Genomic DNA, 60,913 nt, shown 5'->3' on the forward strand with positions numbered 1-60,913 from the left:
TACTATATTTCTTGGGATTCCTTATGGACCGACGAACCAAACAGCACGCTCTTCCTGCTTCCACAGGGAGGAGAGAGCCTGGACCCTGCTCCAGAACCGCCCGCCCCAGGAGAGGATGGCTCAGAAACCCAGGGGCCTGCCGGGCATCAGTACACAGAAGGGCATCAGTACACAGAAGGGCATCAGTACACAGAAGGGCATCAGTACACAGAAGGCGCTAGCCCAGGAAACCAGCAGCCTCCTTGTGCTCAGGAGCAACAGCCATCTGTAGATCTGGAGTCCCCCGACATTGATTACATTATGCAGTGGTGGGACAAAGGCTGCCAGGAACTGGTTGCCCAGTGGGAACCTAGGGAACACTGAGGAAGACCCTGTAGAGCAGCGTGCCAGCGGCTCGCGCCTGTAATCCCAGCTACTGGTCTTGAGCCAGGAGCTGCTTTCCTGTAATCCTAGCTACTCAGGAGGCTAAGGTTCTGAGGATCCAGTTCCAGCCAGCCTGAGCAAGAAAGTCCACAAGACTCATCTCCAATTAACCACCAGAAAACCAGGAGTGGCGCTGTGGCTCAAGCAGTAGAGTGCTAGTCTTGACCTGAAGAGCTCAGGGGACAGTGCCTAGGCCCAGAGTTCAAGTCCCACAACTGACAACTGGGGGGGGGGGATGAGGGAGGGGTAACACTGTTGAAAAAGAAATGTACTCATTAAATGACTTAGGTAACTATAGCCCCTCTTCACATCAGCTTTATAGCAAAATTTAAATAAAAATTAATTTTTTTTAAAGTGAGCTTTTTCTCTCTCAAGAGTATCTGAGGGTTTGAGCTGGGGACTGAAAACTACTTCAGCATCCACTAAAGGAATGGATTAAGCACCGCACCAGTAGCTCACACCTGTAATCTTAGCTACTCAGGAAGCTGAGATCTGAGGGTGGGCATCAAAATCAGCCCTAGCAGGAAATGTCCATGAGACACTTTTCTCCAGCTAACCAGAAAAATGTTGGAAGGGGAGGTATGGCTCAAGTGGTAAGGCACCAATCTTGAATAACAACAACAACAAAAAGGCAAAGGAGAGAACCAGGCTCCAAGTTTAAGCCCCAGTCCTAGTACAATCAGATCAACCAATAAATAAGGGAAGTTATGGGGTTTTTTTTCCCCCTGACCATTTAAGGCAAAACTTGCAAGGAAATCACTGAATATAATTCTCCACAAACACCAAAAAAAGAGAAATGGCAGAGGGCAGAGGAAGGTTTATTAACATGACAGCCATGGATGGGAAGACAGATCTTCAGGGATCAGCATTGGCCTCAAGTTAAACAGGAAGAATTGGGAGAAGGGTAGGGAAGGTATACAGGGTTCAAACAGCTAGTCAAAGGCGAAGCCTAGTTGGCCAGTATCTCAGTTTGTCTCTGGAGGGCTTCCTGAGAAGTTAGCACTGTAACTAGGGAACTGAACACGAACATCTTACCTGGGGGTGATCTGAGTTGTGGGGCTTTTTTTTGTTTTTGCCAGTACTGGGGCTTGAACTCTGTACCTGAGCCCTGTCCTTGAGCTTTTGCTCAAGGCTAGCACCCTACCACTTGAGCCACAGGGTCACTTCTGGCTTTTTTTGAGTAGTTAATTGGCAATAAAAGTCTCATGAACTTTTCTGCCTGGGCTGGCTGCAAACTGATCTTTGGGGGCTGGGAATATGTCCTAGTGGTAAAGTACTTGCCTCACATACATGAAGCCCTGGGTTCAATTCCTCAGCACCACATATATACAAAGAGCCAGAAGTGGCGCTGTGGCTCAAGTGGTAGAGTGCTATCTAGCCTTGCGCAAAAAGAAGCCAGGGACAGTGCTCAGGCCCTGAGTCCAAGGCCCAGGACGGGCAAAAAAAAAAACACAAAAACACCATCTTTGGATCTCAGCTTCCTAGGTACCTAGAATAGGATTGATTACAGGTGTGAGCCACTGGCAACCAGCTGTGCTATTTTCTTTCTCTCAAACCAACTTCAATAGATATTTCATATTTATGTAGAGCCTTCTTCAAAATAGACTATTTTCTTTAAGATGGTTAAGTAGAAGGTAAAGGCTGGGTGTGCTGGTACCCACCATTAATCCTAACACTGAAAGCTGAGGTAGGATTTTGAATTCAATGCCACCGTAGGTCTGAAGATAGATCTGATTCACCTCCAGTTAACCACCAAAAACCTGAAAGTGGAGTGCCAACCTCGAGCTAAAAAGCTAAGGATAGCACCTAGGCACTGAGTTCAAACCCCACTACCAACACACAAAATAAGACAAAAAAAAAAAGCACTGGTGGCTCACACCTGTGCTCAGGAAGCTGCAATCTGAGGATTAAGGGTTAAAGCCAGCTAGGACAGCAAAGTCTGCAACACTTCTCTACAATAAAGTATTCAGAAAAAGCCAGAAGTGGCGCTGAAGCTCAAGTGGTAGAGCAGAAAAGCTCGGGGACCAGAGTTCAAGCCCTAGGAACTATACAAAGCACAGACACACACACACAATAATGGTATTATTTCCTTTTAATTCATCTATGCTAAAAATAAATCCTCACACAAGTAAATCCTTTCTCCCTCTTAGATTTGTTTTCCTTCTTTCCAGATTAAGCTGTTCTAGCCAGGCACCAGTGGCTCACACCTATAATCCTAGTTACTTAGGAGGCTGAGATCTGATGATTGGGTTTGAAGCCAAGGTGGGCAGGAAAGTCTGTGAGAGTCTCCAATAAACTACTCAAAAAAGGCAGAAGTGGTGTTGTGGCTCAAGTGGTAGAGTGCTAGCCTTGAGCAAAAGAAGGGCAGGGACAGTGTCCAGGCCCAGAGTTCAAGCCCCAGGACTGGCAAATAAAATAAAACTGTTCTAGAGGTCATTTTGGAGCCTGCTTTATTCCTCGTTTCTCCCTTTTAGAACACCTCCCCTCATTCACCCTGCCTCCCACTCAGCTAACCCTAGCAATAGCAGAAGTTGTCCATAACAACATAAAAGCCATGGACCAAGGAAATCTTTTAGACCCAATGTTTTCTTTAAGATTGATAAAGTCAAAACCTTTAGTGGCTTTATCCAAAGAATGATTAATAACAACCTGCACCCTTTGCAAAAATCAGTACAAAACGGTTAAAATAATCACTAGGAAGCTAGTAGCTCACACCTGTAATCTTACTCAGAAGATCTAAGGACTGTAGTTCAAAGCCAACCCAAGTAGGAAAGTTCATAAGAATATGTATACACACACACACACACACACACACACACACACACACACACACACACACACACACTTTGCGAATGCCTAATAGAAGATAGGATTTTATTTTACTTTTTTGGTCCAGAACACCAATTCAATCTCAATTATCTGATGCTTTTGCTCATTGGCTAGCGTTCCATCAACTAAGCCACGCCTCCAACCCTCAAGATAGGTTTTTTAAAAGGCGTGCTGCTCTAAAGAAATCAAAAGATCAGGATTAGGGTGGGCATCTGCGTATTTTTAAGAGCGTCACCATCTGTCACGCAGAAAGACCCTGGATTAGACTTCTGCTTGGGACCAGCCCTCCATCCACCTACAGGTCCTCCATGGCCTCTACCGGTGAGTGCATTTAGAGCTTTGGGGGAAGTTCCTAAGACCATTAGAGTTCTGTGAAGGTTTTTGTTTCCCTTGTGTGGCATTAAGGATGGAAGCCAGGAGTTTGCCACCAAGCAGAACGTTCTTATACTGTTTGTGTCTTGTTTTGTTGTTCTTGTGCCATGCTGGGACTTGAACGCAGGATCTCACCCTCTTCTGGCTTTTTCCCTGAAGGCTATGTAGCTCTACCACTTGAGCTATAACCTCCATAGGACTGGCTAGTGGTTGGCCATTATTAACTAAAGCTGCTCTTTTATATGCAAGGCTAGGGCTCTAGCCCTTGAGCCACAGCTCCACTTCTGGCTTTCTGGTGGTTAATTGGAAATGAGACAGTACTACTGGCACTGGGCTCTTAAAGCTATTTTTTGGTTTGGTTTTGGTTTTAGTTTTTTTGCCAGTCCTGGGGCTTGAACTCAGGGCCTAAGCACTGACCCTGGCTTCCTTTTGCTCAAGGCTAGCACTCTACCACTTGAGCCACAGTGCCACTTCTGGCTTTTTCTATATATGTGGTGCTGAGGAATTGAACCCAGGGCTTCATGTATACAAGGTGAGCACTTTACCACTAGCCCATATTCTCAGCCCTCTTAAAGCTATTTTTAAGAAAAAAGGTATACAAATAATGTGGAATTGTATAATAAAACCGGTGTATTCATCACTCAGCTTTAATTAATAATGGCTAACAATCAGCCAGTCCTGTGGGAATGTGGCTCAAGTGGTAGAGCTGTAGCCTTCAGTGAAAAAGCCAGAAGAGGACGAGGTCCTGAGTTCACACCTCCGTTCTTACACCAAAGGGGGGAAAAAAAGCTTTAAGTGCTGGATTGCATCTGTAATCCTAGATTTGTGAGGCAGAGGAAGGACAGTCTGGAGTTCTATAGTTCAATCTTGGCTATACAGGCAGACCCTAACTCAAAAGAAAAGAAAAAACCTGCCAGTCATTGAAGACGACTACGTACACGTGTGAATATTCGAGGTTCTCTGTGCAGCTTGATTTTGTCAGAAATAATGTAGATCCTTTCATATCTGAAATAGAAAAGAGGCTTATTGCTTATGTAAGTACAGGGGATTGAACCCAGAGCCTTCCTTGCACTTTCTCCCAACTCTGCCACTTGAGCCACACCTCCAGTCCTTTTTTGGCTTCAGGACTTGAACTGAGGGCCTCTGGCTTTTTCCCGCCCCACGCCCCACATTCACACCTAAAGGCTGATGCTCTACCACCTGAGCCACAACTCCACTTAAAGCTTTCTGCTAGAGAGTTAGAGATAATCTGAGTCTCACAGATTTTTCTGATCTGGCTTCAAACCACGATCCTCAGATCCTAAATGCCTGAGTAGTTAGGATTACAAGCACCCAACCTACTTTTTTTTTTTAATACAACATTGAGTTGTTGCTCAGGGTTGGCTCATACTGCCATCTTTCTACCTATTTCTGGCTGATTAAAATGAAATCTCGGGCTGGGGATATGGCCTAGTGGCAAGAGTGCTTGCCTCGTATACATGAAGCCCTGGGTTCAATTCCCCAGCACCACATATACAGAAAACAGCCAGAAGGGGCGCTGTGGCTCAAGTGGCAGAGTGCTAGCCTTGAGCAAAAAAGAAGCCAGGGACAGTGCTAACGCCCTGAGTCCGAGCCCCAGGACTGGCCAAAATAATTAAGTTAATTAATTAATTAAAAAATAAATAAAATGAAATCTCCCTAGCTACTCAGGAAATTGAGATCTGAGGATCAAGTTTAGGAGCCAGTCAGAGCAGACAAATCTAAGAGATTCCAATTAATTAATCTCTGATCAACTGGCAAAAACAAACAAAATGGAGGTATGGCTCACCTGTCAGTACACTAGTCTTGAGCAAAAAAGGCTGAGCCGGGGGTGAGTCCTGAGTTTAAGAGCTAGGGGGAAAAAATTAAGTCTGGGCTGGGAATGTGGCCTAGAGGTAAAGTGCTCGCCTCGTATACATGAAGCCCTGGGTTCTATTCCTCAGCACCACTTATAGAGAAAAGAGCCGGAAGTGGTGCTGTGGCTCAAGAGGTAGAGTGCTAGCCTTGAGCAAAAAAAAGAAGCCAGGGACCATGCTCAGGCCCTGAGTCCACACCCCAGGGCTGGCAACAAAAACAAACAAAAAAATTAAGTCTTACTAAACGTTTGCTTGGGGCCAAGATCTTTCCTAATCTCCACTTATTCTCAATCTCCACTTCCAGAGTAACTGGATTACAAGTGTGAGAGACTGTGCTCACCCAGCCTGAAATTCTCAGAACTTTTTTTTTTTTTTGGTAATACTGGGTCTTGAACTCAGGCCTTGCCTCCAGTTCTTGCTTAGCTTTTCCCCTCTGTACCACTTGAGCCAAATCTCTACTTCTCACTTTTTGGTGGTTAACTGGTGATAGAATCTCACAGACTTTTCTGCCTGGACTGGATTTGAACTTCAACCCTCCAGCCACCAGTGTCTGGCTACTTTTGTTCTTGACATAGAAACTTGCTAACTGTCCTGGCTAGCCTCTTGATTCTGATTCTCTGATTCTCCTGCTTAAGTTCCTGTAGTAGATGGGATAATATAATAGGTGTGCAACACATACACAGATATAGAGAGAGCTGCTAACTGTATTTTAACCTTTTATTTTGTCCATCCTGGGACTTGAACTCAGGACCTGGGCACAGTCCCTGAGCTTTTTTGGGGGGCAGTGGGGGGGAAGGCTCAAGGCTAGCACTCTTATCACTTTGAGCCACAGCGCCATGTCCAGTTTTCAGGTGGTTAATTGGAGATAAGAATCTCACAGCCTTTCCTGCTTCAGACCTCAATTCTCAGATCTTAGCCTCCTGATTACAGGCTGAGCCACCAGTGCCAGCTGTTTTAACTTTCTATTTGGTCTGGTTATTATCGTGGTGGTGTTTTTTTTTTTTTCAATGCTTATTTTTTTCAATGCTGATAGTTTGTTACATTCTCCAGGTGAAAGAAGTCCCAATGGCAACAGTGGCCTAAGGAGAGAAGGATGCACAAAACGGCGACACAAATTTACTAAGGAACAAGTACAAGAACTTTGTGAGCTATTCCATCGGCTACCATACCCTGATTTTACAAGCAAAGAAGAACTGGCGATAAAATTCCACTGCTCAGTGCATGTAATCAGTGTAAGTTCCAGACCTCACACCCTTCTTTCCTATCAAATGAAAAGGCTAAGTGGGAATGGAGGAATGGAAACCTGATGGAGGGGGTAGAGTCGTTCAAAGTACCTGTGTGCGTATATGCAAATATCACAACGAACCTCCCTCATCTTATAAATGTTAACTCAAAAACATAATTTTTTGTGTATGCCAGGCTTGAATTCGAGGCCTGGGCACTGTCTGTAGCTTTTTTGCTCAAGGTTGGCACTCTACCATTTAAACCACAGCTCCACTTCTGGCTTATAATAATAACCAGGCCCTGAATTTAAGCCCTATACTGGTTAAAAATAGTAATTTTTAAAGAACTGTAGCTGTTCCTGGCCATAAAGTCAGTTTCTAGTGGAGTCGGTTGATTTTAGAACATTCCATGCCTGTCACTTGTAATCTTTATGTACCACCCTCAGGATAAGAAAGAGTCGGTACTGGGAAGAGGCTCAAATAGAAAATCTTTGACATTGAGAAATATAATGAGTAGATCTGATGAAACATTTATTACCTTTTCTTTTCCCTTCAGAACTGGTTCCAGAATAAGAGAGCCAAACTTCCACCTGCAGTGAGACACAGGATATTTGCTAGGTGGAAACACCAATTTTATCTACCTTTCAACCACCAGGGTGTTCAGGCGGCAGCTCCCAGCTATGCCAGGGAGAATTTCCCAAGGGCTCAGAATGCTCAGATAGCTAGCACTGATTGGTCTTCTCTGGAGAAACAAGGGAATTTTAGTCAGCAGATGTATTTCAATGACAAAAGGTACCTGAGCTACGCCCTAGGGAGTGAAGATGACACCGGAAATGAGCATTCTCCGGGTACAGCCCTCCTAGGCTTCAACTGCACTACACCCCTATATCCCTCTACCATTTCTCAGAAGGATTTTGACAAGGACGAGTCTGAGGCCAAGGGAAGCCAACATGAAGAAAGTCCCTGCCTTTTGCAGCATGCTTTTAGGGAGTGTGACGTATGGCAGAAGGAAGAGCAGAAAATGATGCCTATTAATCAGGACCACGACAGAACAGGAGCCGCAGCAGAACCGGGCCACAGCTACTGCAGCAACCTCAAAGACCCGAGGATCATCAGACAGAGAGGATACTAATCCAGGAGCAGCTGCCAGAAGATTGAAGCCACAGAAACCTTGGTGCAGAAGTTGCCTTCCCCCTTTAATTGATAGTCAGGTTCCTCAAGTTCATGAAGAACCCTGTTTCTTACAGCTGCTGCCCACTGAAATGGTTGACGTTCCACTCACTGCATCTGAGGCAATTTATACAAGGGCTTCAGTTTCCAATTGGGATGAAGGATCTGCCAGTGCAGTCATGTTCGATAGGTCAGCCCAGGCACCCACGGTAATCCAAGGCAAAGGCCTCCCCAGAAAACTCCAGCTGTAGATTTTATTCACTTTATTTTTCAGTGCCAGTACCGGAGCTTGAACTCATGTCTATACACTCTTAGTTTTTCTCAAGGCTGGAGCTCTACCACTTGAGCCACATTTCCACCTCTGGCTTTTTGTTCATGAAACATCTCTGACTTGAACTGTGATCCTCAGATCTCAGCCTCCTGAATAGCAGGGATTATAGGCACAAGTCACCAGTGTCTGGCACTCTATTGTTTAATGGCAATGGGTTTTAAATTCATGAAAGCAAGCCTTCTACCATCGTCATGCCTTCAGCTCCTTCTTTGAAATAACTTCTTATAGGTGTCTGTGGCCCAAGCTGGCCTCAACTTTGTAATCCTCCTGCCTCTCAAGTAGCTGAGACTGCAGGTATGCACCACCATGCCCAGTTTATGTGGGGGAGGGTGGTTCCTGGGGCATCACGCTTGGGAGGTGGGGAGGCAAGTTTCAAGCTGAGTTTCAAGCAGTAAATATTTTGTAATCTGAGACTTCACTTACTCATGTATTAAATGTTTGAAACTCGAAGTTATCTGTCTAGTCTTTATGGTTAGATTATTGACTCCCAATCCCATACTTGGCATTTATTTTGGTCTATATAATGAAAACAAAATAGGCTCTACTAAAGTAGGCCCTATGCCAAGCTGGCTGGTGTCCTCAACAAAAGTAATCTGCCTGTCACTAGTGGCTCACATCTGTAACCCTAATCTATTTAGGAGGTTGGGATCTGAGAATTGAGGTTTGAAATCAGCTTGGGCAGAAAAATCCAATTATCTCCAATTAGCCAACAAAAAAGTCCCACTTCTAAAAGTTAGAAGTGGAACTATGGCTTAAGTGGAGTGCCATCCCTGAGTGATAAACCTAAAGGAAAATGCAAGGCCCTGTCTTCAAGCCCTAGTACAAAGCTCTAAGATATCCCTCTGACAGCCAAGGCATCAGAACCCAAATACACCCCAAGCCTTGCTCCTGGACTTTAAGCCTCCAGGACTGAGAAAATTAACTTCACTGCTTAAGTTTGTGATCCTTTTTGTTATGGCAGATTTAGCAAGCTGAGAGGACTGGGGGGGGGGGTGTTTATAATAGAGTTTCATGACACAGACACATTGATAAGACAAATACAAAGCTATATTTATTTTCAGTAATGAAAGTAACACAACAAATGTATCAATCCAGTTTTTTTAATTCTAACACAATGTTAGCACAAAATTATTCTCAATATTCTTTAAAAACACATTACCACCACCAGCAGATAAATAAGACAATTCTTGACTATAGGGTTTTATGTGTTTAAAAAAAAAAAAAAAGTGGGCTGGGGATATGGCCTAGTGGCAAGAGAGCCTGCCTCGTATATACATGAGGCCCTGGGTTCGATTCCCCAGCACCACATATACAGAAAACGGCCAGAAGTGGCGCTGTGGCTCAAGTGGCAGAGTGCTAGCCTTGAGCAAAAGGAAGCCAGGGACAGTGCTCAGGCCCTGAGTCCAAGGCCCAGGACTGGCCAAAAAAAAAGTGTGTGGTAGATAAACATACTGGTCATTTGACTGAAAAGGCCTTGAATACAACACCCAACAACTACAAAGTCCACAAAGTATGGGGTTTCTAGCAATCTAGAAATCAGTTCACTGCAGGATGGGATGATTTGGAAAAGTCCACAGTAAAAGACCTGCAATGACCTCTTTCCATATTACATTCTACCACAATCTAGAGCAACTTCTGCCAAAGGACAGATTCTTCACTCATGCTGGCTGACAAAACCTATGCCTCCTAATTTGTCTCCTTTGACTTTATCAAAAGGCCCTCATCACCAATAGAGCAGACACACATTCTGGCAAAGGTCTAGATTTTCCTTTAAAAATAGATGGTAGGTTGGGGACAGACTGCTCAGGAGATGGAGATCTGATGACAGAGGCAGGAAAGTCTGAGACTCTTATCCCAGTTAACCAACAAAAAGCTGGAAACAGAGCGATGGCCCATGTAGTATAATGCCAGTCTTGAATGAAAAGGCCTAGGCTGAGTTCAAATCCCACTACTGGCAGGCACACACATACACCAGGAGAAAGAAAAAAAAAGATAAAACAAATTCTTGCCACTGATAGCTCTCACTATGTCCAATTTGTTTTGGGCCAGCTACATAACTCTGCTGGGCTATTGCATCTGAGACTCGGAACAGCAGCGGCACTGGTCAGAAGGTGTCTTTCCAAGGCAAAATTCAATGGTTACAACTTTATAGCTTTGTCCATCTCACTTTCTCCTACTCTCATTTCATTTACTTCATTTCTTTCGGAATTCGATTCTCCGAGCTACATTCTGAGCACCAAATTTTTTGACCAATGCATTCCTGGTATCTTCATCATCTTTTTGTAAGTCTAGATCATCTTGTCGGGACCAAATGGGGTAGCCATCGGCTCTCTGACCTGACTCTAAAAAGGAAGAAGTTGCTTCCAGCTCACCACTATTTTTCAAGAAGGCCTGTGTAACTGTTGACAGATCCAAGTTAAATTTCTCCATTAACTGCCGGATGATTTTAATGGCAGCTCCCACCTCTGCTGTAGAAATCTTTTCTTCTTCCTCTTCCTCAGGTTGTGCTTCTGCATTTTCCTCGGGTGTAGGAGGGTCGTCATCACACATTGTTATGTGTATTTCAAAATCAGGGGTCTCATCTACCTACACAGAATGATGAGAAAGAACAGTTCTGCATGACCTAATCCAGAGCTGCAATGTGTGGTCCCTCCCAACTCCAGCCCCTTGCTCTCTGCATACCAATCACACTGGACTCCCTTTAGCTTCACCACTAATTTTACTCAAGTTCATTCACATTGGATGTACACATACGTATTATTCATGTATGTACCTGGGAAGGTGGTGTGTGCAGGTATCTGTGCTCAAGGCTATTACTCTACCATTTGAGCCACACATAAGAGTCTCATAGACTTTCCTACCCTGGCTGGCTTTGAACCGGATCCTCAGATCTCAACCTCCTGAGTAGCCAGGATTACAAGTGTGAGCCACCAGCACCCAGCTAAAGTATATATTTTATTTGTATTTTTAAAATATACTTAAAAACATATACTTTAAAAAGTATCATCATGGGCTGGGGATATAGCCTAGTGGCAAGAGTGCCTGCCTCGGATACACGAGGCTCTAGGTTCGATTCCCCAGCACCACATATACAGAAAACGGCCAGAAGCGGCGCTGTGGCTCAAGTGGCAGAGTGCTAGCCTTGAGCGGGAAGAAGCCAGGGACAGTGCTCAGGCCCTGAGTCCAAGGCCCAGGACTGGCCAAAACAAACAAACAAACAAACAAAAAGTATCATCATTTGCCATTCCTGATTTTCTCAAAAGCTATTATTCCAACACAGTATTAGAAGCTAAGCCAAATATATAGAAGAGCAAAAGTATTCCCCCCAAAAGCTAAACGTTTAATATTTTCTAATCACATTTATACTTCTGAGAAGCATAAAAATATTTTTTAAAAACCTAACTCTGGCTGGGAGCCAATGGCTCATGCCTGTGATCCTAGATACTCAGGAGGCTGAGATCAGAGGATTGTGGTTCAAAGCTAGCCCAGGCAGAAAAGTCCCTATGAGACTCTCATCTCCAATGAACCACTCAAAAACTGGAGTGGCACTGTGGCTCAAAGTGGTAGAGTGCTAGCCTTGAGCACAGTGAGGCTCAGGGACAGCACAGTTCCAGGCCCTGAGTTCAAGCCCCATAACCAATTAAAAAAAAACAAACCTCTGCACTTGTAACTTTGAAAAATATACTGAAGGGGCTATGGGTATGGCTCAGTGGTAGAATGACTGCCTGGCAAGTACAAGGCCCTGAGTTTAAAGCCACTGCCACCCAAACACCAGAAAAATTGTATAACTTTCAAAAATTCAATGCTACCCATTTGTATAGCCAGGAGCCATTGGCTCAAGCCTGTAATCCTAGCTACTCAGATCCTGAGATCTGAAGATCACGGTTTGGAGCCATCATGGGCAGGATAGTCCATGACACTTATCTCCAATCTACCACTAAAAAAATCAGAAGTGGAGCTGTGGCTCCAAGTGGTAGAGCACTAGCCTTGAGTGAGAAAGCTCGGGGACAGCACCCACAACCAACAAAAGTAAAGAAAAACATACTGAGATCAAAGTGCTCAAAGCAGGAGGTTTTATGTAGCAGGTAGCTGGCAGCTCACACCTGTAATCTTAGAGGCTCAAGAGACTAAGATTCAGATTATTGTGGTTTCAAGCCAGCCTAAGCAGAAAAGTCCTCAAGCCTCCATCTCCAAAAAAATCAACAGGCTGACTCAAGTAGTAGAACACCAACTAAACAAGCACTAGGCTCAGAGTTCAAACCCCAGTACCAGCAAATTATAAGTCTCTTTCCTGCCTGATTTCTCTCTCCCACTCAAGATGTGCTCCCCCAAACTTAAAAGCTTTGTGAAGCCTAAATCCACCCACTCTCCCTTTTCCTCTTCTGTGTTTAATTTCTCTCTCTTGTTTTTGTCGGTCATGGGGCTTGAACTCGGCCTGGGCCCTGTCCTGAGCTCTTCAGCTCAAAGCTAGTGCTTAACCAGTTGAGCCAGGCTTCAAGAAAATGGCAGTGAGGGCTGGGGATATAGCCTAGTGGCAAGAGTGCCTGCCTCGGATACACGAGGCCCTAGGTTCGATTCCCCAGCACCACATATACAGAAAACGGCCAGAAGCGGCGCTGTGGCTCAAGTGGCAGAGTGCTAGCAGCCTTGAGCGGGAAGAAGCCAGGGACAGTGCTCAGGCCCTGAGTCCAAGGCCCAGGACTGGCCAAAAAAAAAAAAAAAAAAGAAAATGGCAGTGAGGTTCACATTAGCAATGTGCACTATGAAGATACAGGAGCATGTACATGTATTGCCAAGAATGGAGCAGGAGTAGATGAGGACATCTCTTCCCTTTTCCTGGAAGATTCTGCAAGGAAGACCTGTATGTATTGAGTACTCTCTCTCCAACGCAGCTTTTTTTTTTTTTTTTTTGGCCAGTCCTGGGCTTGGACTCAGGGCCTGAGCACTGTCCCTGGCTTCTTTTTTTTTTTTTACTCAAGGCTAGCACTCTGCCACTTGAGCCACAGCGCCACTTCTGGCCATTTTCTGTATATGTAGTGCTGGGGAATTGAACCCAGGGCCTCATGTATACGAGGCAAGCACTCTTGCCACTAGGCCATATCCCCAGCCCCAATGCAGCTTTTTAGAGAACTTTCTTTTCTAGTTTTATTTTTCTAAAATCCCTAAGAACAAAAAACTGTGACATTCACAGTGAATTAAAAGCAACCAATTTTATGTGCGGAAGGAAGAGAACTTTAAAGTTACTAAAAGGAGACTTAAAGATTTTAGTGTATATAAGGTGTTTGGGCCTTGGGTTTTTGTTCTGTAAGAATTAAAAGTGATTTACACAATCCCTTTTCCAAATAGTTCTTGAGGCTTTTAATCATTTCTAAGTTGTGTTCTGAGTGTTGAATAAACTCATGTGTTTCCTGAGCTGGGTCTCAGGGAGGACCTCGGCAGGGAGCTGCTGTGCTAGGACTTCCACTCAGGAACTCCCCCGGTTCCCCTACACAGCAGTGCTGCAGCCTAGACTACCACACACCAGGCCTGGTACCAACACAGTATGAACTCTTCTTGGTTTGTTTGCGTAATCTTCTGTTATGGCTTTATTAGTCATATGATACTCTCCGGAAGCAAACTGTTGTCTCTTTTTCTTAATTTAGAGGTATGTATATTGGCATATTACACATACGCAGGAATCATATGTATTTTGATTCTTATATACATTGGCTTGTGGTCCACACAGAAAAAATTAAATTTGCATCATTCTCTAAACGTGAATAACTTCAAATCCCTTGCTTGTGATCATTCTGAGCTATGTAATGTCTTACTCTTTAGACACAACCTAATATCCCCATCAAACACCCAGACTCAAGAGGTGTGAATGGCTTGGGAGTGCTAATGGTGTTATTCCTATTTTAGCTGATTTATCTGAAACTTTCAGCTCTCTTGTAATGTTCAAGGCAAACACATATGTGCAGGGCTGCTGGTAGAATTAGAGCTGCGTGGACTCGGAAGGGCTCATAGCCTTACTCCTTGAAATGCAGGAGGATTCCTAAGCTTCCGATCACAGAAATTTTGCTTAATGTATCTCTTATATTCCTGGGCCTCATGTGGGTGAAAAGGGTAGATGGGGATAGTCAGGAGAAGGGAGGCAGGGGGAATGAAAGAGTAAATCTAGTTAATATACCACAGCTTCCTCAAACCCCTGGGTGGCTTCCACAAGCATGGTTTTCACTGTTTCTTCATTCTCCTTTATGCCTTCCTTTGCACACTCTTCTTCAGGCAAGTCTGCTGTCCTCTTAGTCTGTGGTTCTATTAGAGAAGAACAGCATAAATTAGCATTTGCCTCTTTCACACAAATCAAAAATATATTTGCCAGGTGCCAGTGGCTCACACCTGTAATCCAAACTACTCAGGAGACTGAGTAGTAGGATTACAGTTTGAAGGCCTGGCAGGAGTCTAGTAGAGAGCTAGCCTTGAGCAAAAGAGCTCAGGGATGGCACCCAGGCCCTGAGTTCAAGCCCCAGGACAACGACAACAACAACAACAAAAAGGCAGGACCTGTGCACACAAAAAAAGTAGTATATGCTGTGTAAGCTCTATCCAGAAGTAAGCCTCTGCCTTTGTAAATTTTCTTTCAGAAGACATCTGGTTTTGATTCTGGAGAGTAAAAATATACAACACATATGTCCGGTAATTCCTACAGTTGCTTCCAAGTTGTACTCTCCAAATGGGATATTCTTTTTTTTTTTTTTTTTTTTTTTTTTGGCCAGTCCTGGGCCTTGGACTCAGGGCCTGAGAACTGTCCCTGGCTTCTTCCCGCTCAAGGCTAGCACTCTGCCACTTGAGCCACAGCGCCGCTTCTGGCCGTTTTCTGTATATGTGGTGCTGGGGAATCGAACCTAGGGCCTCGTGTATATGAGGCAGGCACTCTTGCCACTAGGCTATATCCCCAGCCCCAAATGGGATATTCTTAAAGTCTGACAAACTCTGATAAATGAAAATACTCTTCAAGCTTCATTCACTTTTTGCTTTGCATTTACAGACACAATCGAACGATAACACATCCTAAGCCAGGCGCCGGTGGCTCACGCCTGTAATCCTAGCTACTCAGGAGGCTGAGATCTGAGAACCACGGTTTGAAGCCAGCCCGGAGAAGCCAGTGAGCCTTTTATCGCCAAGTAACCACCAAAAAATAAAATAAAATAAAATAAACAAAAAAGCTGCAAGTGAAGCTGTGACTCACATGGGCGAGGACCCACCTGGAGCTCAGACACGGCAACTAAGCCCTGGGTTCAAGTCCCAGTACCGGCACAAACACAACAAAAACCAAAACGGTTCCACGTTACCCTGATGTCAACAGAGGGGCAGGGCTGGGCCAAAGATGCCCCCGAGGACGGACGCGGCCGGTAGGCAAGGCTGCCCCGGCCTCGGGCCTCGGGCCCGGGCCCCCGCACGCGCCCCGCGGCCGTCCTCACCCCCGTTCTCGGCCGCCTCGGGGTCCGGCTCGGCCTTGCGCTTGAGCCTCTGCGCCTCGGGGTTCCCCGGGGCGCCCCCCAGCTGGTACTTGTGCTCCTGGCCGCGCAGGTGCTTCAGATAGCGGTCCTTCATGGACTGCCACGAGTGCTGCGTGACCGCGGACTTCTCCAAGGCTTTCCACAAGACCGTGCCGGTCACGGAGCTGGGCGAGCGGGCGTTCTCCTTCACGTAGGTCAGGATGGCCACGTCGTCCGCGTCCGTGAAGGCCAGCCGCCCGTTGAGCGGCGGCGGCGGCTCCTCGGGCTCCGCGGCGCCCTCGGCCGCAGCCCCGGCTTTGGTGTCCGAGCCCAGCCGGTAGGCCTCCAGCTCCAGCCTCTCGTTGCGCTCCACGCAGTCCAGGATGAACTGCGTGGAGATGAAGTCGCCCGCCGCCTCGGCCGCCGCCTCCCCGGGCTGGGCCAGCAGCACGGCCCCGGGCTCCTGCACCCGGCACACCGTGCCGCCGCCGTGCAGGATCAGCGTCGACAGCCGGCGCTTGGCCGGGCTGGGCCGCACGTAGAACGACATGGGGCTGCCGTCCTCCCTCACGAACAGAGTGGACGAGTGGGTGGGCCCGTTGGGGTCTTTGCCCAGATCTGCCGCCTCCGCCATGGCCGAGCCGGGTCACCACAAACTCGGACCGAAAGCTAGGTACGCGGGGCAGCTCGGCACTGCGCGTGCGCCGCACGCCAGACGCTCCCGCCCTCTCCGTCCCCGGAAGAGGCGGGGCTGTGGCGTCCACGTTCCGCTCCGCTGGACCGTGGCGCAAAGGTCCCGCCTCTTTCCCCGGAAGAGGCGGGCTTTGGGAGCTTAACCTGGAAGTAGTCGTGCTACCCTCGTTACTTTTGGGTCGGGTCGCCGGGAAGATGGCCACGCTGCAGGAGGCAGATGTGAAAGTGGGTGGCGAGCCGAAACTGAGCAAGAAGTGAGTGTCGTCCAGGGTCGTGTGAGCCTCTGTGGGGATGGGGCGGGGGGGAGGGGGGAGGTGTCGGCCCAGACCGGGAGGTGCGTCGCGGCTCCCCTGGGCCGGGGGTCCTGCTCGTGTGGCCACGCACACGCCCTGGGAGCGACGTCTCCCACCCCACCGCAACCCCGAGCCCCCCACGGCGATCGGCTGGTGCTGATGGGTCTCCCCGCCTCAGGGGAAGACCTGAGGAATGACCGGGAAGGAACGTAGAACTTGCTTCTTCCCCTCCTGCCCCTTCTGAGAAATGCCTCCCGAGCTTCCTGAACCACTCACTCCCCGGTGCACGCTGAACGCCCTCCGCCGCCTTCAGCCCTTCCTTCCCGGGCCTCACCGAGGCCGTTCTGAACACCATGTGTGCAGAGGCGTGGGTCCGTTATGGGACGGCTCTCATCTATCCATACGGGCTGTTCGGAGGATCTAGGAGAATTTTGAGTCAGTGGTCTCGTTCTGCCGGGGGCCCCGGGCTGCCCCAGGCACTGCTAAGTGTATCTTTATTAACCATCTACCCCACACCTTAGATCCTAGAAGTGTGTAGATGACCGTAGATCTAGATTAACCCACCCTTGGACTGGCAGTTTCTTCGTCTCTACATACACACTCTCCTTCCAACCTCTGTCATGAAACCATGTAACTCACAGGCAGGATAAGCTTGAGTGTGTTAATGCTCAGAAAGTACATAATTAGCAATAGGGGTGTAGTACTTCATACATAGAGTGGCTTGATGGTCACCAAACACCGTGGCTGTTTGAGAATGCATGAGCTTTAGCTTCTAATTGCCCCCTGACAGGACTGCTGTAGAGTCTTCATCCATGTCATTTTAGAAAAAGTAATTATTACCTAAATTTATGGGGTTTGCAATCACCACAATGTCATGAATGAGAGATGGATCTTATAAATGTTTGGAACTTAAGACTTCTTACTTGAGGGAAAGAAAGTTGAGTGGATTTTTTAAAAATTAAATCAGTAATTGTTTTTTTGAAAAAAATTGTAGCCAGATTTATTTTAGCATAACAGAATTAAAGTAGGGAAAAAATGGAAAGGAGATAAACATTTCCTGCAATCATTCAAGAAAATGAGAGCTGAAGACTTAGTCCTTTCCTTTCCTTTTCTCTTTTAAATGCCACGATGAAGGCTTGAACTCTGGGACTCAAGTCACTTGCTCAGCTCAACGTTTTTTGCGCACAGTGGGGTGCTCTACCACTTGAGCCACACCTCCAGTCCAGTAATTGAATTTCTGTATTGTAGGTCACAGTTGCTTTGAAAATAAGGTTTCCTATTGAATTTTTATGTAAATTTAGAAAACTAGTCAGTTCTTTTTACTTAGAGTAAGTACAACTACCACCACTACCCATGTTTTCTTGTCTTTGAGATAGGGTCTGGACAAGTGCCTAGGACAGACTTTGCCTCAGCCTCTTGAATTGAATTGGGGGGAGGAGGGGCGGGCAACACTGAACCTCAGGGCCTGGATACTGTCCCTTAGCAAAAATAGCTGAGGGACTCTACCACATGAGCCACTGTACCACTTCCTGCTTTTTGAAGGTTAGATAGGAGTCTCACAGACTTTCCTACTCTGGCTGGCTTCAAACCATGATCCTTAGATCTTGGCCTCCTGAGTAGCTAGGATTACAGGCAAGAGCCACTCAAGGGGCTTTGAAATACCACTTTTATAAGCAGCTTTTGTGTGCCAGGCACAGTATCTCATCTATATACGCTTTCTGTTGTAGTCTCATTCATAATCTTGCAATGCTAGCATTAATGTCTAATTTTCAGAGTGATCAAGTGATGTATGGTAAAGTGTGTTCACAAGGCCTGAGGTATAGTTTAGTGGTAATATGCTTACATTACATACAAAAGAACCTAAATGATCCCCAGCACTGCATAGCCCCCCCCCTCCCCCCCCCCCCCCCCCCCCCGCCAAGTTGGTGTCCTAGCACTAATCTGAAGAACTGAAGCAGAAATCTAAAGCCCTGGGTCAAGTCTGTAATTCCAAGCCCCTGATATTTTTGCTAATTGTACTGTACTGCTTCACATTGCTTTACAATAAAAAAAAAAGTGTTGATTTTATATCATCCTCTAGTGATTGTGGGCTAGAATAATTTTTGTGGTTAACATTCTCTTCCTAATTGCTCTTGGAACATTCCTGGTCTAAAATCTTTACTGACCACAGTGTTAGGCTTAAGACCAGATGTACTGCTTGCTCAAAGGACTCATTCTCAAAAGAAAGATACCCTCAAGTTTATTTGAACACTTAGAGTGTAGTTTCTGTAATTGTTTCCTTGCAGAGTTAGTGGTGGAGCCTTTCTTTTTGGCTCCAGGAATTGCAAGCAATTCTTATCTTTGATTTAGAGATGTTTGCTGTGGCTTATTTCCCTCCAACCCCCACAGCTGAGAACAGGGTCGCAGTATGTTCCCCAGGCTAGGTCAGGCTCCTCAGCTCAAATGATCTTCCCGCCTCAGACTCCTGACAATCAGAGACTGCAGGCATGTTCCACTATATGCAGCTGTATATAGTTTACATTGTCTAAAGTTTGTGTTTGACAGAGCTATTTTTCCCTGGGTTTCATGTGCTTCCCATCGCCATCTTGCGTCTAGGTACTTCAACTTTTTTCCTCAAAAATACACTTTAGGACTTCAGAAAATTGCCTTCTGACTTTAATATTCTAAAATGTGATCATTGTTCTACATGTAAGATATTGGCTGACTTGTATTTGACTCTCTGACCTAGGTCAGAAACACACATTATTTTCCATAGCCAGGAGTGAGATGATTTTAGTTGCACAACAGTGATTTCACAGGATTGGCTGTTTGTTGAAGAGGGCCTGAAGTTAAATGGGACAAAAAGGTAGTACAGAATGGCTCAGCTCCCCCTGTGCAAAGTGTGTAGGTTGAGTGCATGTGTACTGTCTGTCCCATCTGACTCCACATCTCTGTTTCCTGCTAGGTCGTGGCAGTAATTAGTTCCAGGGTGTTCTGCCATGTTGATGCAAGCTGCTCTAAGGCTTGGTAGGGGGTCCCTGCGCCAAACCTGGGCAGAGTGGGGTCAGAGGGACCTTCGACTGGGCCAACTTGCTCCTTTCACAACGCTGCACAAGGACAAGCCACTTTCTGATAAAAGAAGGTGGGTGGCCATTACCTTCTTTATTGCTCTGGGAGCAAAAATCCTTTCCTCCAGCATCTATTAAGCCCTTAGTCAAGTCTTTGGATTTGCCACTAAAAAAAAAAAAAAAACTCTACTATCAGAACCAATAGTTCTTTCTTTCTTTCTCTCTTTTTCGTTTTACAGCTTTTTTTTTTCTGGTTAATTGGAGATAAGAGTCTCATGAACTTCTCTGCCCCTTTGGGTCTTGACTCCACATTCTCAAATCTCAGCCTCCTGAGTAGCTAGGATTACAGGCACGAGCCACCAGCACCCAGCTTGGCTTTAAACTCTTGACTTGAGTCTCTGGAGTGCTGGGGTTGCTGGTGTGTGCTTCCCTACAGTCTTATGATGTGAGTCTTATTCTAGGACAATGCTGACAAAAAGATCTCTATTTGTATAAAGAATTTGTAATGCCAGTTATTTTGCCTCTTCTGCTCTTGTTTTGTTTCATGGTTTTGTTTGCTCTTAGGATTAATTTGGGTCTGGTTTTGGTGTTGTCCTGAGGATCTTTCTGGACTCTTCTTAGAAATGATTTAAGAACAGTATCCTAGTTGAAGGGATTGCAGGCTTATCTTGGTCCTAGGAAGAAACCAGGTAGCCTTGGATGCCCGCTGGTGGGAGAGTATTTGCTGAGTTCAGACTCTAGGACCGTCTCTCCCCCACCCCAACCCCCAAAAGATGTTCAGTTCCAATCCTTGATACAATTTTTGATTAACTGTTGAAAAATGAAGGGCTAGTGACCAGCTGCTGAGACACACAGCTCCTGGGGAGTCTGAGCCATAGGATTGTAAGTCGGAAGCCAGGCTGAACAACTTACCAAGAAGTAAAAAGGCAAAAGGTTAAGATTGTAGCTCAGTGTTAAAGCATTTGCCTAGCACATAAAAGACCCTGGGTTTCAGTCCCAGTACTGCTATGGATTAATGACTAACAAATCAATAAATTTTGGAAAAGGAAGGAAAGAGAAGAAAATGAAGCATGTACTCCAAGACCAGACAGCACAAAAGCATAACTTGGAATCTTTTCCAGTGATTCACCATAGAGTATTTAACTATTTAACTATCATCCTTGGTTTGAAAGAATATCCACAGGTTCTCTTTAAGTAATGAGTGTATCACTATCCAAAAATAACATGTTCTCTTTCTAGATTCAGTCAAGCTTTCTTTAGGGATGCTTGGTTTGGTTTTTGAATTTCAGGTAACAAGAACCAAGAGTTTGAATGAGGAGAAATTTGACTAAATACATAAAAGTTGTATGGTTTCTAACCTAAATGCGGATTGTGGAGGGTTTAAGATAGTGACGGATACCGAGCACAGTTCTCATCTGGGCACTTAGTGGCAGGGTTGTTTCTTTACCAGCATCTGCCTTCACAACCACTGAGAGGTGTCTTGTTTCCACTTTCTAAATGGGGAGAAGTTAGGTCATTTGCCAAAGGTCACATAATTGGTAGGTATGTCAGAATTGAGCCATAGACAGTTTGACTACAGAGATGATGTATCCTTGGTGTTAAACTTTATTGTACCCTTATCTGTTGTCAAAGCCAGGCTCCAGTGGGCCAGTATGGACAGCTTTCCCAGAGAGATTGTCCATGGTCTGTCTCCCTGAGTCCAATCCCAACTCTACTTTGGGAAGGGCGTGGAGGGTGTGGCAGACATAGCTGTCCCCTCTCAGGTTAATTGGTACTAGAGGAGCTTAATCTGGAATACCACGTAACTAAGATTTGATTTGTGGTCTCAAGAGCTTTGTAGCCTGTGAATGTTGAGTCCTATCCTCCTGATTTGTAGGAAAATCCCTCCCCCCCATTCTATATGTAAACTAATATGTAGGATTTCTTTGTCTAGTGCATCTTGGTTTTAGTTGAGCCTAGGGCCAAGTGGAGACTGAACAGACTGAAAACTATCTTTTGGATCTTTGTCCTAAGCATATTTTTCCCTTGTCTTTTTCACATACAGAGTTTAGTGAGAAAGGGGCTGGGGTTGGAGAGTGTGGTGGGGGCTTGTCACTGAACAAGCGCATTTCCCCCAGGTTATTCATGGCTCTGAAAAGTGGCTATGGTACAGAAGGCAGAGGGCTCCTCGGGCACTGTTCACACTGATTGCTTTCATTCCCAACAGTGAGCTAAAGAGACGCCTGAAAGCTGAGAAAAAAGTGGCAGAGAAAGAAGCCAAGCAGAAGGAGCTCAGTGAGAAACAGCTAAGCCAGGCCACTGCGGCTGCCACCAACCACACCACAGACAATGGCGTGGGTGCTGAGGAGGAGAGCCTGGACCCAAACGTGAGTCCCCTGGGCACTGGCACTATTGGACGTGGGAAAGCTGCTGCTGAGGCTTTTGGCAGATTTCCTTGGGCCTGGGCAATGGGAAGGACCAATGACTAAGGAGATTAACAGGTGCAAGGCCTGGGTCACTTCCTGTAGGTAAGGGGAGAAGGGGAGGTCACAGAACATGCCATGCCTCTGGCTAAATGCACAGGCGCTGGTTTTTGTTGTTTTTTTATATTGTCTCCCAACAGGCAGCTGAGAGAATCCACATCCCACAGGCCAGATCCACCCACCTATCCTCTCCCCCAACTTCATCCTTCCCTTTGTAGGTTTGTACAGAACATTGAGTGGAACACAGCCCGCCCATTTGTTTACATCTCTCCAAGGCTGCTTTCCCCTGACAACACCAGAGTTGAGAAGTTGCATCAGGAAGAGCTTGCTGAGCCCTGCTGTAGAATGTCCCTGTTTGCATTCTACAGGTCCCCTAGGCCTGCCTCAGGGCAAAGTCTAATGTACAGTCACGGACAGGTGACTAGTTGAGAAGGGAAATGACTTCACCATGTAGGTTCAGTCACCCAAACCAACGAAACATTTTCTCCTTTTTGTCTTCATTTCCAGCTGTAAGTCAGCCCACCGTGCCTGTGTATATGCATATACGCCTCTGTCTGTGTGTGTGGTCCTTGAACTCAGGGCTTGAGCACTGTCCCTGAGCATCTTTTGTTCAAGGCTAGCACTCTTACCACTTGAGCCTCAGCACCACTTCCAGCTTTTTCTGTGTAGTTTATTGGAGATAAGCATCACAAACTTTCCGTCCCAGGCTGACTTTGAACTGTGATCCTCACAGCCTCCTGCATAGCCAGGATTACAGGCTTGAGCCACCAGCATCTGTCAACCATGCATTTTAAAATTTTTACTTTATTGTTATTATAGAGGTGATGTACAGTGGGGTTACATTTACATGCATCAGGTTATGGGTACATTTCCTGGGTGTTTTTTTTTTGGCCAGTCGCAGGACTTGATCTCAGTGCCTGGCCTGGGCACTCTACCACTTGAGCCACACAGAGCCACTTTTGGCTTTTTCTGTTTATGTGGTACTGAGAATCGAACTTGGGGCTTCATGCATGCTATTCAAGCACTCTACCACTCACTAAGCCACGTTCCCCGCCCAACATTTCCTTTCATACAGTGTCATCTGTTCCCTCCCATTCCCACCCACAAGTTGGATGGTTCACTTTCATCAACATCCAGTGCACTCCACTGCTGGACTTTTTCACCCTTTTTCCTCTAATTCTGTGCCCTCCTCCTACCCTCCCACAAATATTCACATAAATACACCGTGTATATAAGGTAAAGAATACAGAATCCTCAGAAAAAGAAAAAACAATTTTTTTACAAGTCCTTTGTTTCAGTATGTGTATTATTTTATATGCATATTAAGAGGCACACCTTCATGATTCTTTCCTAAGACTGTCCTCTTCTGGTGTCACTGTATGTGACTCTCCATATGTCATATCCCTGTAACCATGCATATTTTTAAATGTGAATCTCATTTCATTCAGTTCTATGGTTCCGAGAGTATGGAGGGCATACATAGGGAAAGTCTGAATAATTGGGGCCCCTCTGGGATAGAATCCAGTCCTCTGCTAGATGGGCCCCTCCTCTGGCCGGGTTCAACTTTGTAATGACTCTTTGTTGTCTAACAGCAATACTACAAAATCCGCAGTCAAGCAGTCCAGCAGCTGAAGGTCAGCGGGGAGGACCCGTACCCACACAAGTTCCATGTAGATATCTCTCTTACCCACTTCATCCAAGAATACAGTCACCTGCAGCCTGGGGACCACCTGACTGACATTACCCTAAAGGTGGCAGGTAGGGAAACCCCCTGGGAGTTCACAGAGATCCCATAGCAGGCTGGCCTCTTTCCTAATGGATCCTGTATGTTGCTTTTCAGCCGTTGTCTCTTCCTTTGTTGTTTGATGATGAGTGTTTGTTATTAGCATATAATTACAAAGGATTCCCATACATGTACATAATGTATTTTGATCACAGTGATAGCCTCTCTTGGTGGGGGAGGGGGTTATGGGTGTGTTCTGATACTGGGAATTGACCTTAGCCCCTAGTTCTCACTTGGCTTTTTTCCCTCACCTGGTACTCTACCACTTGAGCCATACCTCCACTTTCTAGAGAGGGTATGACTATGATCAAAATGCATGTTGTTTTGTTGTGTTGTCTCTTCTTTTTGTGCCAGTATCAGGGCTTGAACTCAGGACCTTGAGCTCCTGCTTGTTTTATGGCTGGTGCTCTACCTCTGCCATTGGAGCCATATCTCCAGTCCCTTTGATTGGTTTTAATAAGAACCATTGGTGGAGGAACAAAAGCAAGACTGAAAGCTCAAGTCACATCAGATTGTTTATATTGCAGAGGGAGCTTTCTTGGTACTGATACCATGAAATGGCTTCTGGTCTTATCTATCCATATTTTGGCTGTTCTTTTTCCTAGGTAGGATCCATGCCAAAAGAGCTTCTGGGGGAAAACTCATCTTCTATGACCTTCGGGGAGAAGGAGTCAAATTACAAGTCATGGCCAATTCCAGGTACATAGAATTACTTCCTAGTTACAGGCCTTTTCAGGCCAACCTAAAGCAACAAAGACATTCAGATAGAGGCTGATAATGGCCATATTTTTTCCATTGCTGTTTTAAAATTAGATTAAGAAGAAGGGGAAAACCTGGTTCAGTAACTCACACCTGTAATCCTAGCTAGTCAGGAGGGTAAGATCTTAGGATCACAGTTAGAAGCCAGCCTGGGCAGAAAAGCCCCTGTGCGATTCTTATCTCCAATAAACTACTCAAAAAAGCTGGAAGCTAGAAGCGGTGCTGTGCCTCAAGTGGTATAGCGCTAGCCTTGAGCACGAAGGAGCTCAAGGACAGCACCCAGGTCCTGAGTACAAGCCCCAAAACTAGCCCAAAAAAAAGGAGGAGGAGGAGGAGGAGGGAAACAAGGTTGGGTAAGGTTGGAGGAGGTTATACAGGCTAGACTATCTGCTTGCCTGGAAAGTGATTATTACTTTCAGGTTGTATTATTACACATAAATAACACAAGATATAAAACTGTAAAAAACAAAGAATCCTCTGTAGCAGTTGCCTCTTATTTGTTGAGCTTTTGAAACTTGCATTAATAATTGGGTGAGGGGGCTGGGAATATGGCCTAGTGGCAAGAGTGCTTGCCTCCTACACATGAAGCTCTCGGTTCGATTCCTCAGCACCACATATATGGAAAACGGCCAGAAGGGGCACTGTGGCTCAGGTGGCAGAATGCTAGCCTTGAGCAGGAAGAAGCCAGGGACAGTGCTCAGGCCCTGAGTCGAAGGCCCAGAACTGGCCAAAAAAAAAAGATAAACAAATGCCAGTAGAACAAACCAGAAAAAATATTTAAAAAAAAAATTGGGTGAGGGTTCCAGTGTAAACTAGTGGTGAGTACTGATTCAGACTACTGTATAGTGAATTACATTGCCTTCCACTCAGGAACTATAAATCAGAGGAAGAATTTATTCGCATCAATAACAAACTGCGTCGAGGAGACATAATTGGAGTTCAGGGGAATCCTGGGAAAACCAAGAAGGGTGAACTGAGCATCATTCCCTACGAAATCACTCTCTTGTCTCCCTGTCTGCATATGTTACCTCATCTACACTTTGGCCTCAAAGACAAGGTAAGCACTCACAGCTTTCCAGCTGTGGCACAGGATGTAGTCTACTTGTTTTATTCTGCCATTGAATAAAGCGAGGCACGTCTTAACTGCTGCTTTTGGTTTAGGAAACAAGGTATCGCCAGAGATACTTGGACTTGATCCTGAATGACTTTGTGAGGCAGAAGTTTATCGTCCGTTCCAAGATCATCACATATATCCGAAGTTTCTTGGATGAGCTGGGATTCCTAGAGGTGAGAGGAGGGAAGGTTGCCTGCCTGCCATGCACGTGGCCGCCTTGCTCTGCTTGCCTCTTGCAGCCCTCCCCCCCTCTCCCAATGCATGCCTGACAGCATCTTTTTTCCTTGTTCCATCTTATTTGATGTCCTCATTAGGAAAGCAGCAACTGACATCCACAATAGTGAGCAAGGTGTAGCATCATCTGCGTGCTAATAATGCCATGTTTGGTATGTTAATAAGTTACTTAGTGGTGGATTTTTGTAACTTAAAAAAAAATGTGAAAAAAGGCAAATGCATGTATCGTATAACAAATCCAATACAGCCAGGCGGTGCTCTTGTTCTTCTTTCAACTAACTTCCCTCCCTAAACTTGACATTAATGTCTCCTTCCTCACCATTTCCCGTGAATGTGCACAGACAAACTTATGCATGTAGCAGGTGGGGTTTGCATGAGTGTTTTGAAGCAGCTATTTCGTATCTTGCTTTATGTATGTTTAATAAATGAAGTCACTCTTTCGATAGACCTACCTTTCTACTTCGCATGTTCTGTTCTAGAAAAATCAAGCAATCTGTTCTTTTTCAAGCAGTGCATTACTTCTGAACTGATTGTCACGTGGGGATGTGATACACATAGGCTGTGCTACATAAAAAGCATGAGCTGTCTCCAAGGCTTTCTGGTTATCTCCAGACAAACTGTTTTTCCCTGTCTCTTTTAGATCGAAACTCCTATGATGAACATCATCCCAGGGGGAGCCGTGGCCAAGCCTTTTATCACTTACCACAACGAGCTGGACATGAACTTGTACATGAGAATTGCTCCAGAACTCTACCATAAGGTAGTTGTTCATAACACACCTGTTCCCTTGAAGAGCAAAGGCTGAAAATCATTGGCTAGACAGTGTTGGGTTGGTCACAAATAAGACAGCCACTAAGGATAAAAGAGCCCAAGTGTTATGAATTGTCAGGGTTTTTTTTTTTAACAGTTCTAAAATTTCTCTGCAAGATTAAGAGCATTACAGGGTAGACAGCAAAGGGGTGATATACACCCTAACCTCTGATTACCCTCATATTTTTCAGTTTACAGTTTTCTTAACTTTTAGTCTTTTATGGAAGAACATAGTCTCTCTATCTATTTCTCCCCCCCCAGAAGATATATATCTTCATACACATATGAATATGGATATATTTATATCTTCACATAGATATCTTCAAATAACTAGCCATAGCATTCTGGATTCTTTTTTTTTTTTTTTTTTTTTTGGCCAGTCCTAGGCCGTGAACTCAGGGCCTGAGCACTGTCCCTGGCTTCTTTTTTGCTCAAAGCTAGCACTCTGCCACTTGAGCCACAGCGCCACTTCTGGCCATTTTCTGTATATGTGGTGCTGAGGAATTGAACCCAGGGCCTCATGTATATGAGGCAAGCACTCTTGCTACTAGGCCATATTCCCAGCCCCCATTCTGGATTCTTAGTTGTAGACAACCAAACCTACTGTAACTAAAGCCAACGCACATCTGTATATAAGGAATCTCACATGAAGGATCAGGGAACTGTGCTTGGAGCCTGCATAACTACAAATGACCTGGATCTCATTCTCAAGCTGGTATCCTAGAGAATGCCATCTTTACCACTAGACGTGCAGCATCTCTGCAGCTGCTGTCTGTCTGTAAGCTAGAGGTCTCTGGGTCCCTCACCTAAATGAATTCTGTGTAGTACTTCTCACTGTTATAGCTGAAGCTGAATCACAAAAGGCCTCTCTGGATAGGTGAAATAAGACCAAGATAGGGAATACCCATGCCACAAGAAAAGTATAACAACTGGCCACCACAAGGGTCTAAACGAACCAAAGCACTAGGAACTTGGCATAGACAAAACAGCTAAAGTATGAACAACAGTCAGAAGAAATTTCCCAGCTCTGTGAAGACAGAATTAGCTGCCTGGGGCTGGGAATATGGCCTTGTGGTAAAGTGCTTGCCTTGCATACATGAAGCCCTGGGTTCGGTTCCTCAGCACCACATATATAGATAAAAGCCAGAAGTGGCGCAGTGGCTCAAGTGGTAGAGTGCTAGCCTTGAGCAAAAAGAAGCAGGGACAGTGCTCAGGCCCTGAGTTCAAGCCCCAGGACAGGCAAAAGAAAAAAAAAAAAGAATTAGCTGGCTGACCAAAGCCTTGTGTTCCTAGATGCTGGTGGTTGGCGGCATTGACCGGGTTTATGAAATTGGACGTCAATTCCGGAATGAAGGCATTGATCTGACTCACAATCCTGAGTTCACCACCTGTGAGTTTTACATGGCATATGCAGATTATCATGATCTCATGGAAATCACCGAGAAGATGATTTCAGGTGAGCCTTATTCTTCTCATATCTCAGACTTGGGGTGGGGGTGGGGAGACTGGTGTGCTACCTCCAGAAGATTACTTCTTGTACTTTGCTCTCACGAAGTGGCTCATTTCTCTCCTAGGAATGGTTAAAAGCATTACAGGCAGTTATAAGATTTCCTATCACCCTGATGGCCCAGAGGGCCAAGCCCATGAGATTGACTTCACCCCACCCTTCCGGAGAATCAGCATGGTGGAAGAGCTTGAGAAAGCCCTCGGGGTGAAGCTGCCTGATACTAGCCTATTTGAAACTGAAGGTATACGTGTGTACACGTATGTGTACTTTTTATTCAGTACTGAACTTTGAAGTGAAGACCTCACACTAGCCGGGCACTCTTAACAGTTGAACCATGCCACCAGCCTTTTTGCTTTTTTGCCATGCCTGAGGCTTGAACTCAGGGCCTAGGCACTATCCCTGAGCTTTTTTGCCCAAGGCTAGTGCTCCCCACTTCTGGCTTTCTGGTGTTTAATTGGAGATAAGAGCCTCACAGAGTTTCCTGCCCAGACTGCCTTAGGACTGAGGCCCTCCGTTCTCAGCCTCCTGAGTAGCTAGGATTACAGGCATTAGCCACCAACACCAGGCCTGCTTCAGATATTTTTTGTTGTTGTTGCCAGTCCTGGGGCGTGGACTCAGGGCCTGAGCACTATCCCTGGCTTCTTTTTGCTCAAGGCTAGCACTCTACCACTTGAGCCACAGCGCCACTTCTGGCTTTTTATCTATACATGTGGTGCTGAGGAATCGAACCCAGGGCTTCATGTATACAAGGCGAGTACTCTACCACTAGGCCATATTCCCAGCCCCTGCTTCAGATATTTTTGAGACAGGATCTCACTTTTTGCCCAGGCTCTCCTGGACTGCGCTCCTACTCGTGCTTCCTTGTGTCACCAGGGGTGATGTGGGCCACTGCCCCCAGCCATTGGTTGAGGTGGAGTCTCATGTACTTTCATGTCCAGGCTGACCTCAAAAATGTGATCCTCTAACGTCTGTCTCCCAAGTAGCTAGGTTTATATACTTGAGCCCATGCCCACTGTGTTGTTGTTGGGTTTTGTTTTGTTTTGTTTTTTAGACAAGGTCTCACTGGGTAGCCTCAAACTTACAGTTCTTCTTTCTCCTCACAAGTGCTAGGATTATAGGCACACACTACCACACCCAGCCTTATATATGTTTTTATTGGGCTATTTGATGGTCTGACCTGGATGTTTGATTTATATCATAGAAACTCGCAGAATTCTTGATGATATTTGTGTGGCAAAAGCTGTTGAATGCCCTCCACCTCGGACAACGGCTAGACTCCTAGACAAGGTGAGAGGTCACGCCCTATCAAGCCCTCAGCAGCGCTCAGTGCCCCCCACACCCATTAGGAAATGGGTCCCAGTGGGAAAAGTAGTTTTCCACAGCTTCATAGGAAAACCACTAGAGGCAGGGGAGAATTACTCTTGAACTATGTATTATCTCAGTTAATCCTTTCCATCCTTTGAAAAGCTGTAGGATAAACCCATTTAGAAGGAATTGAGACCTCCCCCTGAACTGGGACTGTGAAAATATTTAAAAGTAATACCTATTTCTCCTTTGTTCCGTTAAGCTCGTTGGGGAGTTCTTGGAAGTAACATGCATCAATCCTACATTCATCTGTGATCACCCGCAGATAATGAGCCCTTTGGCTAAATGGTAAGATAAAAGTATGGCATTTCAATTGCCTATTGCTGCATAGCAACCCCAAAACTTAACTAATTTGAACCAACAATTTATTTTCAAGTTACACTGTCTTTCTGCTCCATGTGATAAGGGCTTTTTTCTTCTTTTTCTTTTTTTAGTTTTAGCAAGGATTCACTTTAGTATAACAGTGTTAAAAAGTAGGAGGAGATGGAAAACCTTTCCCCATTCCCTGCACAGGAAATGAGAGTTAAAGAGTCATGTGTTTTTTTTTCCCCCACTGGGAATTCTGCCAGGGACTGTGGTTCCCCTCCACACGTCCTCTCCCATTTGTGGTGTCTTTGTGGCATTGTAGTGTGAGCCTCCTTTTAACATAGCTGTTGGGTTCCCAGAGGGATGCATCCCAAAGAAAAACACACTTCCACACGCAAACGAATATTCATGCTTCTGTGGACACCTTACTGGTCAAATCAAGTCATGGCCAGCCCAGAGTCCACCCAAGAGAGATGGATGCAGAAGGGCAGACGTTCTGGCCCATTAGGAAGGTGCTCTAAGCCTCCCGTCTCTCTCACCCTCACTGTCATACCAGGTGATTTGGGGCTGAGGCTACATGCAGGCTTTACTCTACTTTTTGAGTCAACCATCATTCAGAGAGTCTTGTACCAGGGACCGTAAATTCACCCTTGCTTTTGGCCTGGTTCCCAGGCACCGCTCCAAAGAGGGTCTCACTGAGCGCTTTGAGCTGTTTGTCATGAAGAAGGAAGTGTGCAATGCCTACACGGAGCTGAACGATCCCATGCGGCAGCGGCAGCTGTTCGAAGAACAGGCTAAGGTGAGAGAACAGTGCGCACCCTCATCAGAAAGTGCGGTGCGTGCTTGGCCAAGAAACCGCATCTCCAAAGGAAGACTTTGGTTTGGGCTGTACGAGACCAAAGAGGGGCTTGAGTTTGTACAAGGTGCACAGTGTTTGTTTCGACACTAGGAAAACGTGACTTTTCTGAGATTGCACTTTTCTCATATTGCATCTTCCATTTCTCAGATTGCTTGAGGAGGATGCAAAGCAGATAAAGATAGAAAGCAGACAGGGCCCTGAAGGCTGCCTGTACTGTCATGTCACTGGCAGGTGCTTTCAGGAACTAGGAGACACACGATACAATCCCATACTCTGTGCTGGTTTTCCCGGCATCCCAGAATCCCCAGCAGTGGAAGTAGTGTATTTCAAGGAAATTTGTATGTATTCTGGAGTAGCTTTCATCAGTCCTGACCTGTGAGCCTTTGAGAGAAGTAACCGCATCCCAGACTTACAGGGAAATGAATTCCCAGCACGTCCCAGTGAAAACCTTCTGTTGCCTTCCGCACTGAGCTGCCTTGGCACACGTTATCTTTTGCTTCTCTGTATTCTAGGCAAAAGCTGCCGGTGACGACGAGGCCATGTTCATAGATGAGAACTTCTGCACTGCTCTGGAGTATGGGCTGCCCCCAACTGCGGGCTGGGGCATGGGCATCGACCGCCTCACCATGTTCCTCACAGACTCCAACAACATCAAGGTACACAGCTGTTCTCCATAGCGCCCCCTTCCCCAAAGCCCAGGGTGGGAGGCCCGGAGGGTAAACAGCACTGGGCAGGAGGAGCAGCAGGCAACTGCATCATCATCTGACCCCGGAGGGCTTTAGTTCTTCTCTACTGACACAGGAGAATGTTTGCATTTCATGAGTTTCTGGGGACATGATACCTGTATAAGCTTTGTTTTGGGGTTTTTTTGCTGTTGTTGGTTTTGGGTTTAGGTAATACTGGGGATTGAACTCAGGGCCTCGTGCTTCCCAGGTAATCTCTATACTACTTGAGCCACACCCAGCTGGCTTGTTTAAATCAGCCTAATCAATGTGGAAATGGTCCCTGTCCTTTTTATTTTTTTGGCCAGTCCTGGGACTTTAACTCCAGGGTCTGGGTACTGCACTGCCCCTGAGCTTCCTTTGCTCAAGGCTAGCACTCTGCCTCTTGAGTCACTGCACCACTTCCAACTTTTTCTGTTTATGTGGTACTGAGGAATTGAACCCAGGGCTTCATGTATCTAAGCAAGCACTCTACTACTAAGCCTTATTCCCAGTCCCCCGTCCTATTTTTATAAAGCAAGAATAGTGTGTGTGTGTGTGTGTGTGTGTGTGTGTGTGTGTGTGTGTGTGTGTGTGTGTGTCTGTCTTTCTGTCTCTGTGTGTCTTGGTACTTGAACTGGAGGTCTATGTGCTATCTCAAGGCCAACACTCTACCTCTTGCCACAGCTTACTTCCAGCTTTTTGGTGATTAATTGAAGATAAGAGTCTTACAGACTTTCCTGCCCGGGCTGGCTTTGAACCTTGATCCTCAGATCTCAGCCTCCAGAGTAGCTAGGATTATAGGTGTGGCTCACACCAGTGCCCAGCTAGGAAATAAACTTTAATCGAACATGTGTTTATTCATTGCTTTGACTTGATGTCCTAAGCAGCGCTGTACACAAAATTGGAGCATACGGATCTCTGGACTGAGTTGGTAACAACATTCAAAGAAAATACATAGATCGCTCTTTTAAAAAAAAAATGTTAAAGTGCTCTGCAGCATCAAAACACATTTATGATCTTTTGCAGGAAGTACTTCTGTTTCCTGCCATGAAACCTGAAGACAAGAAGGAGACTGTAGCAGCCACTGATACACTGGAAAGCTCAACAGTTGGTACTTCTGTCTAGAAAAGAATGACAAGTCTTATAACTCAGGCAATTTTGCATTTCTGCAAAAGATAAAATCTGTGAGGGAAATCTTTTATGTCGTCATCTATCCGACCACAGTTCTGTTCAGACGCCAGAAGAGGAAAAAAAGGAATTACAAATTTCTTTTTACTCCTTGTCAACAAATAAACCACTTATCTCTTTACCTTGAGGTTGTCAGCTTTTTTCCTTAGACTGCTGGCCTAATGACTGTTTAGGGTTCTACTATGTTATTAGTTTGTGTTAATGGGAGTGGGAGGGAAGACATGGAGGGCCTTTTTTTAAATTGTTTTTTGGTGGCACTGAGATTGAACCATGATATGACACATTAGACAAGTGCTAATTGCTCTAAAATTGTTTATTTCTCCTCTGTGCCATGCATTGTTCTGAGGAATTAGGTATACAGTAGTAAACAAAAACTATCACTCTTTGTTGTATGACAAGGAATTTGTCATTGGCACCTCAGCAAAGCCTCCGTAGGAGTCCCAATTTGGGAATCGCCAGTCTACTTTTGCAGATTTAAATTTCTGTTACTGGCAAAATGGTCTGATCATGCAGAATTTACCTAACCACATGAGGGCCTATGTAGCCTTCCCACCCCTGCTGGTTTTAAAGCAGGTTGTCTTTGATAAGAGGGTGTGAATGAAGGTAGGGACCATCTTCTCTCCATGAGAGAGAACAGGATCAAGAACAAACAAGGGATAGGACTGGAGGCCACACTGTCCATGCAAACCACTGGAAAAAGCTACAGAGAAAGTTAGGAATGACATTAAGGTTCATTTAATAGAAGGCTGGAACCAAACACTAGCCATCTGGACTTAGAGGAGGCCAGAATTAAAGGACTGAAGCAACAGTGGACAACTTGCATGTGGATCTGGCAGGAAAATTGACAGGAGTGGCAAGGTCATATAAAGGACTTGTCAACTCATCAAACCACTGAAGGTTCCAGATTTACTGATTTCTCTACTAGAGTAATCAGAACAAGACATGGTCCTTAGCTTCTAGACATGTAGGGGAAAAGAGATTTAATAAATCATCCCCAGAAAATGTGTAGAATGGCAGCTTTGATAAATGCTTTGAAGGACAAATACATGAGATATTGAAATGCCATGATGGGGGCTGGGAATGTGGCTTAGCCTAGCATGCATGATGCTCTGGGTTTGATTCCTCAGTATCACATAAACATAAAAGCCGGAAGTGGTGCTGTGGCTCAAGTGTTAAAAGTACTAGCCTTGACCAAAAGAAGCCAGGGACAGTGCTCAGGCCCTGAGTACAAGCCCCAGGACTGGCACAAAAGAAGAAAAAGATAAGGGGATCAATGGCTTGGCAGTGAATTTGTGTTAGGGAAAGGGAAGGGAAAACATGACAGATGATGTTTTTGGTTTATGCAAACTAATTTCTGAGGGGAATCCCCCACACCAGAAAGAAAGGGATGACAGTTGCACTTGGAAAACGGAGGCGGATGCTTTCATCCTTAGCCTGGATGAGCTTTGCCCTTTTACTAGAGAGAAGGATGAGGTCGGGCCAGTTGAAATTCTGCCACCTTTTAGTAACTCAAATGAGGTATACCGTGGCTGGTAAGAGCGCCTGAGCTGTCCAGGCTTCTTAACCTGTTATTGGACAGCGTTTAGACAAAGCTTTAGATTGGACTTCCAAGATTCGTTACCCTAAGTGCAGCCACATCGCATACGGTTTCCTGTTCGCAGCCGAGTGGTCTTGGCAGGCTGTTTGCCGGCCTGGGAACCTCGGCCGCGGCCCCTCCCCCCGGAGAACTACAAAGACCAGCGTGCTCTGCGCGTGGAACGTGGGAGCGACGGGCGCTTTGTGACGTTACTTCCGCCGCGCGTCCAAGTTCCGTCTGAAGGCGCGCGTCGTGGAGACAGAACGGTGCGTCCGCGCAGAGCTGCGGCGGCGGGGCTCGGGGTGCACCGTTGAGGGGCTCCGTTGAGGGGCCCTGGGTCGGGGGCCGCTTGTCTGCCTTGGCCTCGGTTTGGCCTCGGGCCTTCCGGGACTGGCGGCCGGCGGGGAAGTGCGGGGCTCCGCCTGGACCCGTCAGGCGCCGCCGCGGGCCGGGGGGCGGGCTTCCCCGCCTTTCCTCTCCGGGCCGTGGGTTTTCAGCCGGGTGCGACTGCGCCGGGACGCTCCTGGGTGCCCAGAAATGGCTGTTTAACCGAGCTGTTCCTTACGAAGGAGTTCGGCAAGATCCAGGCCGGAATTACAGTGGACCTCGAACTATCAGGCCGTTTTCTCACCTCGAGACCTGTGCGTGGCGTGCCGATTCCGAGCCAGCGGCCCCAGTGGCTGCTGCGCCTCAGGGAGTCGTTTCTTCTGCCCGATTCCGCTTCCCGTGGCTGGTTGTCTTCTGCGATGGGCACCTCTGCCTTGCTTTCAAGCCGATGACCGCGAGCCTGTCTTCATAATCTGTTGTGTGGTGCCTTCCTGAAAGTGAGTCCCTTCCAAACCAACGACTCGCGCCACCCCTGCTTTTCTTTGCTTCTAGAGATAGAAAAGTTCTGCTGGGGGCGCTGGGAATGTGGCTTAGTGGTAGAGTGCTTGCCTTGTATGCATGAAGCCCTGGGTTCGATTCCTCAGCACCACATATATAGAAAAAGCCGGACGTGGCGCTGTGGCTCAAGTGGCAGAGTTCTAGGCTTGAGCAAAAAGAAACCAGGACCAGCGCTCAGGCCCTGAGTTCAAGCCCCAGGACTGGCAGGAAAAAAGAAAAAGAAAAGTTCTGCTGAAAGGCGCACTTTATTTGCTGCCAGTTCTTCGTCTTAAATCACTGTGGTCTGTTTGATCCGTTACCTTTCTACTTCAGTTACAGCCCTGCACTTTGCAGGGGTCTCACGGTAGACTTATCTTTCAGAAGCATTTCATGTGTGGGTACCCAGCCTATTTTGTTTTTGTTTTATGAATGCTTAGCTGCGTATACCCATCATATGATTCCATCGTCTAAGAAGCTTTTCATGTCTAGTCTGAACAAGGTCTGGACATACTCAGTGAACATCTATATATAAGGCAAGATGGAGAGAGAAAATTGTCCAGGACAATCATCAAGTGTTATTTTTTTGTAATAATCCCCATAACATTAATTCCTCAGGATCTTGACAGTTGCTTTAACAAATATTATTTATAAGATAAAGTGCTATTAGAACAATTGTAACAGATAAGGAAAGTAAAACAAACGTTAGGTAATCTACCTAATATCACACAGTTAACTTGTGAATCTAGAAAAGGCAATTCCATGCCTGTGTCCCTCTGCAGAAGCCTTGTAAAAACTAACTGGTGAGAGACCAGCTAATTTCTGCCTTTCCCTCCTGCTGTAGAGGAAAGAAGAAGAGAGAACAATTTCTGAAGAAGAGGATGGAAGAGAGCATCTTTCCAGAAAGATCAGCCTTGTGTGGTGACGGTCTGCACAAAGCAAGCTGAGGTCTGCAGCCCTCTCCATGCTACATGAAAACAGAAGCAGGATACTTCCATCATTCATATGCTCTTGTGCTGAATAATAACTTCAGAAGCACTAAATATGTGCAGAGGCCTAAGAAAAAAATTTAGAGCTTGAAAAAGTAAGGTGTCTCCTGGGTAGGTGGGACTCGGGGCTCCTTTTAACCTTCATTAAAGATGAAAGGGGGCTGAGAAGTGGTAAGAAAAAATAAAGCTCCACATAGAAGAGGCACGGTTCATTGTGAAGACTGTTGGAATCATCGATACAGGCTGTGACGTCTTGCACTGATTTCACCTTTCTGTGTGTCTGATGCCTGTGACTTCTGGTAGGGCTTCAGCCCCAGCCCAGCCCCAGCCATGTGGTCAGCGGATGAGATTGCTCAACTGTGCTATGACCACTATCAGATTAGGCTGCCTAAGCAGGGCAAGCCTGAGCCCAACCGTGAGTGGACGTTGTTGGCAGCTGTGGTGAAGATACAGTTTCCAGCTGACCAGGCTTGTGACATCTGTGATGAGGCAGTGCGAGGTGAGACCTTTGCTCCTGTCCGGACACTGGTGATCGACTCAGTCAATCATTGCTATTCAGGAACAGTTGTGAGCAGAATGGTACTGCGGTGTTAGGCACATTTTCCCTGGTCTCCACTAGGTGGCGAAGTAGTCCTAGTGGCTGTAGACCACCCTTGCTGAACAAGCCTGGTTAAGAGGACCAGTGGGAATCTACACTTACTAAACTTGAGCACTGAGGCGAACATTCAGCCTCTGAGAGCTCACTTGATGATTTGTTTTTTCTTCAGTGACTAAGGAAGTGGTCTCAATGGGAACAGGAACAAAATGCATAGGCCAGTCCAAAATGAGGAAGAACGGTAAGTGTATGTGTGTTTGTGAGAAATGGTGAGATCTAAACAAAGAATTATGTATCTGGGTGCTTTGGAAACCAGGGTTCATGTTCACCTTTACTCTTCCTTGTCCAAGAAAAGGGGCCACACCAGGTGATGAGCACGAAATATGGTCCCATGATGCTTAAGATTTGCAGTCTGGAATGGCTGGCCTGTTTACTGTTTGTGCCAGTTAAAAGATAATGCTCATTTAAAGAACAGAAGCTCAGAGCTGAGCTTAGTAACTGATGTCTATAATCCCAGCACTTTGGAGGAGGAGGCCAGCTTGTGCTACATACTGAGAGCCTGTCAAAAAAAAGGGCAGAGGGGATGAAAATCCAATTTCATAGCAGGCTACTAGGAACATTATTTTTTCTCCCCAGTCCTGGGGCTTTGACTCAGGGCCTGACCACTGCCGCTGGCTTCTTTTTGCTCAAGGCTAGCACTCTGCCACTTGAGCCACAGTGCCACTTCTGGCCTTTTCTATATATGTGGTGCTGAGGAATCAAACCCAGGGCTTCATGTATACTAGGCAAGCACTCTTGCCCCTAGGCCATATTCCCAGCCCAGGAACATTCATTCTGAGTGAACAAAGCCAATGTTTTCATGTTCTTTCATGTTCAAACCATAGGTTCCCAAGCTATTGTGCATTATTCTTGAAGTCTTTGGTGCTGTATAACAGGTAGAAAATGCACCTTGAGTTGTTTCCAAGCCCCAGAAAGTAATCTTGATTTTATTTATTTTTGGTCATGGGGCTTGAACTTGGCCTGGGCACTGTCCCTGAGCTCTTCACCTCAAGGCTAGTGCTCTACCATTTGAGCCACAGCACCACTTCTGGTTTTCTGTTGATTAATTGGAGATAAGAGTCTCACAGTCTTTCCCGCCCAGGCTGGCTTTGAACCATGATCCTCAGATCTCAGCCTCTTGAGTAGCTAGGATTACAGGCTTGAGCCACTGGCACCCAGCAACAATCTTGAATTTAATGGAGATTTTGGCACCAACAAGAATATGGATGCTCCTTGCAGGTCTGGGATCTTTCCCCTCTGTGTTTAGCTAGCAGATTCCACTTTGAGTTTGTGTCCACCCTGCCCTGGCACACTCCGCCCTGGCCTCCTGTCCATGAGAAAGCTGTCCCAGGCTCACTGCAGATTAAATCAGATGGAGCAGTATCAGCATGAACACAGTGTGAGACTATGATACAGAAGGTTTGCAGTCTTGTGGGCCAAGGCAGGGTGTGCTGCTAAACACCTGATATGCACAGGCTGGCCCCCTGCAACATGATGTCCTGGCCCCCTATGCTTACAATGCTGTTTTGAGAAATGTAGCTGCAGATGCATTGCCATTAATTACTGTACTTGCTAGCAAAACCCTCCAGGAGCCTCATGACCATCCTGAGTGTTGGGGGTACTACTGTTTCTAGGAACCAGACCTCTCCAGATTCCCTGTGGTTTCACTTGGTGTCCTGTCTTCCACAGGAGACATCCTCAATGATAGCCATGCTGAAGTCATAGCCAGGAGGGGTTTCCTACGGTAAGACCATGCCCTCAGTCTGATTCAGCAGGTCTAGGAGCAAGAGTCCCTGCAAGCAGTCTGTCACTTGAGCTACCCCTCCAGCCAGAATGTGTGTTCCAAATTAGACCTCTGATAATCTAGATTATGTTGGTTGTAACGTATTATGTTCTACACTAGTGGATCTCAAACTTTGAATGTGTCTCAGAATCATTTGGAGAATTTACTAAAGCCCGGACTGCTGGAGCTAGCAGTGTAGCTCAGTGTTAAGAATTCTTGCCTCACATGCACAAGGCCCTCAGTACTAGTCTAATTTTTGCTGTCTAATTAGAGATGAAGTTTCCAGGACTTTTCTGCTATGGCTGGCTCCACGGTATTTTCTTCCACATCTCAGCCTTCTAAGTAGTTAAGTGTGATAGGTGTAAGTTACCAGTACCTGGCCTTTTTTCCTCTTTTTAGTTAATTTTTGCAGTACTGAGGATCAGATAGCCCTGTTCCTTCTAATAAAATCTCCATCCTTAGGTACCTTCTCCATCAGCTCCAGTTGGCAGCCACTCTGGAAAAGGACAGCATCTTTATCCCAGGAACTCACAAAGGGCTGTGGAAACTCAGACCAGATCTCTCTTTTGTATTTTTCTCCAGCCACACACCCTGTAAGTATATTCAAGCCTTTTACGTGGAATTACAGTGCCTACTTCCTTATGTGTGCCATACCATAAGCACTTTTGACTGAAACATGGCCAGTAATAGTCCCTTTTTATGTACCTAAACTCCCCTACCAGGGGCAAGGCAGAAGACAGAGGTAGGCAAGAGGGGCATCTCACGTATAGAATTACTGTTACCAGATCAAGATTGGGAAGCTTAAGGCTTAAATCCTACAAGGTGTGCAAAGCTAACAACAGGGTGTCCTCCTGTAGTAACTTACCAGTGTCCTACAACTATTCATTCACTGAACAGTACACCTCCCATTCTCATTTCCCTCTCCCCTCCCTGGGTCTCTCTGTGTGTCTTTCGGTCTTTTTGGTTCTGGTTGTTTGAGCCACGGTCTTACTGAAAACTCCTTTCTGCCCTCAAACTCACACTCTTCCTGAGGTAACAGATGTGTGCCATCATGTGAAACCAGAAAAGAAGTTTTTCATTATTCTAACAGATGATAGTGGACGAAACCTGCCCGTTCATGCTAATAGCCTTGCAGGCCATTGAGACAGTTGTGGCTAGTTGGAGAAATTTTTTATATATTATTTCTAGTGAATATTCTTTCTTTTTTCTTTAGTTTTTGTTTCTGTACTGTCTTGGGGCTTGAACACAGGGCGTGGGTGCTGTCCCTGAGCTTCTGTTTACTCAAGGCTAGTGCTCTACCACTTGAGCCGCAGCCCTCCTCTGGCTTTCCCTGGGTAGTTTTTTTGGAGATAAGAGTTTATAGACGGGGCTGGGAATATGGCCCAGTGGCAAGAGTGCTCGCCTCACATACTTGAAGCCCTGGGTTCGATTCCCCAGCACCACATATATAGAAAATGGCCAGAAGTGGCGCTGTGGCTCAAGTAGCAGAGTGCTAGCCTTGAGCAAAAAGAAGCCAGGGACAGTGCTCAGGCTCTGAGTCCAAGGCCCAGGAGTGGCAAAAAAAAAAAAAAAAAAGAGTTTACAAACTTTTCTGCCCTGGCTGGCTTCAACTTGCTGTCCTCAAATCTCAGCCTCCTGAGTGGCTTGGATGATAGATAAGAGCCACCAGCACCCAACTATTAGTGGATATTCTTTCTAAAAACTAAAAGCAAGTCCTTTTATAGACAATGGCTCAGGAATAGCAGTAAATTTTCCTAACTCTGAAAGCTTTGACATGAGAATATAAGCTTGTTCTCCAATATTAAACTTTAATGCAATTAGAGCAGAGATAGGCAGTCAGTATTTTAAAAATAGCCAAAAAGATTTGATGGTAACAAACTGAAACTCCTCTTCTGTCTTAAGAAAATGAGTATGGGAAGTGGGCTTAGTCAGAGCCCGCAGGGCTCCTCTGTGCTGTTTCCATGACAGTAGGTGCCCTGAAGGAAAGATGTTTCCCAGTCTGTGCTTCTGAGACTACAGCGTGCACATGAGTCACCCTGGCCCTGTTAAAACACAGGGTCCAGATTGAGTAGCTATGGAGCAAGGACTGAGGTTCTGCATTTCTTTTTTTTCTTTTGGCCAGTCCTGGGGCTTGGACTCAGGGCCTGAGCACTGTCCCTGGCTTCTTTTTGCTTAAGGCTAGCACTCTACTTCTTGAGCCACAGTGCCACTTCTGGCCATTTTCTGTATATATGGTGCTGAGGAATTGAACCCAGGGCCTCATGTACATGAGGCAAGCACTCTTGCCACTAGGCCATGTTCCCAGCCCGAGGTTCTGCATTTCTAACCAGCTCACAAGGATTGCCATTGGTGCGAGGCTGGGGGCCACCCTTGAAGCAGCCAGGGCTTAGGTGACCCCTGTGGCAGCTGTACTCTTACTGTGAAAACAGATTCATCCAGGCCTAATAGCCTGATCCAGCTGCCCCACCTGGCAGTCCACGCACATCACATGCCTGTCTCTTGAATCACTTTGGACATCTGAACAAGAATGCTGGGCCTGCCTTCAAAGCTTCTCACCAAGCAGGTCTACTGTGGAGCCCAATCATTGGCTCTTCTAACACGTTCCAGACAGGTGATGGTGCGGCCTGTCCAGGGGACTCCTCTCTCCTCATGCAGGTGGGGATGCCTCCATCATTCCGATGCTTGAGTTCGAAGAACAGCCTTGCCATCCTGTCACCATCAGCCCATCTGCAGGAGCCAGTGGTGATCTGGAGGCTCTTGAAAACGAAGGGAATTGTGACGACAGTCCTGTAGCCAAGAAGATGAGACTTGGAACTCCTTCCAATTTGGTCACCAATGGGACTTCTCATTGTGACAAGCAGGAACAGGGTCCATTCACGCCAGAGGTCAGCAGCTGGAGCCTCGCTGCACAGGGACTAACTGCTGTCACGGAAATGCCCCGTGGCATCAAAGTGGTGGACATTCATAGAACCGGGGCCAAGTGCGTCCCTGGAGAAGCCAAGGACCCGGGGAAGCCGGGTGCCGCTTACCACCAGGTGGGGCTGCTTCGAGTGAAGCCAGGCCGAGGAGACAGGACGTGCTCCATGTCCTGCAGTGACAAGATGGCCCGGTGGAATGTCCTGGGATGTCAGGGCGCACTGTTGATGCACTTCCTGGAGGAGCCCATCTACCTGTCCGCTGTGGTGATTGGGAAGTGCCCATATAGCCCGGAAGCCATGCAGAGGGCGCTGACCGGGAGGTAAGAGACAGGGGGAGGGGGGCGTGAGCGAGTCCAGAGAGCCTTAGAAGGCTCTGTTCCTTTTCATCCAGCAGTTACACTTCTAAGAGTTTATCCTACAGAAAGAATTAAGAAGCTAAACTGGGGCTGGGGATATAGCCTAGTGGCAAGAGTGCCTGCCTCGGATACACGAGGCCCTAGGTTCGATTCCCCAGCACCACATATGCAGAAAACGGCCAGAAGCGGCGCTGTGGCTCAAGTGGCAGAGTGCTAGCCTTGAGCGGGAAGAAGCCAGGGACAGTGCTCAGGCCCTGAGTCCAAGGCCCAGGACTGGCCAAAAAAAAAAAAAAAGAAGCTAAACTGCCCCAGGACCAGAATGGGGCGCCATTGCTTCTGGAGCTTCCCCTGCCACTTCCCGTAGTGGCCCTGGGGCTGGTGGCACATCACTGTCCTGGCTTGTTATGGCTGCTGCCGTCACTATAGAGACAAATGATGCTGGAAATCAGTTTTTGTTTCAGTTGGAGCTGGAATTTGTGCAGTGTTTAGCCAATGTAAATTGCCTAAATTTTCTTGCCTGAAGAGGTTACTTCAAAGACAGATCTTTTGTTAACCACCTTAAGTACTTGTTTTACTGGAAAGAACTAGAATGTGCCAGGTATCTAAAGACATTGCATTTGTTAGGCAAGTGCTTTGCCACCAAGCTACATCCCAGTCTCCTACTCTCTTTTTAATTCTGGGCCTGGGCACTGTCTCTGAGCTCTTCAACTCAAGGCTAATGCTCTACCACTTTAGCCACAGGCACCACTTCTGGTTTTCTGGTGGTTAACTGGAGATCAGAGTCTCACAGACTTTTCTGCTCGAGCTGGCTTTGAACCATGATCCTCAAATCTCAGCCTTCTGGTAGCTAGAATTACAGATGCGAGCCGCCGGTGCCTAGCTTTTCTTCTTCTTTCTATGTATAGTATTAAGTTGTTTTTTTCGCTTGTTTGTTTTTTTCCCTGCTGGCCTAGTGGTCATGAATTGCTTTAGTTTGTGCTTACCATGGAAGGTCTTTTTTTTTTTTTTCAGTTTTGGGGTTTGAACTCAGGGCCTGAGCACTGTCCCTGGCTTCTTTTTGCTCAAGGCTAGCACTCTGCCACTTGAGCCACAGCACCTCCTCTGGCCTTTTCTATATATGTGGTGCTGAGGAATCGAACCCAGGGCTTCATGTATACGAGGCAAGCGCTCTTGCCATTAGGCCATATTCCCAGCCCCCCTCCTACTCCCTTTTAATGATGAAAAAATAAATAAAAACAAGAAAAAGAAAGCTAGACATGGGGGTGCACTGACACCCATCTTAAAAAATAAACAATACTTGGGGCTGGGGATATAGCCTAGTGGCAAGAGTGCCTGCCTCGGATACACGAGGCCCTAGGTTCGATTCCCCAGCACCACATATATGGAAAACGGCCAGAAGGGGCGCTGTGGCTCAAGTGGCAGAGTGCTAGCCTTGAGCGGGAAGAAGCCAGGGACAGTGCTCAGGCCCTGAGTCCAAGGCCCAGGACTGGCCAAAAAAAATAAATAAAATAAACAATACAGTGGTTTACACCTATAATTCCAGCTACTCAGCAGGTAGAGATTAGGAGGATTGTGGTTTCAAGCAAGGCTAACCTGGCAAGAAGTTCAGGAGACCCCCATTGCATGCAGCAAATAAAAGTTGAGAATGCTGGGCACTGCTGGCTCACACCTGTAATTCTAGCTACTCAGGAGGCTGAGATCTCAGGATCGCAGTTTGAAGCCAGCCTAGGCAGGAAAGTTTGAAAGTGTCTAACCAACGAAAAGAATCTGGAAGTGGAACCTGTGGCTCCAATAGTAAAGTGCATACCTTGAGCAAAAAAGCTCAGGGGGCTGGGCGCCTGTGGCTCATATCTGCAATCCTATCTACTCAGGAGACTCAAATGAGAGTCGCAGTATGAAGCCAGCCGGGGCAGGAAAGTCCGTGAGACTCTCATCTTCAATAAACTACTCAGGAAAAGCCAGAAGTGGCACTGTAGCTCAAAGTGGTAGAGCACTAGCCTGAGCACAGAGAGGCTGAGGGACAGCATTCAGGCCCTGAGTTCAAGCCCGAGGATCAGCAGCCCTCCCCACCCCCCCAAAAAAAGGGAAGAAGGTTGTAAATTAAAGCCATCTCAGGCAGGAAGTTCACAAAACCCTTCTCAACTCATGGCTGTGCACAGTGACATATACACATATGGTTACAGTATTCCTCAAAATAGCCAAAAGTGAGAACAGCTCCAAAGCCCACCAGTGCACACATGGATAATTGGCATCTCATACAATGGACAATAGGATTTGCTGTGAAAAGGACTGCAGTGCATGAATAACCCTTGAAACATCTTGCTAAGTGAAGTAAGCCACATACTGCATGCTCTCATTTATGTGAAAACCCAGAAGAGGCAAAGACATACAGATAGTTTGGGATTTGAAGTTACTGTCTGCCCATCGTGTTCTATGCCAGTAAGCTTGTAGGATGTACTTTGTGCAAAAGATACAAGAGGAGAAAAAATAAAGCTTAAATATTAAGGAACAATTTAGTCCGTGGTGTATTTGGAGGATTAATATTAAGTTAATAGTTCCTCAAATGAAGATTGAAACTTGATATTTCTGTCATTGCTGATGGACGCTGGCTCATTAACCTATCACCCTTCAGAGTGATGGGGAGGGGTCTGCATCCCTAGAATGCTTCTGGCACACACCCTTGCCCACACCCCAGCCAACAAGAAGCAAGTTGACCCACACAGCTAGTTCAGGGATGGCAAGGTGGTTCACAATCTTCGAGTCTTTTTCTCTAGGAATGCACCTAAAATGAACACATTTTCCCTCACATTTAGGTGTCAGAATGTCTCGGCTTTACCAAAAGGCTTTAGAGTTCAAGAACTGAAAACACAGCAGTCAGACTTACTGTTTGAACAGAGCCGCTGCGCAGTGCAGGCAAAAAGGCTGGACGGTCCAGGCCGGCTTGTGCCTTGTGGGGCAGGTAAGGGGGTCCAGGTGCAACTTTTTCCCGGCAGAATATCCTGGGCAAGTCTTCATCCCCACAGCCTCAGAAGGCAGTTTACCATTTATCTTTAGTTTAAAAGAATATTCATTTCCTAGCCAGGCGCCAGTGGCTCACGCCTGTAATCCTAACTACTCAAGAGGATGAGATCTGAGGATCACAGTTCAAACCCAGGCCAGGCAGGAAAGTCCATAGACTCTTATCTTCCCAATGAACCACCAGAAAACCCTAAGTGGTACTGTGGTGCAAAGAGGTAGAGTGCTAGCCTTGAGCGAAAAAACTCAGGAACAGCACCTGGGCCCAGAGTTCATGCCCCAGGACCAACAACAACAAAACGAATAAAAGAATATTTGTTTGCTTCTTTCCTTCCTTGTTTGTTTTTCACTAGTACTAAAGTTTGAACTCATGGCCCCAAGCTTACTCAGCTTGGTTGCTCAGCTGACACTTTGTCACTTAAGCTATGTTTTGTGTGTGTGTGTGTGTGTGTGTTGCCAGTCCTGAGGCTTGAACTCAGGGCCAGGGCACTGTCCCTGAGCTTCTTTTGCTCAAGGTTAGCTCTATACCACTTGAGCCACAGCACCACTTCCTGCTTTTTCTGTGTATGTAGTACTGAGGAATTGAACCCAGGGCTTCATGCATGCTAGGCGAGCACTCTGCCACTAAGCCACATTCCCAGCCCCCGAGGCTGGCTTTTTAGCCATGATCCTCCAGATATCAGCATCCTGAGTAGCCAGGATTACAGGTGTGAGCCACAAGCACCCAGTTTTGGAAGGATGTTATTTTTCATAACGTATTATGAGACATGAGGAATTCTACTGGATGCATTTTACTGTGTCTACCATATAATAAATGCTCAGTGAAATCAATGATAATCATGAACTTTATACTAATTTAACCTAGAGACCAAAGTGATCATCTCAAGCTTTCATGGGCCTGTAGAGAAAGAAAAATGTCTTTATTAAAATAAATTATTGTATAGGAAACTGCAGAATTTAATACCAGAATGTTTTCTCTTCGTAGCCATTAGTTGGAGTGCAGTTCCTGAGCATCCGTTGGACGTTACTGCCAATGGCTTTCCACAGGGAACAACAAAGAAAGGAATCGGAAGCCTCCAGGCCAGGTACCACCACCAGGGCGGGTGGGCATGGGGCTGTGATGTGAGCTCGCACCTTTACTCTCAAACCACAAAACATTTTCATGGCCCCTAAAAGAGCACCACATCCATTAGCATAGTTCCTGCCTGCTCCTTCTTTTCCTTAGCCTTTGGAAACCTCGAGGATACTTACTTCCTCACTCCATAGATTTATCACTTTATGTGATTTTGTTTCATATAAATAAAATCATACGGTTTGTGGCCTTTTCTCTTTGGCTTCATTCACTTAGTATGTTTTCATATGTAGCACGTATCTGTCCTGTCTTTGCTCGCGTGCTTGTTTGTGCCAGTCCTGGGGCTTGAAGTCAGAATCTGAACACTGTTCCTGCGGTTTGTTTGTTTGTTTTGCTCAAGGCTAACACTCTACTTACCACCTGTGTAACAGTTCCAGTTTGTCCAGGCTTTGAACTTCCATCCTCAAATCTTGGCCTCCCGAGTAGCTAGGATTGGATTATATGCATGAGCCACCAGCACTCAGCCTTGAGTCATTTTTTATAGCTAATTTTCCCTTGAATGGAGATGCCACATTTATCTTATCCCTTATCCCTTCATCAGCGGGTGGCCATTTGGCTTGTTCTTTCTGGCTGTTGTTAAGAAAGCTGCTATGAATAATTGTGTACAGAATTTATATTTCCTTGCAGAATACCTGTTTCCATTCCTTACCCATTTGGTGAATTGGTTTATCTTATTGATGTTGGATTGCTAAGACTCCTTTATATACTCTGGATACAAACCCTTTCATCCCTTTCATATATATATGGTTTTCATATATTTTCTCCATTTCTATGGGTTGCTTTTTTATTTTGATAGTATCCTTTAAAGCACAAAATTTTTAAATTTTGATAAAATCATCATCTTCCCCCTCCCCTTTGTTTGTGTTTTGAGGGTCTTATCTAGGAAACTACTACCCAACCCAAGATCACAAAGACTCATGTTTTTCTCTGATAGTTTTATAGTTTTAGCTCCTGAGGATTTTGAGTTAATTTTTTATGTGGTGTGAGGTAGAGGTACAAATTCATTCTTTAGCAGTTGCCCCAGTGCCATTTGTGGAAAGTCTTGTTTCCCCTAGAGATTTTTTCTTTTTTTTTTTTTTTTGTCAGTTGTGGGGTTTGAACTTGGATCCTGGGCATTGTCCCTGAGTTCTTTTGCTCAAAGCTGGCACTCTACCCCTTAAGCCACAGCACTACTTTCAGTTTTCTGGTTGTTAATTGGAGATAAGAGTCTCACAGCGGGGCTGGGAATATGGCCTAGTGGCAAGAGTGCTTGCCTCCTACACATGAAGCTCTCGGTTCGATTCCCCAGCACCACATATATGGAAAACAGCCAGAAGGGGCGCTGTGGCTCAGGTGGCAGAGTGCTGGCCTTGAGCGGGAAGAAGCCAGGGCCAGTGCTTAGGCCCTGAGTCCAAGGCCCAGGACTGGCCAAAAAAAAAAAAAAGAGTCTCACAGCAAGCATGGAGCCGGTGGCTCATGCCTGTAATCCTGGCTACTCAAGAGGCTAAGATCTGGGGATCGCAGTGTGAAGCCAGCCCAGGCAGAAAAGTCCCCATAAAACTCATATTTCCGGGGCTGGGGATATGGCCTAGTGGCAAGAATGCTTGCCTTGTATACATGAGGCCCTGGGTTCGATTCCCCAGCACCACATATACAGAAAACGGCCAGAAGTGGCGCTGTGGCTCAAGTGGCAGAGTGCTAGCTAGCCTTGAGCAAAAAAGGACCCCCCCCCCAAAAAAAACCTCATATTTCCATTTAACCACTCAAAAACAAAGTGGGCGGTGGCTCAAGTGGTAGGGAGTATAGCCTTGATTACAGAGAGGCTCAAGGACAGTGCCTAAGCCCTGTATTCCAGTCCCACAACCAACAAGAAAAAAGAAAAGAATCTTACAGACTTTTCTGCCCGGGCTGGCTTTGAACAGGGATCATCAGAACTCAGCCTCCTGAGTAACTGGGATTATAGGGATTATAGCCGTGAGCCACAGCACCCAACTATGGGGAGATTTGGGGGGTTTTTGTTGGGTTTTTTTGTTGTTGTTTTTTTAGACAATTTTACTGCATAGTCCAAGCTTAGCCCAAACTCTGTGTAGCCCAGGCTGGCCACCAGCTCAGGATCCCATGCCTCATCATCCAGAATGTTGGGATTATAGGTGTGCATTGCCATGCCCCGTTTTGACTAGGAAGATTTGTGTTTTGTTTTCTTTTATTTTTTTGACATCTGTGACTTAGAGCACTGTCCCTGAGGTTTTTCCCCTAAGGCTAGCACTCTACCTCTTTGAGCCACAGTGCCACTTCTGGCTTTTTCTGAGTAGTTTATTGGAGATAAGAATCTCACAGACTTAACTGCCTGGGCTTTGAACAATGATTCTCAGATCTCAGCCTCCTGCGTAGCTAGGATTATAGGCATGAGTCACCAGTGCATGGCTCCTTTCCAGTTTTTTTGAGACAGAGTCTCTTTGAGACAAGTGTGCACCACCACACCTGCAAAAGGTTTCCTTCTTTTCAGCCACTGAGTGCCTGGGTTCAAGCAGCCTGGACCACAAACACTTTCCTGGAAGCCTCGGCTGCTGAATTGTAAATTGAGAGTAGAGAACTTTAGACAATTTCCCCCAAGGGCCTTCCTGGGTCCTGGCCACCATTTGTACTTTCAGGACACCAACTGTCAGCCAGACAGCAGACAGAGGAGATCACAGGAACACAGGTTTCCTGCCGAGCAGTCTCTGCAGTTGGTGACAGCCTAGAAGCTTCTCATTCTGGCCACACTCAGCTGACTCTGAAATGTTCTTGTTTGCTATGTGTTCCTAATGTCATTCCAGCACCACTGGGCCAGTTCCCAGCCTCCTCCTCCACTTTCCTATAGGGCTGTTCTCCATCTTGTCCCAGGATGTCAGTGTCACCTGGGTGGCAGAGCTTGTTGCCAGCTCTAACCCAAGCTCTTCCTCAAATTATATGGTTGATGTGGAGCAAGGCCAGTGGGGCAAGGCCTCAGTGTGTTCATACCTGTAAAATGAGGACTTTTCTAGAGATGATCTAAAGTCTGTTACGTGTCATCTAGAAGGTAAACTAGTTTACTAAAAGGTTTTTGTTCACTGGATATTGAGTAGTACCAAGGCTTCTTTTCATCTGTTTCTCCTGATGTTTTTCTTTAATGCCTTGAGGGGATTTCCTTAAGGGGTTTTCTATTTGTTTCTATTTTAATCTCATGGGAAAGCAGCCAGAATTCCTGAGTGCCAGCAACTGTACCAACATAGTTTACGCTGAGGGGAACAGCACAAGGTTCCCCGCAGGAGTTCCCGAAGTAGGCTAGTCCCAACTAGGGCTGGGAGCTTTCTGCACTGTACACAGCTGTATATCTGTTTCATGTCTACCAGTTATGGTTACTGTGTCCTAGCTGAGGGTGTGATTTGATGCATTTCCCATATCTAGATGCAAACCAATCCAAGCGAAGGTAACGTGACTGAATCAAAACAAAATACAAACAGGCTAGGGCTGAGTGCTTACCATGCACAGGACCCAAGTTCAATCCTCCATATTTGTTTTTTGTTTTGTTTTGTTTTTTGCCAATCCTGGGGCTTGAACTCAGGGCCTGAGCACTGTCCCTGGCTTTCTTTTTGCTCAAGGCTAGCACTCTGCCACTTGAGCCACAGTGCCACTTCTGGCCTTTTCTATATATGTGGTGCTGAGGAATCAAACCCAGGGCTTCATGTATATGAGGCCACTTTACCACTAGGCCATATTCCCAGCCCCAGTCCTCCATATTAAATGAAGAAAGAAGAAGAAGCCACTCAAGAATTACAGCTGGGCACCAGTGGCTCGTCTGTAATCCTAGCTACTTAGGAGGCTGAGATTTGAGAATCTTGGTTCAAAGCTATGAAAACAAGAAGTACAGCTGTGGCTCAAAGTGGTAGAGCACTAGCTTTAAGCAAAAGAACTCAGGGACGGCGCCCAGGTCCTGAGTTCAAGCCCCACGACAAAAAATACATCATCATCATCATGTTCCAAATATTCCTGAAAGTTTGTTATCTTGGAGCGAAAGTTTGGCATCCGAAGACCCAGAATGCCCCTAACGGGTAATCAGGAGACTCTCTCAAGTGGACTACCATCATCATCACTATTACTATTACTATTATTATTGTTGTTGTTGTTATTATTAATTATTGAGACCTGATCTTGCAGAAGCCCAGGCTGGCCTCAAACTCCGTCTTCTGCCTTAGCCTCCTCAGTGCTGGGAGTACTCTCCAGTGAGCTGTGTAAGTACATCTCACACAGGGCACGGCACTGCATCTCTAAAGCAAAGCGCTCCGTGTCCTATGAGCCATGCTCTTGACTGGGAACAGATGTGCCACATTACAGAGTGAAGTTTACTCATTTTACTTCAGTTTATTCCATTCGAGTCTGTTATTCTAATGATTACTGCAGAAAACATTTCTCAGGATGAGTCTCATTTCTGTACCTCAATCTGATCAGGTAGATTTTCTCCTCACCCAGCACAGATGGAGATGGGCCCTGGCACGTTGAAATATAAATACCATATGAAGCCTGGCGTCTCTCATAGAGCCTTGGTACATAGTAAGCAGGCAGTGATCATTACCTCCTTTTTCTGAACAGATCCCGAATCAGCAAAGTGGAACTCTTTAGATCGTTCCAGAAGCTTCTAAACAGCATTGCAGAGGACACTCGGCCAGACTCCCTCAGGTGATGCTGCTGACCCATGGTTTTTCCATATTTAGGAGCACTTCTGTTTCAGTCCTGGCCTGTTAATAGCAGGACGCTTTCACAGGAGTTGACTTCTACCCTCAGAATCATACTGTAAGAGAAGGAATGGAAATTTAGGGGGGCTTGGACCTAGTTAAAGGTAAACTAGGGGACATCCATGAGTCTTAGTTAAGGCATTGAAGGAAAGGCTGGTTCAGTAAACACAAAAGAATGAGAGGGCAGGCTTGCCTCCTTCCGCTGAGAGTGGAACTCAAGGGTTCCCCATGTTAGGCAAATACTCAGTCACTGAGCTACACCCCAGTCTCGGAGAGAAAATTCTTGACCATAGCTGTTTTCCGGAAGCACTGGACTCAGGCAAAGTTTAAAGCTCACATGTATGCTTCCTATCTATATTCCCAGCAGTAGGGAGGCTAAGGGGAAAAACTGCATGTTCAAGGCCACTTTGAGCTACACAGCAAGTTCATGGTGAGCTCCACAGTGAGTCCCTATTTCAATAAATAATTGAATAATAAAAGTTGCCTTGTATATGGATCCCATTTCTTAACTAGCAAAAAGCTGTAGGTAATTGATCACTTACCAAATCAATGTTGGCTATAAAAAGCAATTTTTCTCAGCACTGTGGTGAGATGAAAAACAGCTTAGGTCTCCACAGATCATGGCAAAGCACAGAAGAGTACAAGATAAAATGAGTTAATAAAACATGAGTTTCAATGGCAAGACAACAGGGAAGAGCAAGGGAAATACTGCATAGTCTTCTTTTTAATATAATTTTATTGTTGTTGTTAAGATGTTCTACAGGGGGCTGGGAATATGGCCTAGTGGTAGAGTGCTCGCCTCGTATACGTGAAGCCCTGGGTTCGATTCCTCAGTACCACATATATAGAAAAGCTGGAAGTGGCGCTGTGACTCAAGTGATAGTGCTAGCCTTGAACAAAAAGAAGCCAGGGACAATGCTCAGGCCCTGAGTTCAAGCCCCAGGACTGGCAAAGAAAAAAAAAAAAGATGTTCTACAGAAAGGTTACCATTTCATAAATCAGTTAATGAGTACAGGAAATACTGTGTTTTAACCAGTAGGCCCAAGCCTGTTTTATGTTAGCAGAGATTTGTGGGCCCCTGAAGTGTTGTTTTTGTTTTGATCATTCAGATACTTACTTGGGAAGGGATTAGTGAGGTGGAATGTGACAGGGAAAGAGACGGGGCTGCAGCCCACGTCCACAGACAGGGACCCCGGGGGCCACTGGCAGCACAGGGTCAGGCAGGGGCTGGAGAAGAGGGCTGGCCTAGGGGCTTCCCGCCAGACGTCCACAGGATCGTTGCTGAAGGCTGGCGGGGCAGCTACACAGTGGGTGAGGTAAGGATTTGATCCGGAATGAGGGTGATCAGAAGCAAAGGTGGAGCATTTTTTCCCTTCCTAAACTACTGACTCAGCAGACTTCCTGCTGGAACTGGATTTTGAGAGTTGAGGACTGGATAGCCCAGGGTCAAGACCAGGTCAGGCAGAACTCGGCACTCAGAACTCAGGTCAAAAGAGCCTATCAGAAGAACAGAGTTAACATTCTTCCCTAAGGCTGAGTGGGTTAGCAGAGGTGTTCCCTGAAGGAGGAGGAGGAGAAATGCGGACATGGTAGAAAGTTCTTTGTAAGGAAAAAAAAAGCCAAGATTAATTTATTACTGGATCCTTTGGTGGAAATTATAGACCCTTAGAAAACTTTAAACCAAAAGTATAGTTGTTTTATCTTTTTCTACCAGGACCATATAGACTAGTGTTCCGTTCGTTCTTACCTTTTTTAACCTCTGCCACTTTCACATGATGCCCTGCACTGGAGCCAGTGTCGTTCTGCGAAAGCACCCCGAGCACCCCGTGCTTGCTCTCCCATTGTAATCTGTCCAGTTGCTTCTCAGGGGTCTCGCAGGCCCAAGCGGTGAGCGTGTCCCTGAGAACTCATGCTTGGTGGTATGTGTGCATTAGGGGGCAGAAGCTGGACACCTACCAGGAGTACAAGGAGGCTGCATCTGCTTACCAGGAAGCCTGGAGTGCACTCCGGAAGCAGGCGTTCGGATCCTGGATCAAAAATCCTCCAGACTATCACCAGTTTAAATGAATAGGAAAAATTGTCCAGCTGAGCATGAAGATTGGCACCTGGGTCCTAACCATTCAGGAGGTGGAGATCAGGAAGATCACAGGCAGCTGGAGGCAGGCCTGAGCAATAAGCTTCTGAGACCCTATCTCAATCAACACAAGCTAGGTGGTGGCGCGCACCTCATCCCAGCTACATGGGAAGGAAGGATATAGAGGATCACAGTCCAACCCCACTTAATCACGAGACACTTAAAAAATGCTGGGACATGCCACACGGCACTGCTCCTGCCTAGCAAGTGCAAGGCCCTGAGGTCAAACCCCAGCATCAGCAGAAAAGAAAGTTTGCAGGCTTGCTGGTAGCAGGAGTCTTCATTCTGGACAAACATGAGCTTTTCTGGTGACTAGATCAAGTTGGACTGGGGCATTTTACTATTGCTTGGTATTTGGCTTTGGTTGTGTTTTGTTGCTTCTCTAAAATACAGAACTTGGAATGTGATCCTTAAGTCCTCTGCAGCATTTCTGGTTTTATGTGTTCTGATGTTGATTCAGCAAGTATTTATTGGGCTGGAATGATGTTTGAATCTCTGTGTGCTTTACAGTTTCATCTGATACAATGAACATATATTTCATAGTCCCAGACTTTCTTCCTGTGGTCTTTTTCCAAGTTTTCAGCAATCAGATTTGCCTGAAGTTATCTTTATTCCTGGCTCATAATTTGGCCTTGGGCAACCCTGTTCTCAATAGCTATCAAGATTCTTGTTCATTTTGTTTTGTAAGACAGTCTTACCATTGTAGCTCAGTTTGGCATTGGACCTCTTGGTCTTCCTCCCTTAACCTCTTGAATGCCGCGATTACAGGCAAGCACTGCCATGCCTGACCCAAGATTCCCTTTTGATCAGAGATAAATGTGGGGCCTGGGAATATGGCCTAGTGGTAAAGGGCTCGCCTCGTATACATGAAGCCCTGGGTTCGATTCCTCAGCACCACATATATAGAAAAAGCCAGAAGTGGTGCTGTGGCTCAAGTGGTAGAGTGCTAGCCTTGAGCAAAAAGAAGCCAGGAACCGTGTTCAGGCCCTGAGTTCATGCCCCAGGACTGGCAATAAAACCAAAACAAACAAACAACAGATAAGTGTGAAGGCCACATAATCTTGGAATTGCTGGTGGCTGTTCCTACCACATACAGACCCACTGAGAATGAAGTCACAAAGAAGGAAATAGCTTAGAACCATAGCTCTACTAACACTGTTCCTCTGGAGGCAGTGCCCACTCTGGACCTCCAGTTCCACTGGTTGTAAGCCTGTTGGAATTGGTTTTCTGACTTTCAGCTGAGTTCTGTATACAGGCTCACAGGTTCCTACCGCCGGTTAGCAACAGACTTGGCAACTAGCCTCACTTAACTGACATCTAATACTGAGCTCTTAGCACCTTCACACCCTGAATCAGACTGAAATGGGAGCTTTCCACATTGGAGTTATTCAAGGTCATTTGTATATAGCTTTAAGTACTTTTTAATCACAGCTTTATTGAATTATAATTCTTATATACAGTTTCCACAGACTTGTGCATCTATTGATTTTAGAACATTTTCATCATCCCCAAAAGAGCCCTTGTGCCTGTATCCGTTTCCTGGGGCTATTTTAGCAAAGAACCACAATGTGTAGCTTAAAACAACAGAACGCATTCCGCCTCAATTCTGGATGCTAGAAGTAAAAAATCAATTGTCATTGGGAGTCAGGCGCCTGTACTTCACACCTGTAATCGTAGCTACTCAGGGAGCTGAGACCCAGAAGATTATCATTCTAAGCCAGCCTAATTTTTTTTTTGCTTAAAAATTTTAAATGGCTATTATAAAGGTGATATACAGAGGGGTTACAGTTACGTAAGACAGGTAAAGAGTACACTTCATTTTGGACTATGTCAGTCACCCCTTCCCTTGCTCTCTCCGTTTGGCAGAAATGTTCCTGGCAGTCCTTGGCTTGAAGCTGTGTCACTCCACTTTCTGCCTCTGCCTCTACTTCCTTCTTCCCTTTGTGTGTCTGTCTGCACTCCGCCTTCCTTCTTCTAAGGACTCTCTAGCCATTGGGTCTGGGGCCTAAACCAGTCCATTCTGATGTCATCTCAACTAACTACATCTGCAAAGACCCCACTTCCAAACAAGGTCACATTGTAAGCTTGGCAGAATTTTTAAAATAGGTTCCAGCATAGAATGGCACAATAGACTCCCATGAATCCATCCCTCAGACCTAACCGATGTCAGTGTGGAATGGTGGTGGCCAGATGCCTAGGACAGGCCTGCCTCCCAGCCCTGCTGTCTGGTAAGGGGAACGCCCTCCCCAGAGAGCACAGTGTGCACACGAGGAACCGCGTGGGGCCATGCTGCTCACCATCACAGTGTCCACACACTACAGGCTACTTCAGACTAGGATTCAAACAAGGTCCACGCAGTGTAGTTGCTTGCTGTACCTTTTGTGTCACTTTTATAACCATTCATTCCCCCTCCTTTGTAGGTGGTGAAAATACGAGTTATTTGTTATGACTTGCCACGTCACAGATTAGTTACTTATTTCCTCCAGTGTTGCTTCCCATAGTCTCTGCACCCCAGTATTTTCTGTCAGTTTGTGAATACGTGAAGAAGCTTGATTAGATTGGGGTTCAGTTGACTCGGTGTGAATACTTCACAGGTGACTGCATATTGTATTGAGTCATTCAAGAGAAGCGTAGTATCTGATGGTCTCCGTCTCACTTTCCGACTGAGCCTGGTCTGCCCCACCACCCTTCCGACTGGTTTAGCAGTTTTGCCAGGGGTCTCCAAGACCCTCAGGATTCACTGAAATGTTGTGTATGCAGAAATTCAGCCAGTGGGCAAGGCACCGGTGAAGTCCAAGAGGAAACAAGGCCAGGCTTCTGGTGGGGTGTGTGTCTAGCTTGTGTTTGTGCTGTTTGGGGGACAGGGAGGCTATGCCTTGCTGCCCCTGAGAGCCCGCCCCCCCCCCCCCCCCAGGCAGCCAGCCCCTTCCTAGTGCACGTGAAGAGCTCTCTTCTTCCTTGAGCCTTTGCTTTGCATGTTGTGATATGCAAACCAACCACTCCTGTGCCCCAACCCTGCCCTTTGTGGGACTCCCACTGTCCCCGGGACCTGGCAGGAAGACAGCCCTGCTCCTGGTGGACCTGGAATGGCCCCACCCAACTTGTCATCTCAGGTACTTTGTCACTGTGTCTGGAGCTGGCTAACCCCAGGCCCCGGGCCCCACAGCCTGCTAAAATCATTCAGGGCAGCCAGCCCCACACCTGCCTGCGCTGCCTCACTGTCCTTCCCTGGAAGCCACCTGTCCTCCCCCTCCCTCAGCCCCCATCCCCGTTGACCCCAGGACCTGGCATGTCCCTCCCCTGGGGACTTCTCTAGTCAGTGACCACCACTTCCTCATCTGTTGGCCACTTGCGGCTCTTTCTGTGTATGTGGTGCTGAGGGATGGAAGCCAGGGGGGGCTCCGTGCATGCGAGCCAGTGCTTCTCTCTCAGCAGCGAGGGGCCACAGCCCATGGCAGGAGTCGCCGGTGACGGCAGCTCCCTCAGCCTGTGCCTCTGCCGCCTGCCCAGGCGTGAGCCGGCACTCGGCGCCCACGGTGCCCAGGTTGAGGAGCCCCAGAAGAAGTTAGTCCCCTCGGGCTACAGTTCTAGTCTACAACGCAGTGCATTTTGTTTTGCTCCCAGTTTTAAGGACACTCATCCGCGGCTGGGATTTGAGGTGTCTACTACCCCACTGGTTTCATTCTTGCTTTCTGAAGTGTTCTATGAATAGACTTGGAACCGTTTGTATTTTTTGCCACTGTGTCTTTTTTCATAATAGAAGTAGGATTGCTGGGTCAGAACTTAAATGAACATGTAATTTTGTTTTAGTTAAATGTATCTGCCAAGTGTTACTTCTAAATACAATCTGTGCAAAGAAAGCAATATGTAGAACAGCAGTGCCACCTGCCATTCTATTTTTAAAAAGCTGAAAGCGATCTAAGGTTTGCTTTTACATGCTAAACTATTTGTGCATAGGGCTGGAAAGGTGGCTTTGTGGTAGCGTGCTTGCCTAGCATGCACGAAGCTCTGGGTTCGATTCCTCAGGACCACATACATTGAAAAAGTAGGAAGTGGTGCTGTGGCTCAAGTGGTAAAGTGCTAGCCTTGAGCAAAAGAAGCCAGGGACAGCGCCCAGGCCCTGAGTTCAGGCCCCAGAACTGGCAAAGAAGAAAAAATCTGTGCATAGACACATAAGAAATCAACCCTGAATTAGGGCTGGGTGGGATGGGAAAGGAAATGGGCAGGGCCTAGGGATATGAGGGGGACTTTTCATTACCCTTTATATCACCGATCCATGTTAATATCAGCCTGCTAAAAGGATAAGTTGGGGGGCTGCGGATGTAACTTGGTGGTAGAACACATGCTTAACATTCATGAGGCCCTGGATTCAATCCCAGCGATGTGCACACAAAAACTACTTTTTAAAAAAAAATTGTTTTTTTTTTGGCCAGGCAGTACCCGCAGTGGATACTTGGAATCCTAACTCCCCAGGAGGGAGGCTGAGATCCTAGGTTCACAGTTCCGAGCCAGCCCAGGCAGGAACGTCTCTGACAGCCTTATCTATAATAAAGTCCTTCGAAAAGGCTGAACCTGGAGGCCGTGGGCCTGGACCAGGCCGATGCTTGCCGTGCACAGCACGCTGCCTGCCTAGGCCCTGCTAGTTGCAGCCTACACAGAAAAGAAGAGGGCGCTGCTCGCCTTCCGTGGCCTCCAGCTCCCGACCATGGGGAAACCTCACATTCGGAAGTCCTTTGTTCCGTAGAAACCAGTGCACTACGGATCCACCTAACTAATAAGATTCAAACAAAGTGCAACCCTGGCAATTTGCCAAATGCACAAAATGAATGTCTCATAATGATTTCCTTCAGTGCTGGTGTTTGAACCCAGGACCTTACACACACACACTAAGCAAGTGTTCTACCACCATCCTGCACCACAGCCCAATAATTAATGTTTATTGTTATTTTGTAATGAATGGGAAAAGATGTATTTGAAACTGTAGAAAGAGCAGAAAACCCTTCTGGACCCGCACCCTTCTGGAGTGACGTGCACAGTGTGGGGGAGGGGGGTGCTCGTAATTCCCCCAACAAAATGCGCCCTGGCCTTGGGCCCTCTGAGGGAGGGGGCACGGATGGGGGTGAGCTCCGTCCGGGTTGGGCTGGCCTCCCGCGAGGCCGGGCGGAGCTTGCAGCTGAGCTCACCGTCTGGGAAAGCTGCAGGGGAGGGGAGGGCAGGGCGCTGGCTCCCGGCCTCGCGGGGACAATCGCGCCGCCCGTCTCGGTTATGTCTGAGGCTGCTGGCAAGCTGCCCTCACCTGAACCCTGACGACATGTTTGGCTCTGAGACAATGTTCCAGGCAAGCCTTAGCCCAAGTTTTCCAGTCTTCTAAAAGCCACTTCCCTTCCCGGCGGAGGCCCGGTGGCACGGGACAGTGGCCGGTGCTGGCTCCTCACGTGCCGCCGCCCCGCGGTGTGGGGTCCGTCCCACGGCCCAGGAAGGTCACCGCGCTGGGAAGCACCCAGGAGAAAGATAAGCCGCACCCAAGGGAGTGCTCGGAGGCACATCTTCCGCAGGGGCGGCTTTATGTCCTAGCTTGTGTGGAGGGCGTAGCTGGACCTCACATCCATGCGCGTGAGCCCTGTAAACCTCCCTGTGCCCACAAATGAGAGGAAAATGCCTTCCCCAGCCTTTCTTCTGCTTCTGAAGGGACTGTGTTGGCCTCCACTGAAGGACTTTTCTGCTGGGATCCCATGCGGTTTATACAGAGCTACTGCGAATTGCCTTCCAGCCTAGCTTATCAGTAACCGCCTGGGAGCAGCTGAGATTACAGCCCTGGACCTCCCTGCCTGGATAACGTTTGCTTTGGATGTATTGCTGACTATAGGTATATATTTTGTTGAAGTTTATTAGGATCTGTACCTTAGATCTCTGCATTTTTCTTAAACTGTAGACCTCAATTTAAAATGGAAAAAATAAGTCATTAATTACTTGGTACAGGAGAATAACTTACAGCTAGCTGTTAGCATAATTTGGTACCAGCTTCTTGTGTGCATGTGGGAAGGTAATTTGACTTCTGACCTTTCCTCTGTTCTATGAAAGTCCCAGCAATTATGATGCTCAGTGTTTTCAACTGTAAAGTAGTGTTTATTTAAAAAAAAAAAGAAAAAGAAAAAGAATAAGCCAGGCACCAGTGACTTGCAGCTGTAATCCTAGCTACTCAAGAGGCTGAGACCCGAGGATTGCAGTTCGAGGCCAGCCCAGGCTGGGAAATCTGTAAGACTGTTTATCTCCAACAAACCACTCAGAAAAAAGCCAGAAGTGGAGCTGTGGCTCAAATGGTAGAACACCAGCTTTGGGCACAAAAGCTAAGGGACAGTGCAGGCCCTGAGTTCAACCTCCAGTATCCCTGTTCAATCCTGCTTTTCCAGGTCCACATGCAGTAAGTATCTCCATAGGAGGAAAGGCAGAGGCGGAAAACCACTCCAGTGAGAGCCCAGGCTGCCAAATGTTGGTCTAAACCCCTGCTCCCTGAGACTGGGCTCCGTTCCTGAAGAGGGAGAGCTTACAATGGAAACAGTGATGAGCATTCACTCACACAGCCAAGAGAATCAAAAGCTCATTGAAACCCAGCTGGTGTCTACAGGAGGGGAAGGGGGACTTCACCATGGGCCCCTGGGGGGGGGTGATGACCCCCGGGGGGGGGGTGGTAAAAACAGAGCAGGATCTCAGAGCCCATCCCCAGTTCTTCAGGGTCTTCAGTTCAACAACAGCCCTTTGTGCACTCCTCAGGAAACAGAAGTGCTCACTCCGACTCACCCATTTGCTTGGAATTCATTTGTTAGCTGAGGGGGGAAAGAACTTGATAAAGATGTTTCCAGGCCCTGGCCCCTGACCCAGGCTTCGGCAGCCTCCCTTGTGTAGTTCGGCTCGTGGGGACTGTTTTGACCTCTGACAAAGGACTTTCCAGCTGCTCATTTCACGCTGTGCTCACGTTGCTCAGCTCATCCAGTGCCACCACGCGTGTCCTATCCTAGCCAGTCAGCTGCTGGGCGAGGACGAGGCAGCATGGGAGGGAGGGAGGGAGGGAGGGCGGCATGCGGCTAAGCCAGCTCCAGCAGAGCCCATTCCCCCATGCTAAGGCAGCACATGGCTCCTGAAAGATGAGAGCGGCTCAGGTCACAGTGCTTGTGTCCCCCAGAACTCACGTTGAAGTCCAACATGAGCCCCCATCAATAGCACAAAAGAGGCCCCCGCATGCTCCCGTTGCCTCTTCTACGTATGGGTGTAACGAAGAAGGTGGTCGTCGCCTCGGCCAGGAATGAGCCTCTGAGCCAGCACCTTGTCCTTGGACTTCACCATCTCCAGAACTAAAGAAGAAATTTGTTCTCTCTCAGCTACGCGGTCTACAGCAAGCATCAACATGGCTGCTTGCCCTACTTCAGAGAAATTCTCCAGTAACCCCAGATGTTTTGAGGAATAGTGGAGTGCACTAGAAGAGTTGTCCAAACAGGATCCATTACTTTTTGTTTCAACCAACTTGCCAGATTCTAAGAATGTTTTGGAGAACCAAGGAAGGAATTTTACGCACCTATCTATGGGTTAATAACAAACGAGGCTTTTCATTGTTCGCGTGTGAATGAACCAGCAGAACTAGGATGGGTTTGTGCATTGGACTTGATTAGTTATGTGGTCCGCGGTGGGTGACCAGGTCCGCAGAGCCCCAGTGTTCTCACCTTTGAAATGGTAGCACCACCCGCGTGGCATGGGTTTGGAGGATGAACCGAGGTGCGAGGAGGGCCGTCTACTGAGCTGACAGTTGACTAACACAGGACAGTAGCCTAGGTCTGCCTCACCTCTAAAGTCACCTGCAGATTCAGCGTTCCAGAGATTGCCCTCAGTACAAACCCATCACACAGATGGTGGAACCCTTGTGTGCACATCTGCTTGTAAGTACCTCTCCACATCTGGAAGCAACAGCT

General features: G+C 46.7%; 3 protein-coding genes across 8 annotated transcripts; 2 read left to right on the forward strand and 1 right to left on the reverse strand.

Annotated features, from left to right (window-relative positions):
* Positions 1-9,653: 9,653 nt before the first annotated feature.
* On the reverse strand, positions 9,654-16,407 carry LOC125358169 (TERF2 interacting protein). 2 transcript variants are annotated; one of them, XM_048355098.1, is made up of 3 exons: positions 15,683-16,407; positions 14,392-14,516; positions 9,654-10,808 (listed from the first exon to the last, which is right to left on the reverse strand). In XM_048355098.1, the coding sequence occupies exons 1-3, from the start codon at positions 16,332-16,334 to the stop codon at positions 10,416-10,418; spliced, it is 1,170 nt and encodes a 389-aa protein (XP_048211055.1). In that variant the 5' UTR covers positions 16,335-16,407; the 3' UTR covers positions 9,654-10,415. The 2 variants fall into 2 exon arrangements, with proteins under 2 accessions (XP_048211055.1, XP_048211054.1); XM_048355097.1 differs by having other exon boundaries at positions 14,389-14,516.
* A 143-nt stretch (positions 16,408-16,550) lies between these two features.
* Kars1 (lysyl-tRNA synthetase 1) lies at positions 16,551-32,945 on the forward strand. 2 transcript variants are annotated; one of them, XM_048355099.1, is made up of 15 exons: positions 16,567-16,647; positions 19,631-19,807; positions 21,940-22,099; positions 23,788-23,953; positions 24,584-24,677; positions 25,608-25,794; positions 25,899-26,024; positions 26,726-26,845; positions 28,189-28,351; positions 28,470-28,643; positions 29,604-29,689; positions 29,970-30,055; positions 30,746-30,872; positions 31,445-31,588; positions 32,663-32,945. In XM_048355099.1, exons 2-15 carry the CDS (start codon positions 19,665-19,667, stop codon positions 32,759-32,761), a joined length of 1,875 nt encoding a protein of 624 aa, XP_048211056.1. In that variant the 5' UTR covers positions 16,567-16,647; positions 19,631-19,664; the 3' UTR covers positions 32,762-32,945. The 2 variants fall into 2 exon arrangements, with proteins under 2 accessions (XP_048211057.1, XP_048211056.1); XM_048355100.1 differs by lacking the exon at positions 19,631-19,807 and having other exon boundaries at positions 16,551-16,647.
* A 1,678-nt stretch (positions 32,946-34,623) lies between these two features.
* Positions 34,624-53,359, forward strand: Adat1 (adenosine deaminase tRNA specific 1). Of its 4 annotated transcripts, none has more exons than XM_048355102.1 (10): positions 34,624-34,666; positions 36,106-36,749; positions 37,018-37,086; positions 38,574-38,628; positions 39,130-39,260; positions 41,323-41,905; positions 44,755-44,900; positions 45,942-46,041; positions 50,676-50,762; positions 52,753-53,359. In XM_048355102.1, exons 2-10 carry the CDS (start codon positions 36,581-36,583, stop codon positions 52,883-52,885), a joined length of 1,473 nt encoding a protein of 490 aa, XP_048211059.1. In that variant the 5' UTR covers positions 34,624-34,666; positions 36,106-36,580; the 3' UTR covers positions 52,886-53,359. The 4 variants fall into 4 exon arrangements, 3 of the variants coding, with proteins under 3 accessions (XP_048211059.1, XP_048211061.1, XP_048211060.1); XM_048355104.1 differs by having other exon boundaries at positions 34,643-34,666; positions 36,113-36,749; XM_048355103.1 differs by lacking the exon at positions 34,624-34,666 and adding an exon at positions 34,683-35,224.
* Positions 53,360-60,913: the final 7,554 nt, after the last annotated feature.

The sequence above is a fragment of the Perognathus longimembris genome, chromosome 10 (assembly GCF_023159225.1).
Source record: "Perognathus longimembris pacificus isolate PPM17 chromosome 10, ASM2315922v1, whole genome shotgun sequence".
Classification (NCBI taxonomy): Eukaryota; Metazoa; Chordata; class Mammalia; order Rodentia; family Heteromyidae; genus Perognathus; species Perognathus longimembris.

Bases quoted from the DNA above. Each gene is read 5' to 3' on its own strand.
- LOC125358169 (XM_048355097.1), bottom strand. From the start codon at position 16,334: ATGGCGGAGGCGGCAGATCTGGGCAAAGACCCCAACGGGCCCACCCAC. The intron at 14,517-15,682 runs GTGAGGACGGCC...CTTCTCTAATAG, and splicing joins CGAGGCGGCCGAGAACGGGG to AACCACAGACTAAGAGGACA. The intron at 10,809-14,388 runs TATTAACTAGAT...CATTCTGTGTAG, and splicing joins GGTTTGAGGAAGCTGTGGTA to GTAGATGAGACCCCTGATTT.
- Kars1 (XM_048355099.1), top strand. From the start codon at position 19,665: ATGTTGATGCAAGCTGCTCTAAGGCTTGGTAGGGGGTCCCTGCGCCAA. The intron at 23,954-24,583 runs GTAGGGAAACCC...TCTTTTTCCTAG, and splicing joins CATTACCCTAAAGGTGGCAG to GTAGGATCCATGCCAAAAGA. The intron at 29,690-29,969 runs GTGAGAGGTCAC...TGTTCCGTTAAG, and splicing joins CGGCTAGACTCCTAGACAAG to CTCGTTGGGGAGTTCTTGGA.
- Adat1 (XM_048355102.1), top strand. From the start codon at position 36,581: ATGTGGTCAGCGGATGAGATTGCTCAACTGTGCTATGACCACTATCAG. The intron at 38,629-39,129 runs GTAAGACCATGC...CTCCATCCTTAG, and splicing joins GCCAGGAGGGGTTTCCTACG to GTACCTTCTCCATCAGCTCC. The intron at 50,763-52,752 runs GTGATGCTGCTG...TGTGTGCATTAG, and splicing joins ACTCGGCCAGACTCCCTCAG to GGGGCAGAAGCTGGACACCT.